Here is a 72,089-nt window from a genome sequence, read left to right on the forward strand (position 1 = left end):
GATCCCAACCCCATTAGAGTCAATGGAGTTTTACTCTTCTGTGGGGTTTTGGCTCAGACTATTTCTACAATATGTTAGTGGAACGTATGTAAACAACATGGATTTAATCTGAAAAATGGTAGTTAAATAGTCAGAATGTAAACACACATGCTGCTCACAAGATGTATTTTGCTTCTTCTGGAATAAATTTGCCTGTTCATCTAAGCATGTGAAATAGTCATGGTGATGAAGCTGAGGCATTTCTGCTGAAGAGAGGGGGGCACGGTTTTGCAGGTAACAGCTAGGTGTGAGGGAGTAAGGGGGAAAGAGAGGAAGTGGTGTTGATCTGATACTATGCAGATCTTCATAATCTATAAATCATATTGGAGCATATTGGGGATTTGCCAGAACACAGGCGGTCAATATTGTTTACCATACTACCAATATGTCCACTGCTTACTGGGCTCTTAGAAGATATATGGGGTAAATTACAGCTAAATAACAGCAGAGAACACTGAGACACAGGAATGGAGGCTGTAAACAAACTTTATGGGACCACGGAAAACACGGCGACATTCATGACAAGCAGTCATCCACCTAACTGAAATCATACCAGATTACAGAGTTTGCCAGACGAAAAAGATCTGAATTATAGAGGTTCAACCTGTACTACAAAAAGGTGTAACTTTTTAATTAGCATATGCCAGAGACATACATGTAAAAATTACCTTTTGTTACATATACTTTCCAGTATTACTTCTAATTTTTAAATAAAAAGTATTATATATTCCTTACAAAATTAATTTATGAAGCCTTATTGTGGTTGATGATGGCAGCAGAATCCCTCAATAGAATTAATTAAGGGATAATCTCCATTGCTTTCAAGCATTCAAACCAATACATGGCTGCTGAGATTAATAGTTCGGGCAAAGCTAAATTGTTTAATGAATTTCAAACCCTGTTTATTATACATATTTTATAAAATGAGATTATATTTACACAACAACCCAAGGCATGAAAAAGCAAAACAAGGTCTGAAAGTGCTGCCTTTGACATATCTGTGCATACACATGAATTTGGCTAACACAAAAAAATAAACAGGGATAAAGCTAAAGATGTGTTAACTGTTCTGATCGTGGGTTTAAAAATAATACCAGAGTCCAAGGTAACTGTTTAAGTGGAAATGGACTGCTGGTAAGATGGACAAATATATGATTCACAATTTCAAAAGCATATATCTTGGCAAAAACTTGTGTTTTCTTGCTCAAATCAGCATTTGCAAGTGCAAATCAGGAAGCTGAAAGTCTTTCTGGATGTTTAAGAGAGCCCGATTTAAGAGTGGCTTCTACCTTAGGGTCCTGTGTGTGAAAACATCCCTTGGCCTTCACTGTACCCCTTAAATTATCTTAATTGAAATTTAAATGATGTATTTGCCTTATGCTGACCCTTATGGAAGCAACAGGCACATGTGCATGTGCACAGGCTCAGTCACTAGACTCTGGTTTGAAAGTCTGCCTGCCCAACAACTAGAGACTTTCAGAGCAATCTTGGAGGGGATAGACAATTCTTTGGCTGAGATTCTCTGGTAAAATCCATCAAACTTACTTACACCAGAGGCAGGCAAGATATGGCCTGAGGACCAGATCCAGCCTGCCAAGCCACCAGATCTAACCCACAGACCACGTATCCTTGGTCACAACCTCATCCTGCCCTAGGTCACAGCTTAAGCCAGTCTTGTCTGTAAGATATGTGCTTTGGCAGCCACCCAGGAGAAATTCAGGTGCCACTCATCTGATTACCAGAGTGCCCACAGCCGGCAGTGTGTGTCTATTGGTGGTGCATATCCACACATGCTTCAGTGTACATAATAAAATTTATTCTGCCCACGGATGGAAAAATAGAGAACACTGGCCAAAACCCCTGTACCCGCTCCTACAACCCAGTCTGCTGTCCCAGGCCACACCCACCTCCTTTGCCCAAACTCCAGCTCAGACCCCAGAACCCCTCCTGCACCCAATCCCTTACCCAAACTACCTTCTGCACCAAGTATTCATCCCAGACCTCACACCTCCTCCATTAATATCATGGATGTGGACAGGCCTTGAACACTTTCAAAAATTCTTGGAGTGCCCCCCATCAAAAATTATTGCTCACCCCTGCCCTACACTCTCCTATGAAGAGAATGAGGGACTCTATTAAATTGTAACTGTGAGCACTTTTATTTAAACTCTTCTATTTGTTGTGCTCTTTTGAAAGTAAGAGTGAACATAAAAATCTTCAACTTCAGCATCCATATGAAAGGGATTTTTTTCCCATTTTTCTTACAATTTGATTTTGATGGCAGACTTATATTTCCTTGTTTTTATTTTTGGAACATGGCTTATTAATTGACATGTGAAAACAAGATTATTACAGGAGAACAAATAAATTTAAGAGCAAGGGGGAAAAGCAAATGATATTGATCACTGCCTGCCACTCTAGCATCTGGTCTCGCTTTATGTCTAGTCTGCATAGTGAACCAGCTTCATGACACAACTTCTCTCTCTCTCTCTCCCTGCCCATCCACCTGTGCGTGAAAGGGAAAGGAGGCATAGTCTAACATGATGTGTGGCCACTTTATGGTCTCTCCTAAGCTTAACTCTTCACAGAACAATATGAATCCACTGTTCTCGTGAAGAAACAATCTGAAACCAGAATCTCCTCTCATTATATAAGCAGTATCATTTGAACCAAAACTCTAGTATGTTCAAGTGACTGGTATCAAAATTGTCCTAATACATTCCTAATGTCTGATCAGTAGATTGTAAGTTTTCGGTGCTAGAACACCTGTGTATAGTTTCCCATAAAACTGTTATTGGTATGCTTTATGTTTATTACAGTGTTAATCTGGGACAGAACCTGGCAGTAAAGTCTCCATTAACATTATACAGCTCACCTGCATGTGCAGTTATGAGATGCCAGTGAACTTAGTAGCCAAGTGTGACAGGGGAACTCTGCTTGAATACAGCATTTATATATGAGGTTTCAGTAACTAAACCCATGCTGTTCAGCATTCCAGAGACAACGGATTCATTACAGTTTTATTGCATGTTTATGTAGAAACTTTACCTTGGCTTAGCTAAAGCCCAGACTTGGAAAAAGCCCAATTGCTTGTGAGGCATTATTGAACATGGTAGATAGAAGGGGTTATACAGGAGAAGCAAGAGCTGACCAGTTAAAATGCCACAGGATTAATTTGCCATCTGAAGGCCCGCAGTTTAAACTTAACAGGTCTTCAGGTAGGCACTAAAGCCAGATGGCCATGTAAGCCAGTCACACATGGGTTGCCTACTGATTTAATGATAGGGGAAAACAAATCCATTCCACATTTGGGATTTGTGAGACTGAATTCTGGGAGCTCAAACACCACACATATACGGGACAGTATCAGACCCCTCATTTCTGTCACTATCAACTTTGAATATGCTATTTAGTAAAACTTCACAGAAGCTGTGCTAATACTTAACTTCATTGGAAGAAAGGAGTCAACCAAAAATGCTAGCAAAGGCAAACTTTTAAGTGGGCTGTTGATTCTCTCCTATTCCAAATCTAATGGTAGTAAGGCCCTGACAAAAAGTGCTCATTTGAAAGGCTCTCTCCTCCTTCACTGTTGTGGGAGTCTCCCTTTTGCCCATAATTCACCTTTAATCTATTTCCCCTTCTTTCTATTACTGCTACGTCTACACGTGCCCCAAACTTCGAAATGGCCACGCAAATGGCCATTTCGAAGTTTACTAATGAAGCGCTGAAATGCATATTCAGCGCTTCATTAGCATGCGGGCGGCAGCGGCGCTTCGAAATTGACGCGGCTTGCCGCCACACGTCTCATCCAGACGGGGCTCCTTTTTGAAAGGACTCCGCCTACTTCGAAGTCCCCTTACTCCCATGAGCTGATGGGAATAAGGGGACTTCGAAGTAGGAGGGGTCCTTTTGAAAAGGAGCCCCTTCTGGACGAGACGCGCGGTGGCAAGCCGCGTCAATTTCGAAGTGCCGCTGCCGCCCGCATGCTAATGAAGTGCTGAATATGCATTTCAGCGCTTCATTAGTAAACTTTGAAATGAAGTTTGGGGCACGTGTAGACACGGCCATTGTTTCATAGGCTCAGTGGCATTTTAACATATTACAAATGGCTTCAGCATTTGGATATAATGAAGTTGCAGGTTCTACAATAAGAGTGACACAATATGATGCTATAAAACTAATTTTTATAATTTGTAATTCTCAAGTTATGTTCTGGCCTAAATTATTTTAATAGATTAAAATGTTTAATTAATGAAAAAACACAAAGTAGTATATATTTGCTGCCAAGTTTTAATGAAAGGTAAAGCACTAAACTGAGAGAAGGCATAGGCTTAGCACCAGGAGTCAGAATTTGTTGAATTTCTAAAGCAGCTATTGACAGAAGTCGCTTCCTCTCTTAGGACAGAAAGAAAATTTATTTTTCATTTCTTTTTTGTTCAACTAGTTCACTTCGATGATTAGTTCATTCAAAGTTAATAAATTAACAAGGAGATGAAAAAGTAGGATAAAAGAAAAAACAAACTTTCAATTTATGAATAGAAACTGTAGGTAAGAAATTGGGATCTACTGGTTCTAAAACATTGAAGGATATGATGATTGTTTCCAATCAGCTCAAGTCACTAACTGTAGATAATACTTGGATTAATAAGTCTATATTAAAAGCAAAAGATATTTCGATAAACATTTTTCTTCTCTATTCCAGTACATTTAAGGTAATATTACATGATAAATAACATTCTGATAAGTGCATTTTTAATTCAATTTGAATTTCCGTCCAAATTGAGCTTGATACAAATCACCCATTAGAGCTGGTCTACACTTAGGGAGAAGGTCAGCTTAAGAGATACACAACTCCAGCTATGTGAATTGCATAACTCGAGTAAATACGCTTTAAGCTGAATTTCTGTGGCATCCCCACAGTAGGACGTTGACAGAAGAAACTCTCCCATCCACCTCCCTCATTCCTCAAGGGAGTACTGGGGTCCACAAGAGAGCAACAAGCAGTCAGTTTCTCTCATTTCTACTAGACCTGCTAAATCAACCCCCAGGAGATTCATCTCCAGAGAGCTGATCACTGGTTAAATGTAGACAAGCCCTAAAAAATTTAGCATACAAGAAATGTATCATTTTCTAGTACAAAATGTGATAACTGAATCTGAATTAAATGTAAATTAAGTCATCTAATTGCTTACACATTTATAGATATAGCATATCTCCATGGCTAGATAAAGAAGCACCAAAATTAGTGTAAAAGCTATGCTTAATTGCAAATCAATATGATAACTACTGCTTAGGAAAATAACTAAAGTATACAAATGCAAAGCATGATTAAATTTAAGTAATTTAAATCCATACATAAGAAACACTGAGTTAAATCTTTTTGATTTTAAATTCTATCCATCCTGTCTGCTCCAATGTATTGAATTTGTATTGGGAGGTCTAACAAAGAAACCCTGAAGATTTTAAGATTCCCTACAGGAGGAAGTATCTTTCTAAAATATTCCCTGCCAAAAGGCTCACAGCAGCAATTTTTCAGCAGATCTCCAACACTCGGACAAACTCATAAAAAATAATGGTAAAAATATACTTTAAATATCTTTTTGCATTATCTATTTTTCCACAACTCTCTTTTACATACTAGTTCTATTAATACCTAGGGCAAATTTCTCCTCTATGATAAGCACTGTAAATCTCTGCAGCATAAAATGCACTTATTCCATACAAAACTCCCAGTGGCCAATAAGAGAACAACAATAATGGTTTATATTGTAAAAGCACCTTTCATCTGAAAATCTCCAATGTGCTACATACTCATTTTTTCCAAATTCTCCCCATTTTACACACAGGAAAAAACAAAGCCTAGACAGACCGTTAGACTTGCACAAGGTCAGACACAGCAAGCCACTGGAAAAAATGAGAAATAGATGGCAGGTCTCCTGAATTCCAGTCCCCTGCTCTAAATACTAGACCATGCTGAACTGAGAATTTCATACGCAGAATAAATTGAGTGTGTGAAAGAGACTATTAGTACAAGTCAGATGAGAAATTTGCCCCTTATATATGAATCTGATTTCACTGGGGTGCTGACACGCAATACATCAAAGAGTGCTCTCTGCCACACAGAATGAGGACAGATGTGGTTGTTACCCATGACAGCATACTATCTAAAGCAGTGGCAGCAATCCTGTGGCCCAAGGGCTGCACGTGGCCCATTGGGAATTTTTTTCGGCCCATGAGACATTTTGTTTACCATTGTCCTTACAAAGGGTTGCTGAAATCTGCTTGGTTTTTTTGACATTGTTTTGCCCTCCCCTCTCTGCTTACCTGTATTACAAAAGTGACACACGTTTAAAGCAAAGGCACGAGAAGTGAGTTACATGCTGACTGCACGCAGCATTGTGAAAACTTTGTGCTCCCTCCTATGGTTCAGAGTCAATGCACTCTGTAAATTGTTGGTACATAAGCCCAGTTAGCAAAAGCACCTTATACTGGGAGGCTGTCTTGCTTATGACAATCTTGCAGATCACTGAGAAGAATGAGGGCCACTCTGCAGTACACATACTAACCTGGGTTGCCCTTCACTGATCGAAAGTCCCAATCTTGCCTGTTGCTCCATGCAAGTGGATGTTTATTAAATAAATAAATACACTTACACAAAAATGGTATAAACACAGTTTTCTTGTGGGGGTAACAGACATTTAATCTTTAAATTATCAGGTTTGTATTTGGGACATTATTTCCTTTAAATATACTAAATGAACATCTTAGTGACCTAAAACAGCAGAGGAGATTTTGAAAATTGCCATTCATAGTACACAGGTATGCAAAATAAACCTCTTGGGCAAGATTATTCACTGGGAAAGACTGAATGGATTGTAATTTTAGAAAGAGGAAGAACCCTGAAGCAGATCAGATTTGCATACTAATGATAAAAGAAACTGTTCAGGCTCAGAGGCTAATCTGTCCTCAGTCATAAGCAGGCATCTGTTTTAAAAGAGACTAACCACTTTTTCAAGCTTTGACTTCTAGTGTTGCAATAGCCAAAATGTGTCAGTACTTGCCTTGAATGGTTTTGGTTTGGGGGTTAGCAGTTCAGCAACTGCTTCCCCCACCCATGCCTAAAGTAACTCATCTAGAAGTGATTTAATTTTGTAAGAACAATTTCACTGTTTTTCACTTGCATTGCAGGAGAAAAAAAATACCTGCAGGGCATGATTTGCAATATAAAATAACTTATTGAGTATAAAAGCTATCTGACCCTTAAAATTACAATTTGAAATGTTTCAAAATTATTAATTCCTACCTTTTCAAAAATATTCACTAACTTGTGGCATTGGGATTCTTCCCAGGGCTACTTAAGGTGGTGAGGAACACTTCATTATCACCATGTGCCTTTACAGTAACTCTTATCTGTGCCTGCACTGGAGCAGCTCCCTGAAAATACCAACCTCTGCCTCCCATACCCAGCTCTCCCTGTACAGGCTAGCAACTAGCCTACACTAACCTCCAGCCCACCCCAACATCCCCCTCTGGAGTGCTTAGCTCCTCATTCTACTGAACAGTAAGGCTAAAGCTACACTATTATTTCCATTTCAGGATACATTTGTATCCCAAAATAGAAACTTCATGGCCAAACACCAGACTCAAAATAGCAAGGCTATTTTGACCACACTATTTTGTTCCCGCTAACGCTTGTCATATGAGGGTTACCAGGATGTTCGAAATAAGCACTTGCTTGGAACTCTGATGCTGAGTAGCCTGCACTGGGTTTGAAATAAGATGTTTTGAAATAAGTTGTGCAATAAGAACATAAGAACATAAGAATGGCCATACTGGGTCAGACCAAAGGTCCATCCAGCCCAGCATCCCATCTGCCGACGGTGGCCAATGCCAGGTGCCCCAGAGAAGGAGAACAGAAGACAATGATCAAGTGATTTATCTACTGCCATCCATCTCCTGCCTTTGTTCTGAAGGCTAGGGCACCATACTTTATCCCTGGCTAATAGCCATTTATGGACCTAACCTGCAAAAATTTATCAAGCTCCTTTTTAAACCCTAATAGAGCCCTGGCCTTCACAGCCTCCTCGGGCAAGGAGTTCCACAGGTTGACTGTGCGCTGTGTGAAGGAAAATTTCCTTTTATTAGTTTTGAACCTACTACCCATCAATTTCATTTGGTGTCCCCTAGTTCTTGTATTATGGGAAAAGGTAAATAATTTTTCTATATTCACTTTCTCCACACCATTCATGATTTTATATACCTCTATCATATCACCCCTCAATCGCCTCTTTTCCAAACTGAAAAGTCCCAGTCTCTCTAGCGTCTCCCCATATGGGACCCGTTCCAAGCCCCTAATCATCTTAGTCGCCCTTTTCTGAACCTTTTCTAATGCCAATATATCTTTTTTGAGGTGAGGAGACCACATCTGCACGCAGTACTCAAGATGTGGGCGTACCATAGTTTTATATAGGGGAAGTATGATATCTTTTGTCTTATTATCTATCCCTTTTTTAATAATTCCTAACATCCTATTTGCCTTACTAACTGCCGCTGCACATTGTGTGGATGTCTTCAGAGAACTATCCACTATAACTCCAAGATCCCTTTCCTGATCTGTCGTAGCTAAATTTGACCCCATCATGTAGTACGTGTAATTTGGGTTATTTTTTCCAACATGCATTACCTTACACTTACCCACATTAAATTTCATTTGCCATTTTGCTGCCCAATCACTCAGTTTGCTGAGATCTTTTTGTAGTTCTTCACAATCCCTTTTGGTTTTGACTGTCCTGAACAACTTGGTGTCATCTGCAAACTTTGCCACCTCACTGCTTACCTCATTTTCTAGATCATTGATGAACAAGTTGAACAGGATCGGTCCCAGGACTGACCCCTGGGGAACACCACTAGTTACCCCGCTCCATTGTGAAAATTTACCATTTATGTGTTGTGCAAATTGCATAATTTATTTCAAGCTAGGGCTACACTGTAGCCCTAATCTAATAGAATTCTTAGATCCACTATAAATGAATAGCACACACAAACTTGTAAGGTGCAACTTAGGATCACTACATTGCTTACCACAAAACATTTTTATATAATGGAAAACAACAACATGTTTTTATTATTATTATTATTTTTCAGCTGATGGAGAGAATATTGGAAACAAATGGTGACCTATGAAACAAAATCATTACATTTAACTAACAAGGCAATTGCCTATATGGGATAGATTACCACAAGCTCTTTCCCCAGCATTTTCAGTCAATTTGCCTGAAACCTTTTCTCCTAAAATCAAGCCAGCTGACGGTTTGTCCTCACAACTCAAAGAATATCTGGGTGTTCTTCTCTACCCCAGATACAGTTTCTAATTCTCTCTGAATTACCCTTTGACAGCATAACTGCTGCTGTTTTTTTTATTTGTTTATTTGTTTGTTTGTCTGTTTGCTTTCTATTCCAGCCCTCTAAACCTATTGACTAGCATTTGTTTAGGGTTTACTAGACATTTCTTTTTAACTATACTTAATTTGCATACCACCAGCCAGAATAAGATAAGCATCTCTTCCCTCCTGCCTTTTGATGACTTAAGTCTCAGATCTAGAGATCTTTAGTAGAAATCTATAAACATTTTCTGTACATACATCTCACAATGATTATGAAAACCAAAGATGTCAGAAGAGACTTTACATGACATTCTTTTGGTGAACTGACAGAATCCCTGTACCCCTACATATACTTGTGTCCTCTGGACGTTTGCATCAAGAGATCCTTGGGTTACAGGTGTCTCAGTTTTTGGATTCCTATCTTGAATCCTAAGTCTTAAACTGGGAACTCAAAAATGATAGATCTCCAAACTTTGAGAGCACAACTGAAACCTGAACTCAAACCCAAGAAGTGGTCTGTCCCACAAAAGCTCATCACCTAATAAATTATTTTGTTGCTCTTTCAAGTGCTACCGGACTGCTTTTTTGTTTTGAATGCTCTCCAACCCATAAGAAAAAATGCTTTCAATGTATTTTAAAAAGGGAAAGATCAGAAGCTCAAGCACTGACTACCTTTCATGGTCACTTTTACCATGTGCTATGTGGAACTATGTTCTACAAGAATTCATTGCTACAGTGGTTCCCAACCTTTTCGCTATTTTTACTTATGTGGCAGATCACAGTCTGCAGCCAACAGGTGCCTGGGGGAAGGGGAACATTTTGGGCATTGGGGGAGGCCCTTTCTGTTCCCCTTGTAAGTTCCCAGAGAGCACAGTCCCGCAGGCTGCATAGGCAGCTGTGGCTCATCAGGGGCAACCAGCATCAGGCTGGAGTGGAAGCACCTGGGACTAACCAAGTCTCTCAGGCTCTTCTATAAAAGGCTCTTCTCAGGCAGCAGGAGGGTAGGGAGTGTGGTGCCCAGAGAGAGCAAGGCTGGACCTGACCTGACCTGACCTGACCTGACCTGACCTGACCTGACCTGACCTGACCTGACCTGACCACAAGCACAAGCACAAGCACAAGCACAGTGACATGGTACTGTGGAAAGGTCTCAGAATTTGGTGGTGGGGTGAAAAGGCCCAGGGAGAGAAATCTGGTATGGAGCAGGGGCAAAAAGCTCCACTGGCTCCCTCCCTGCCTAGGGTGCCTGGGCCGGTGTCCAGAGCACTGGGTGGGACTGGACTCCCCCCTTCCACCTTGGAAGGGCTGACCAACTGGTGTAGGGCCAGAACAGCTTGAAGCAGGAGGAGAAGGGAACCTCCTCCACCCTAAATTCAGACTGGCCTATGTACTACATGGCTCAGTAAAGGGAGACCCTTGCCTCCAGGAAGTCCCAGGGCAACAAAGGGGGCATCCCCGAGTCTTTGAGGCCCACAAGGAGACGCCTGGAAGAACACGACCCTTTAGGGATGGTCAAACAGCTTGTCACACTTGGAATATAAGTTTTCAAACCACACACAAGATCCATCAGAAACCTAGTTTTGGTCAGTTGCTAATAGTTGCTGAATCCTACATGTATCACTCAGAATCAGTCAGCCCACCAAACAAAGTCTAAATAACCACTGTTTGCACCAGGAATTTTCAGAGGGTTGGTGGAAACAGAATAAACTCACTGGCTATATAAAAGCACTGTAGTTACACCAAAGCTGCTACAGTCTCATAGCTGTAATAACAGCTTACTCTTGCCTACTATATGGGTTTTGTTTTTTTTTTATTTTGTTTTGGTTTTTTTTTTTTTGGGTTGTTGACTTTTTTTGTGCAGGTGGAAACAGGATAATCATAATTCCAAACCACTTATCCTCTAACTCTCCCCCTCCCCCGAACTACTATATGAAAGACATAAAGTGATTCAGAGCTGAAAATTCCTTTGTGCAACTTGCCCTCTGCCCTCACGTTGCATTTTTGCATCTGCATTTAGGTTACTTTGGTACTCAGTCAAGGCTCCATTAAAGTTTCGGGGAATTTTGCCTGAATAAGGACTTGAGATTAAAGCCTCCAGCCCATACTGAAACATAAGATGCATCATCGTGATTGAATTCCTCACTTAAGTAATTGTAATACTATGTTTCAGAGAAGCACATCAATCTTGGTAGTCTGTCATGTCTGATGATGACGTCTTGAGTTGGCACAGGGTCATTGGTTGTAGACTCCCATGTGGCTGAGGAGTCCAAGCCTTGAACAGCATGGGCATTCACAGCAGGGGCAAAGGAATTGCCCTGGCTCTGTCGGTGCAGCTGCTGCTGTTGCTTTCCTCCTCTCATGAGCATCGATCAGGCGTATGCATCGCTGCCCTTCCAAGTTGTTATATACGTGTCATACGAGAGCACGCCAGCCTGTTCTGTCTTCTACATGCTGCTCTAGCTGCTTTGGCTTTAATCCAACATGAGCAATGTTGGTCTTCACATAGTCTTTATACCTCTTGTGAGGCCTACCTTAATTCTTTTGCCCTGGAAGAGTTCAACGTACAGGAGTTGCTTAGGGATTCTTGACTCCTCAATAAGCACATCAATAAGCAATGATATATTCAGTTACAATAGAAAACAAAATGCCAATTAATTCTGCACAGTAGGCCAAACCATCCCTCTTCCTATAAAACCACATGTTGCAATAAAGCAGGGGAAGCTGCTAACACTCCCTGGCCTTCAGGGAGGGTCTCTTCCTCAGTAGTTTTGCAGAGAAGCCTTACATAAAGCCTAGGGACTTTGGCTTTGAACAAGGAAGAATTTGGCTAATGGTGCTGTCATTGCATGGGGCCTAAAAAAGCAGGATCAAAAAGAAAGCAGCTTCATTGAGGAAGGTCACTGTAAACTACTCTATGCAAAACCTTGGCCCAATTGAAGTTGAAGGGAGTTCTGCCATTGATTTCAATGAAGCCACATTTTCGTCCTCTCTCAAAATTTTAGTATTGCTGCCTTTGTAAGACATCTTCTTAAAACTGTGAATAAATATTCACTTACATCAGAAATATGTACTCCACAGCTGCATCCTAGTTGCTTTGTACTGTACCAGCACTGCAAAACGGCTCTTCAACATACCAAGCCATATTTGCTGCAGTGTAGCAAGACTCTGCAGAGTTGGCAAAGCAGACACTACACCAGTCTCTCTTCTTGAAGCTAGCACCAGCACTGGGGCCATGGGAAATGGGATGTGACACAGACTTCCCAGCACACCTGCAATCTGAGTGTGGGAACAGATCCTTGGTAACTGGGAGCTAGTGTAATTTCTTGTAGTCTTTAGCATTCAGCTGGTTTATCTTCAGGGAATACAAAGGTAGCTACTTTTAAAACAGAGCACACGCTGGCTGCGTATTCCCCAGCAACAGCCAAGGAGCCATTGAGTTTTAACTTATCAAAAGGATAAGGTCTCCTCATATACTAGCAGACTGGCCCTTGACTGACCCGAGTTTTGCTTCTCTAGTAAATCAGAAATTAAGTGCAGAAACCAGTCTTAATTAAATGAAAACTTACATTTACTGCCCCCCCCAGTATATGTTGATACATTTTCAGAAATTTGAGTGCCAGTATTCCAAATGCAATGGAGGAATATATTTCACAAACTTAAGATAACATTAGGGAAATAATATCTATTCATGATACATATATTCATATACTTTGTAATACTGTAATGATGTTGGAACATATAACTAAATCCCCTTTTTGTCAGTCATTGACCTTTCAGACCACAGAATTGCATCATTTAAATCACAACCCAATTTCTCCTCCAAGTGCAGAAAGGCTAAGCACTGCCTCCTGGTATGATTTAACTGACACAGTCCTCTAGATGTGGGTGTAATGTTGATTGGTGTTGTCTTTACTATGAATACAAATCATCTATACTGATAATCTTTTACAGAATAGAGAAAATCTAAAGAGGTAGCAGGAAAAACAACTGACACAAATTAATTAAATAAAAATACACTTAAAATCTATAGACACTTAGTGTCTTTGACTTGTAAACAGAATTCTCCTGATCTTTTTTTATGAATACAAAAATAAGGAAATGCACCCTATTAACAATTATTTTAATTAATAAATGTGGATGAAGTCTCATCCAAAGATTATCACAATGTCTAATTCAACCACTAAATTTATCTAAATTCAAGCAAGAAATGTACTTTGGCAGAATATTCTTTATAATTCCCATAGAAATCTGCCTGAAAATTATAAATGAAGTTTGACAAAATGTATCTGACTAGAGGACACCTAGTATGTTAAGTATAGGAAGTCATATTGTTTTTTTGTATGAAAATGAGAGCTAGATTCAAAGTTGATTTGTATGTTGCAATAAGTGGCCTTTTTATCTTTTTCATTCAAAGGTAAAATTTGCCGTATGACCTAATCTGGTATAATCTGCACAGTAATTCGTAGAGGTACCAGATACAGGTTGTGCCAACTGATAATAAATAAGGTGTCACAGACAGAGTAGAGCAAATCAGCTAAAGACAAAGCAAAGTACAGTAAGAAATTAAACAGAATGATCATTCTAGAAGCAACAACAGTCAGATTATTTACCTTAGAAAAGATACACTAATGGAGGGCACCAACCTGAACTTTTTACTCACACAAAACTGTCATTAGCTCTAATGGGAGTCTTCCCTGAATAAGAACTGCAGGACCAAACTGATATATATTAAATGCAAATAATTATATTAATTAAATATGATGGCTACATTTTCGTATATCTGAAGTCAGTAACTGAGAAAGTAGAGGTTCTCACACCAACATTAATTTGATAAAATAACGTAAAATATTTTAATTGCCCATTTGCAAATCAGGACATAATTGTCGGAGGTGCTGAGCATCCTCCACTTCATTTGAAGTTAATAGGAGATGCAAATACTCAGCATTTCTAAAAATACATCTCACAACGTATGCCAGAGAATGTAATCCATGTGAAACATAGGACCCACTTGTGCAGTCCTAACAAGGGATATCACCTACACAAAGAAATACTTCCACTAACGATAATGCAACTACTTGTATGAGTGAGCACTATGCATACTGAGTAAGCTTTAGATAAACTGCTCCAATAATTCTCTCCCCTTATTAGCAATGTTATAGGAGCAGAGCCCTGCATTGATGTCTAATCCTACTAAGACTTTGTACTTTTACAAAATATTCTTCAGAACATTTACCTATATGATGTGTTATTATGAATCATTAAAGCTGAACTGCACACATTAAACAAACACATAAAGTATATTTGGGAAGCTATGTATTAGTTTTCTTTCTTCTAAAGTGATTGCGTGTACACTGGCTAATTCAATAAGGCCTGGTTTAACCTATGAAATTAGGTTAGTTCAATTACATAGTAGGGGTGTCAAACAGCTTTACCTTAGAATGATTCAGTTAAATGAACTTAACTCCCCAATACAGACAGACTTAGGTTAATGGGAAATTGTTCCATCAACCTAGCTACCACACCTTGAGAAGGAAGATTGCTGACACTGATGGGAGAATGATATTCACTACATGCTACAGCAAGAGTAAGAGAACTTTTTACTCTGGGCCCCATTTTTAGCTGCCTCCCTCCTCCCAGTCTGTCTAATGTAATCCAAACTGATGAAAATTTTGGTTATGTTCATATGAAAAGAAACCTTTTGGTATGTGTAAGACAGTAAGTGTGTAGAATGTAAAAACATTAATTGGTATTCAAATGTGAATACACGTACATAAAAAGAGTAATGTAATTCAATATTTTTAATGAGATGGATGAGCCTGATGCCCACCAGCCAATCATACTGCACCCCCAACCCCTGTGCTACAACAAAATGCTGCAGCACTTAGAATGTAGACAAGTTCAAAGAATCACCCAGTAAAGAATTCATTTACATGTGGCCTGCCATTGAGATTTTGAAGAATATTCTGCACCAATATATAACTGCATGGGTTGAAATGGTATTAAATGTAGTTTCATAGTGCATCAGTGAAGATAGTGGACCAGATCTAGAGCAAGGTATAAACCAGTGCAATCCCACTGCAGCCAATGGATCTGAGCCAATTTTCTCCATTCAGATCTGTCCCACTATGTTGCACTGAAATAATTTTAAAAAATGATTAAGCAAAGTACAGCACATTCAAAGTATTGATTTTTATTATTGATTTTGCAGTGGCATTTGGAGTCATGCCTCAAAAAACTTCAGCTTTTCATGTATTTACAGCTATCTGTTGGTAAGGGGTCATTCATTCACTCCAAATAAAACATGCTCCTGAAGCTAATAAAAAACAGCTAAAAGTAGAGTGGATTGATAACCACCTTCTTAGAATAAAGGGAAAATGCATTGTTAAATCACCTATTTTAAAAGAATTGTGTTTTCTAAAATATACTTTAACTCACCACATTAATAAGAAAGAAGCAAATTACACTTCTCTCCCAGAACAACTGTTCCACAGGTAGAGAGCAAAGATCAGTGATTAGTCATCATCTCATAAAGAGCTACCTCCAGTGACAAAATATGGTGCTTTGTTTCTTCAGCAGTTCAGCTTAATTATGCAGCTATGAAAATTTTGATCACCTGTCATTTTCTTTTTTCTAATCAACCAAATCCATCAATCCTTTCATGATGGTAGTCTCCTGTTTCTGGTGACTGAGGTTGTTCAGAGCCAACCAGTCGGAGACAAATCCATCCTCAAAGAATCTTAGTAGAATGATTCATGATCTGAAGAAGTGGGTCTCTCCCATGAAAGCTCATCACCTAATAAATCATTTTGTTAGTCTTTAAAGTGCTACATTACTGTTATTTTGTTTCATTCCAAATTGTAAACTAAATTAAAAATGTCATTCAGAAATATTAAATTCCAATGTAATAATAAATCATTGACCCATCTGTTAAACATTATCCTCTGTATAAAATGTCAAAACCACTGTATTTATTTACATAAACTAATCTGCCAAACCTGGGTCCAGCCTATTGTTCTGGAGAAAGTAACCCTGACAAATAGGCAACATTTTTCCCTTTTTAACTGATGCTAACATAAGGAAGAATACAGCTATGTCTGAGTACTACTTTGTTGAAAAGATGGAAGAATGAGAAGATAACAAAAAAGAAAGTTGTCCCTCATGCTCAGCCCATGAAATTTCCTTTTGCATTATCTAGACTGCCCTTCAATTGAATGCATCATTCAAAACGGGTTGCTAGATATATTTTGCAATGTTTATACATAGTAGATTCAGACCTTTTAGACCTTTCTGTCCTGGCAAGCCTGGTAATTGATAAAGCCAGAGGTGTTGTCAGCAAGTTTGCTCTTAAGCTCTGAGAAGATGGAAGATAATAAAAATATATATAAATCATCATCATTATCTTAATTACTCTGCAAATATGACCTGTGAGGAGAAATAGCTGTACTCCTATTTCACATGTGTGAAAACTGAGGCATAGAGAATACAGGTTAAGTTCATGAGAAGAATCACAAAGGTTCACAAACCTGTTCCAGGTTTCACACTGGGTCAATCTATAGTTTCACAGTTAAACCTATTAAAATTTAGAAGATGTTAGGTAGCTGCATTTTAAATTTTGGGGGGTTAACGAGGACCCAAAATTCAAACTGAAATATTGAGGCTATGAACCCCTGAAAATAAAGGCTGAACAAAATATTTGTAGGAATTATTATAAATAAAAACAATGAGAAGTCCTGTGGCACTTTGTACACCAGCAGATTTATTAGAGCATAAGCTTTCATGGGCAAAGACCTGTTTTGTCAGATGTTGGTCTGTGCCACGAAAGCTCATCACCTAATAAATCATGTTGTTAGTCTTTAAAGTGCTTTAGGACTGCTTTTTTGTTTTGTGAAGATACAGACTAACACAGCTACCTTTCTGTGACAATTTTAGAGCTATTTAAGGTAGGTTATTCTGAGCCAAATACTGCCCATGTTCCAGCCCTTTTGCACCACTCAGGCAATGCAAAGAGGATGCAAAGATCCCCGAACCATTTGAGGATTCCTCCAGCAGAGCAGAATTTCTGGCTGACATAATTTGTTCTGTACCACCATCTCCGGCACAGGCACACCAGAGGCAAAAGGAGATGTGTGTGGGAGTGTGCTCCATGTAACAGAGCTCCTTAGGGTTCTCATATGCTGACAAAAGCTGTGTCATCTTCCTACAGCTCTGAGGAGTTAGGGGAGTGCAAAGCAGGCATGCAGACATTTTTATCTCCACCCCACCTCCCCAACCTTTTGGGCCTTATAGTAATCAGAGGTCATCTGGCTCTGAAGAGTTTTCAATGCTTATTAAGTTGAATGAGATACTCATAGTGAATTTTTTTCTAAAAACAATTTGACTATTTTTCGAATTCCCCGAGTTTCTATTAAACAGGAGCAATTTTGCCACATTTCATACATTTCTTTCATTTTCTGGATGGTTTCTAACATATGGAAATATTGGTTTTTGCTTGAGCATTCACATTCATACCTTTCAAAAAAGATGCCAAGAAGCTGGTGTCTCCCAAATTAATGTGAATACAATTTTCACAGCTATGACTTAATATTACATATTGTTTACACATATACAAAACATTAAGGCTACATCTACACTAAACACATCTGTCTGCTAAGTTATTGTCAGAAGAGATGTTCTGACAAACCTTTTGTCAACAGATTCTGTCTACACATAAAAGCAGATCAATCTTTTTATCTACTCTGCTAACAAAAGCCCCGCCCCCCCCGAGCATCTACATACAGTCAACAGTTTGTCAACAAAATGCATTTTGTGTGTAGACACTCCATGAGCTTTGTCTACAAAACCTAGGATTTGTCTACAAAACTCTCTAATGTAGTCATAACCTATGACAGTATTGGTTATCCTCCCTCAATCCAAGAAGAAAGTACCATTATTCCAATTATTCAAATACACACTGGCTCAGAATGGCTAAATTAGTTGTGCAAACTGACACAAGGTGTAGCACAGCCCTGTGTCATCTTACTTCCTTGTCCACTACATCATCCTCAGGATCAGAGTTCTTCCCTTCCTCTAAATAACATACTTTACTTTGCTACACCTCATACATCTTAAATATGTTTTCAGTTTTTAACCACAGCAAGTAATTTACTCCATTTTACAAAATGGAAAGTTGATGTTCAAATAAGTTAAGCAACATGGCAAACATTTCAGCCAGCTCAGTACACAAAGTAACTGAACAAAAGGACTAGTTTTAAAACATGGAACAGGAAAAAATGTGCTGTTATAATATTATTTCTATTGTATCATTATCTTCTTAAAACTTTTTTTAAAAATATGCATACTCAATATTCATGTTTAGGTACTATTCTGGTTTTTATAGTGAAAATAAACCAAGTTTTCTCAATATTAGTAAAATTTTGCATCCTGCAGCTAGGAATACTATTACATGATGCTTGATCCTTCAGCCCATACACAAAGATGTTGATTCTTAGCTTTGAGGCGAAAACATCATGTGTCCTAAATGTAATTATTGGGACAAAGCAGAATAGATCTCCAGCAATTGGATAATTTTGTTTCTTGTGTTATTTAACCAGTTCTAAGACTTAACAGTATAAAAAGTAATACTGAAAAAAAAATAACATAAAATTATACTGCCAAGTGACTGAATAAACCATTTTCCTTTGTGAACAGAACAAGTCACACAAGTCTTCAGTGTGTCTGTAGCTGGTGTATTCACATGCCAACAATCTCTAGAATCCATTAATATACTCTCTTTGTCAGCACAATTCCTGCTAAGGAGGGTAAGCCTTAGCTTATATAAAATGTGTTACTGATTATAATCAATACACCACTCAAGCCTCAAGATGGATTTTTTCTGCAATGAAATGTAACAGAATGGACTTAAAAATGTGCAAGTTGGTGCCCTCTTCATCAGCAGCTGACATTTTGACCATTCTATCCCCATTAATAATGTACTCTCTGAAGCCATTTTCAAACTGCAAAAGGCAGGCTATACAGCAGGATGGATTTCACTGCAAGGATGTCTTCCTAGATCCCTGCGTGCATTTAGTGGTCACCACATCTCTCATTCTCTCTCTCTCTCTCTCTCTCTCCCCCACCCCCTTTCTCTCCCCCTCACTGACATGTGTCATAGTAAGAGATGGTATTACACAAAAAAGTAGCCACTCCACAGTTAAGATTGAGGTTAGCTCCCTATTAGAAGCCCAAACAACCCACCCCCACCACCAAAAAAATGAAAAATTTCATGTGCATAAGTTATGAGGATGGATCCTCAGCAGCTGTAAATCAATACAGCTACAATTAAATTAATAGGAATACACTGATCTATACCAGCTCAGGATCTGATAATGGTGTTTAAAAATGTCTCATAGCCTGAACTTGTGAACATTTTCCCAGTGTGTTAAAGACACTTTGATGGGGAAAATATGACGAACAGAGGTTACGGAAACCAGCCTCACCATCATGACTGCCACTGTTACCATCTCCTATCCAAGGGCCTTCATATCCTAATTCTGAGAAACGTCCTCCTGGGGTGCTGTAGCCAGACAGAGTCTCCCCCTTACAAGCCAGCTTGCTCGTTGCCCCCCCCGCCCCACTGAGAAGCACACAGGGCACAGAAATGGCTGCTGACAGCACAGTCTTTGATGCCCTCATTGAGGCCCAGATATGCTGGCTTATCGTGACCCTGAGAAGCAGAAAGTACAGCTAGAAGGCTAACAGGCCAGACTGTCAACATGAGAGGGGGGGGGAACCCTCAGAAATCACCCCAGCTGGCATTGATCAATATGATGCACACACACAATCACCCAGAAGGGGACGTGCCCCGCCCACACAAAAGAATGTCCTGTACTCCTAAATTGTTTATCCCTTGTCTTACAAGTGCAAACTAAGTAGAAATGCCCTTGTAACAAACTGGAGTCACAAAGACAGACCAGTATGATCTGGCACCATAGATAAGAAAGAGAATACGTAACCCAAAAGGGGTATAAAAGATGGGTCCAGCAGAACTCTAACTTTGAGTGCATTCCACCAACTTCCTGCTGGTCGGGTCAGGTGATTGCCTCCCGAGGTCCACTACTGGGGACGCCCAACTTCGTATTCGCCTTTCCGCGGAATTGAGTGACCGATCCGGCTTGGCTACGCTGGTATCGAGAGACGCAGAGAGGGTAAGATACACCCATGCTAGGTCTCTGACTTTTTTTGTGCACAGCTAAAGAATTAGAGCTCTGTAACTAGTATCAAGATATCATTGTGTTAGATGGTAACAGATATCTTTGTATTGGATTGTAACGTAACTTGTAAACACCTGTACTTTGCTAGCATATAAGAAGTAAAAAATAGCCTTTTGTAACCGCATGCTTATAACTGTAGCTTAATAAACTTGTAACTAGTTAAGATCCAAGCCTAACCATTTTGTTAACCCTTTTGTCACTGCAACACAGCCGGCACAACAAAAAAGAACTTTAACTGTTTGGTTACTACAGCCTGGCCGTGGGTGAGTGTGCTAGGAGCTGCCTGCTCTGACAGTAAAAAACTGGGTTGTTTAGAACCCAGGGGAGTACCTCACCGCACATTACGTGGCCGCCGGCTAACAGGTGCCCAACAGGTAGCCCACAGGCCAGAATCCGGCCCACAGAGCCTTTCTATCCAGATTGCTTGGCCAGCTTCTGAGGGGCTGGCTGCCATGGAGCTGACTGCCATAAAGCCCCAGTGGCTGGGGCACAGAGCTGCTGCTGGCCCTGGGGGACAGAGACCTGGCCGGGGTACAGGGCTGGTGGCAGAACCCTGGCAGCCAGAGCACTTAGCCACCACCAGCCCCGGGGGGCACAGCCACAGCTGGGGTGAAGGGCCAGCAGCAGAGCAGTTTGGGGCTGTGTCAGGGAAATTAAGGCTGGGGGCTTGGGGAAGTCTGGGACTGTGGGAGGTCTTAGGCTGGGGGTGGTTTGGGGCTGCAGGGGGTTTAAGGCTGGGGGCTTGGGGAAGGGAGATGGTTTGGGGCAGCAGGGAGACTTAAGCCCAAGGGGGCGGTTTGGGGCTATTTTGTGTTCAGCCCCCCTGGAACATGTAAAAAATTGCCATGTGGCCGCTGAAGAAAAAAGGTTGGATGCCCTTGTACCTAATCAAACCAGAGAGGGAATCAAACAATGTCGCAGACTCTGTCAGAGGATCAGATTTTAACAACAGCTGCAACAGCTCCAACCCATCAACTTACTCCTTTTTTCTATCCTTACCAAGTGCAGTTTTAGATTCTAACAACACCAGAAACAGCAACATCTCCAGGTCATCTCAACTAGATTCTCTTTTTTCACCCAAAAGGACAGTTATTCCCATCTTTGGTACAATCAAAGAGACTCTCATGCAAGGGGTATTTTATTTTCAAAGCTTTCACCTGGTAAAGGGGAAAAAACCCCAAAATGATTTCCTGACCAAGGAAGGAGTAGATGACAGTGGGGTCCAGTCAAGTGCTGAAGCAGTTCCTGCAAGCCAGCAGCTATTTCTTGACTCGAAGCTCACCACTCATCTCAGGACAAGGCTTTGGAGGAAAACTGGGATGCTGGAGAGGGCACTTCTGGTGAGTTTTTTTCTACTGATAATATGTGGCAACGGTGGGGAGGAGATCTATGCCTTAGAACACCTTATTGATATTTCTGGTGATGGAGAGCTGATCCTGCTTTGGACATCTCACTGAAGGTCTTAGACAGGCATTTTTGGTTTCTTCTCATAACATTTTTGAGGATACCTGGCATGTTCCTGCTTCCACAGTAAGATATCTTACTGCACCAAGCCCCACAGAGCATTTTTGCAAGTTTTCCAGCACTGTACCCGGACATAACAAGTAGTCTTTCCTTACCCCTTTTTCTTACGCTGAGGAGGCTGATGTTTCCTTTGACAACCTAGGATACATAGGAAGTTTCATGAGTCATTCATGATTTTTCACCTGTGACCCACCCAATAAAGAGGAAACTCATGCAGCCTGACTGGCATTTAAATCCTGGCGTGGCAGGCCACGCATATACCTGGGCTGGGGACTTTTAACAATTTTTTTAACTCCTGGAGAAGTGTAGTGGTCAATTGCAGAAGAATTTTGTAAGTGAAAGCTTAGGGGTGATGGGGCACATACCCCCCAACACAAGTCTAATGATCCAGGAACAAGCCTCAGGGGAAAACTACCAAACAAGATAAGCGGTGGCATTGTAGCAGAACAATTTGTAGATAGAGATAAGAGGAAGGGAACAGACATGCAACTATCTTGTATGATTACATATGGTAAACACCTAAGCAGGGTTAAGGAACAAGAAGTAAGAGAACCAATAACAGAACAACTGACAGCTAAGCGAATATCATAAATGGTAATGAGTGACCTAATGGAACTGTATAATGAGGCAGAAAAACCAACCAACACGGAAACCAATGCAATTCAGTGCCAGTGCCTCAGAAGACTAGAGAACTCCTACTCATCCTCAGCTGATTGGGGTCCCCAGCTTGCCAAAGGAATGTGAGACACCACTTTCCTACCATGCTTTTGATTTTTAGTTAAGGGTTTATTGCTAAAGCCGGTCAGGGCAATAAACTGCTTGTGATTAGCAGATACCTTGTCAGTGTGTTTCGTATTCAGAGAATCCAGTGTCAAACCTGAGATAACTTTTGACTGTAACAAGCAGCCTCACAGACCCCGGCCCCTTCCCCCCCCCGCCCCGTGGACTGGCAGATAATCGGACCCTGCGCTGGTTCATATGCACACCTGCATTGACTTTTAATGATTTTTTAACTCCTGGAGCAGCCTGCTTTTAAATCAAGGCGCTGCTTTAAGCAGCCCATGCAGCAGGCCACCCCACCACTCTTCATGGCCTCACCAGTGGCTGATCAGACATGCAGCAATTTTTTTTTTCCCCATGAACCAAATATTACAATTATGTTGAAGGTAAATGTCAGCTGCAGAAGAGTTCAAATCATTCTGCTTGGAATCATACATTCTTCAGCCTTAAGAGTCCACAGAGTGACTGAGCAGTTGCAATATGTTCTTCCATTGAGACAACCATTCATTTGGTCAATATACTCATTGTTCCGAGTAAAGATAAAAATGTTGCTATTGACAATGCCCTTGATATTTCTATGTTCATTTTTTTTCAGGAAGCAATTTTAAAAACAGAAGAAGAGGCCCCAGTCTCCCAGAAATGAGGTTGCCACAAATATAGAGTAGGAAGAAGTCAAGCAAGAAAAATGATGGAGAATTATTCTGAAGTGGCAGCAAAGGAAAAAGTTGAGCTGAGATTGTGGAGGAAAAACCTAGTGCACCTGCTCAGCCTGCAGTTGAAGAGCTCCTTATTGGAGTACAGTGTGGCTTCATGAGTCAAGGGAACAAGGGGTAAGCAGGGTCACCACGAATCACTATGGGCATTTCCACCACCACCACCCCGCCTTGCCAGTGTTCATTTTCTGTTCTGGGAAGAGAGTTCCACTCTGGAGCCTTATAAACAGACCAGAATTCTTAAAGATTCATGTATCATGCACCCTTCCCGACCATGCCACTTCAATGCTGGTGAAACAACCTTTGTGATCCCCAAATGCATGCATCACCATAGAGCAGTACCCCTTGCAGTTAATGTATTCTGAGGCCTGGTGGTCCAGTGCCAGAATGGGGATGTGCGTTCCATCTATGGCCCAACCACAAATAGGGAATACCATGGCAGCAAATTCATCCACTATGTCTTGCACATTCCCCAGAGTCACTGTCTTTCACAAGAGAAGCTTATTGGTCGCCTTGGCAACATGGATGACAACAGCCCCCACTGTAGATTTGCTGACTCTAAATTGATTTCCCACTGACTGATAGCTGCCTGGCATTGCTAACTTTCACAGGGCGATTGCCACACACTTCTCAACTGTTAAAGCAGGTTTCATTCTGGTGTTGCTGCACTTCAGGGCTGGAGACAGCACTTCACAAAGTTCCATGAAAACGGCCTTATGCATGCGGAAGTTTTGCAGCCACTGCTGATCATCCTGTGACTGCAAAATGATAAGATCCCACCAGTCTGAGCTGGTTTTGCAGGTCCAGAACCTGTGCTCCATGATGAGAAGTGACTCTAAGGCCATTTCTACACAGGCCACTTTCTTTGAAAGTGGCGTGGTAATACACGGTCCAAAATATGCTAATGAGGCATGGATGCAAATTCCCCGAGCCTCATTAGCATACGGTCATGTCATTTGGAGTCCGGAAAACCCTTCTTCCGGACTCCACAACGCAGTGTAGAAGCGCGGCCCCTGGGGAGCTTCCAGAAGGAAGTCCTTCTTCCGGAGGCCCCTTCTTCCCAAAAAATTTTGGGAAGAAGGGGCCTCCGGAAGAAGGACTTCCTTCTGGAAGACCCCCCAGGAGCCGCGCTGCCAAATGACATTTTGGAGTCCAGAAGAACGGTCTTCCGGATTCCAAATGATGTGACCATATGCTAATGAGGCTTGGGGAATTTGCATCCTTGCCTCATTAGCATATTTCGGGCCGTGTATTACCATGCCACTTTCAAAGAAAGTGGTCTGTGTAGAAACGGCCTAAGTGTGGGCAACAACTCCGCAATGCTATTCTCCAGACCTTCATGTGTGTTAGTGCCCCCAACATCAATTCTCTGGTAGTGTACGGGCATTACATTCAGAGTATACTGCATCGTAGTATGGGAAGTCATCACAAAACATTGCATCAAACATTGAAGTGTCTTAGGATCCTTGCAATTTTTTGTAATGTTACATGGAAGTCAATGTAAAAGCCACATGAAAATTCCCTTTACTATTTCTTTTCAGTGGGAATTGGAAAGTGAGGGAAATGCATTCTGGAATGATGACATCAGAAACCCAGAGCAACTTGCAGCAACTTTATTTCCCAGAAGACACTGGCACAGATTCCCAAACTACAGTGGGTCTGCAAGAACTGTGGGATAGGTGCCCACAATGCACTGCTGCCACAATCAAGCTATGGGAGTCTGGTGGGGACGCACTAAATTGACTTTATGAGCAGTTTCAGACACTCAAATTCAACTTTATAAAACCCAGTGTTAAAAAGTCAACTTCAATTCATTTGACTTTATTCCAAAGTGTAGACATACCCTTAGAATATCTACCAGTACTTGTGCCCAGCATAGAGATGTATGGGCTGGGAGGGGAAGCTAATACGTATATACCAATACATAGCACAACACGCAGCACCATTTTTCAGGGGAATTACACTTCTATGCTGGCAGCTGGAGAAAACCTGATGGGTGACTGAGTAACATTTTCCTTTTATTTAGGATAAATATATAAAACAGTTAAGCTTCTTTATGGAGTAACATAGGCTGAAACAGTAGGAGCTCTCATCCAGAGCACAGGCCATGCCCATGGCTGGTCAAGAATCTGAACTATGTGGGAAGATTAGTTTCACTGGTGGTTTGAATGTAAACACAGGAGGGGGCACTGTTTGATGGAACTGCATGTGGGTGATAGAGAAAGCAGCAAGAACCCTAAGAGGCAGGCAAAGAAAACAGAAAGGAAGCCCCAGGAACAACTAAGGAACACCTTGTAATTTGATCCTGAGAAAAAGCTAAAAGGAAAGTGTTTTGGGCAGAGTGCTGTCTCAAAGAAGCTCAGAACTTCACAAAAGGTATGGTTTTCCCTTGTTTGGTTCCTACTGTGTTCATGAAAACACAACTATGTGTAAATTGTTGGTAAACAATTAGTACTGCATCATTAGTGTCTGACTTCATCGCCCATTTCTCCTCCTAACAGAAACAACCTGCAACACTCCAAATATTGGACCTCAAATCACTAGGTAAAAATAAACTTTTTTGCACTTTAAAATTGCTTAATTTTAAAACATTCTTTCGGTGACTTTTCCATCCCATTACACACACACACCCACACCACTCTGCAAAACACTTCCATGAAGCCATCATTGTTATTATATTGTTGTTTCTCTAAATAGCTAATAGAACATTTTAGTTTGATTTATTTTGCAGGAGGGTTTTATTTTCAATGCAGTCTGGATTCTGGGAAATTCTAACTATTTCTGCCAAACAAATTTGCATATAAGTGTAGGTTGCCAGGTGGCTATATATACCAGCCAATTCTGACTATAATCTCAAAAGATTTCATTAGCTATTCAAGCCTGACCTTGGTTAAAAATTGGATGTGCTGGGTTGTAATACAGGAAGTAGTTATGTTGATTTAGTAGAGGTCAATCTTTCTTTTGAATAAGTACCAAAGCCATTCTTTAATACATAGCTAGATAGCATGCTATTGTTGGAGAAATTAACTTTCACAGGAGTTTTAAAACCACTGGTATTATTCAGCTGGATAATTATTCTTCACTTCTTTCCCTGAAGTGTTGGGTAGCTTTGTGATCTGCTAAATAGTAACTATGTACCATCCTGGAAAGAATGGTGGTTTGTGAGTTTTGTGCAATCTTTAATTATGAGATCACATACTACTCCTGCTCACAACAGTCACATCTTAGAAAATCTGCAGCAGAGTTCCTTAAATAGGAACTGAAATCAGTTTACAATTGAGGATCGTTTTTGAGCCTTTCCAACAGCAGAGTTTCTAAGCTGTACTGGCACAAGGCTCTCTTCACTACACTTTACAAAACCTATAGAAGCCCTTCCTCAATCTCCATCCAATTCACTAGGTCTTGAGGACTTATATTCCCTGCAGCTCTCCTGATTAATCTCCAGTGTGACTGGAGTGTTCACTATGTAGCTAAAGTCATGAATAAACAGGAACTTGTTCCTAACAATTTAGTAACACTTAAGCTCGCTTATTACATATACTCAGTATATGATTTCAAGGCCATATAATCTAAACCCATTTCCTTTGAAACAAGGACGACCACTACCCTATGGGGGTAGTCTCCTGTCAAGCATCCTATTTCAAACATCAGTATATCTAAATGTAGGTCTACTCAATAAAAAATTGCTAGTTTGTTGTTATTTTTAATAATGGAGAAAAGGAAATCCTTTAAATTCACAATGTGTCCCTAAATACTAAAAAAAAAACATTTCCAGGATGGAACTCATCATTAAGTCACCTAGAAAAGTCAGTGGTTTTACGTTACAAACGCTGGTAAAGAACATAAACTGTTATACAATCTTATCTACAACCATCACTAGAGCCCTACGAAATTCACGGCTATGAAAAATGCATTATGAAACATGAAATCTGGTATCCCCACATGAAATGTGGACATTTTGGTGCTTTTATCCTACACTATTCAGATTTCAAAAAGGGAGACCAGCATTTCTCAAATGAGGGTTCTGACCTAAAAGGAAGTTGCAGGAGGACCACAAGGTTATTTTGGAGGGGTGAATCACAATACTGCCAGCCTTACTTCTATGCTCCTGTCAGAATGGTGCAGCCGGAGAGCAGCAGCTGTTGGCCGAACACGCAGTTCTGAAGGTAGCATCCCTGCCCAGCAGCAGTGCTGAAGGGTCGCAATACAGTAACATGCCACACCTACTTCTGTACTGCTACCTTCTGAGCTGTCCAAGCATCCAGTTCTGAAAGCAGCAAACCATATGGGTAGAAATCCCAGACCACAACATCCTTGCCTCTTTACTTCTGCTGGCCGCAGCTCTGCCTTCAGAGCTGAGCTTCTCGCCAGCAGCTGCTGTTCTACAGCCCCAGCTCTGAAGGCAATCCAGCCACCACCAGCTGTACCATAACCCCCCATACAACAATTTTGTGGCCCACCTAAATCCTTTTTTTGAGTCAGGCACTCTACAGTTACAATGCCATGATATTCCAGACTTAAATAACTAAAATCATATGACCATGACATTGATCAAAATGGATGGTGAATTTGGTAGGGCCCTAGTCACCACTATGGTACTCCCTACATATGGAAGTCTTATATATTGTAGGGAGTGCTACAGTGTTATATATGTAGGATTCCAAAGCACTTTCGGATCCTTTGGGTGGAAAGTAGATATACAAATGAACGGTGTTTTTAAGCCAGATATAAAAACTTGCATAACATTTCACATGGACAGTTATACAAATATTTGTGCATTAATTCTCAACCACAAGTAATTTATTATTAGTACACAATATGTATCAACTGAAATTTGGGTACACGTAATTTTCCTTTTCGATTCATATCTAAAAGCTGCAACCTTTGCTGCTGACGAATTATGACTTTAGCATATCCAGAATAACAAAGCTTTTACTTATATTTCTCAGCTCTCCAGTAGCTTTTCTGTTACTGTGTACGTGAAAGCCACTTGCATTCAAAATCAGCTCATTATTTAAAAAGCTAAATTAGTTACATGTCTATTTAAACCTTTACCTACACAGTTTCTGTATGACTTTTCTGCAGACTTCACTGTGGTAATTTCACGATTTGTTAACTTGCTTTTGATATCTGTTTCTGTTCTGTCTGCTTTGAAATCTAGTGTTATTATTCTATTAATAAAGAAGACACTTTTTTTAAAAGGTTGAACTGAGCTCAAAGGTATTGGAGAGCTCAAAAGCATGTTTAAAGATGTTTTCCATTATCACTTTTAAAATACGTTTCTGTTGTTCATATCTCCACAAACAATGGTTTCTCAGCATTTTTTATTGAAGCTTATTATTTGGCTGTAAAATTATATATTGGGCTGAATATAAGCAGTAGAAGCAGTAGAAGCATTGTCTCTTAGTTTTTCATAAAAATCCACTCGGCAATTCTTAAGTGAATTTGGCTTTGATTCAAATCCCGGTGATATTTGGACTGAAGAAGTTATTGGAGGCTCTGACACTCAGCACAACTCTCAGTAAATTAGGTAATATTGTTTCTATTTGGTAGATGTGGAATATAGCAGTAGAAAATATCAGTTTTATATCCCTCCAAGAGTTCCCAGGTCTGTCCAGCACCACGTTCATGCATAGGTTAGCAAATGGCAAATCTGCTATCATGTCCTGACTTAACAAGAACTTACACGCTTAAGACTTTCTCAAGAACTCAAAAATAAAAATAGAGAAGGGTTTGTGTTCACAGTTACAGGTCCTATCTTGACTTTGTCATCCTGGGACAGATACAATGTTGTAGAATTATCAGTTAATTTGCTCTGCATCCCATATTTTTGACCAGGATCAAGGCAAATATCTGGCAGGTATGACTCCCCTCAGTCATGTGAATCTTCTTTGTGTAGGCACAAAATGCCTTGGGTGGCATGTGACCAAAATAAGAATATCATAAATGTGCATTAAGAAGGCCATAACCATAAGAATTCCTAGGAAGTCTTTAAAAAGTAAAATATTGCAAAGCACATTTTCACCATAATTGCATCTCCCAAAACTGTACACCTGTGTATGCACAGATGTGACTATGGGCTTGTCTACTCTACCTCCCTACTTCGAAGGGAGGATGGTAAGTAGGGTGTCAGGAGATGAATGGAGAGCTGTGCTGCATATGCAGCATTTCATTAAACTAATTCTCCTCTGCGGCAACTCCAAAGTGTTAAACTTTGAAGTGCCGGCATGCGTGTAGTTGCAGCTAACCCGACGGTACTTCGAAGTGACTTTGATTTTGAGGAGTAAAGAGACTTCGATGTTGCCCAGGCACTTTGAAGTTCTGGAGGGTTAGCCCAGGCTACACGTGTGCCAGCACTTCAAAGTTTAACACTTCAGAGTTGTTGCAGGGGAGAATTAGCTTAACAAAGTGCTGCATATGAAGCACAGCACTTCATTAATAATCTCCCAACACCCTACTTACCATTCTCCCTTCGAAGTAGGAAGGTAGTGTAGACAAGCTCTATGTGTACAGAGCCAGAATCTTTGCATGGAAAATAGGTATTGCATATGGAAAATAATATTTCCATACATAAGTAACTATAGATATATGCATATTTTCATTTAAAGAAATAGCAATAATTAAAATAGGCAAAAAGAGTATGTTTTTCACTTGTTTCATTCTGGGAAATTAACCAATTTCATATTTGCTAAAATGTTCCAAAACACCTCATCCTGAGTCAGATATGTGGGCAACCCAAAAATGGTTTTTAAAAGTTATAAGCACTGAGAATGTTATCCCTTTTTACAGCATTCTAAGACAGCATATTGTAGATTTCTCTCCATGATACCAATCATTATAATTATGATTATTAGTAAATACTACTCAGTGTTTCATAGAACTTTGGGCTTTGTGCTAATATTTATGTTACTTAGCAAAAAACTGACCTCATAACTGGACTGAAAAGCTTTACTCTGTTTTACTGATTAGCAAATAACATCTTACTCAACTGTACTTTTAGCATATTGGACAAAGTTTGCACCATATCATTAATTAGCAGCAAGAACAGTATGTGTATTTAATTAAATCTCATTTCTATTTTTCTACCTAGGGAACTACTGATTCATCCAATATCATATTGTCCATTTTACTGATAGTACATTATACTGTATTTGTATGCAAACCACATCCTACCATATTAGAAAACCGATGCCTGATCTTGTTCCCAGTGCAATCAATAAGAAAATTCTCATAGACTTCACTGGAAATAGCATCATCTGCTTGGATACTGTTATTTAGACACACGTAACATGTGTGTTTATGCTACAATGAGAAGGTACAATGAAAATTATATTTTATTTATTATATTTTGACATTTACAGCATGCGATACCATCTTGAAAAATGACTGATGGCAAGCCAAATTTGATAGTGCTTTCAGGACAAATTGTGTTCTGAGTGCAAACTCACTGAAGTCAATTCATTGATGTCAAAGTGTCATACAGCTATAAATAGCCATGTCTACACAGCTCCAGAGCATAGCACTGCAACCAGCAGTGCTATGCTAATGAGGTTCCTAGAAATTGCAGCTAATTAGCATGGACACATGAGATTTCGGTCTCAGCAGAGGGGGCTGCCAGCAGTAAAAAGGCCGTATGGGCGTGCCCCTGCCAGCTAAACCCCACTCTGTCACCAGTCCCTTATTGCTGAAAAATTCAGGCCACACAGCCTCTTCACTACTGGCAGCCCCCTTTGCCAAGAGTGAAATCACACACAACTATGCAAATGGGGAACCATTTGTGATTTCTAGAAACCTAATTAGCACAGCGCTGCCAGCAGCAACACTATGCTACGGGGCCATGTAGACATGGCCAATGAGAGCAGCATCTGGCCCCTAAAGTCTATGTAATGGGAAGGGAATCACACACATAGAAGTTGAAAGTTACATAACAAAACTTAAAACACTGCAGATACTGCAGGGGGACATCAGGACCAAGGCCTACTGAAATAATGGGAGATTCCCCACAGACTTCAAAAGCTTTTGCATCAGGCCCCATGGATCAAATCTTTATCTTACGTATCTGGGCAGTCACATTGAGTTCAATAAGATTACTGACTTCAGAACAACTACTTGTATGTATAAAGCAGATAGGATTTTGACAATTTTGCCATACTGATCTACTGTCAATGAGATTTAGTAGTATAATATACAATTAAGGAAACAATTAAGCAGTAAGACTAACATGCTATATTTATAGAGCATATATTATCCATGAATATTATATGTAATATGAAGTCGTGTGAGACAACAATCCCTGTTTACAGTGTAAGTAGAAATTATAAAATGAAAAAACGCTAATATTTTAATAAATTCACGAAAAGAAGTTACTATTCTCTCAAACTTTTATTAATGTGGACATGTGCACACACATTATTATTAAAAATTGTTTGCTTGCTTATTATGAACATTCCTTTTAGGTTTTCAGACCTGACCACTCTGCTCTAGACCTGTTCTACCAGCATCTGCTGGGCTAGATGTGAAGAAGAAGAAAAAAACTTAACTGACAATCACATTCAATTTTTATTTGAAATACATCAGGATTTTTTATCACTTCCAGTATAAAAGATTAAGCCGACAAAGTGCTACTATAGGTTGGTTTTGGAAGCTGTTCAATGCCTGACCCATGGCCCCTTTATGCTAGTTAGGGTTGGACAAAATATGACCTGTGGGCCACATACGGCCTGCCAAGCTGCCAGATCCAGCCCATGGACACAGGGGGAAGCCTCAGGCAGGCTCCCTGCCTACCCTGTCCAATCATCACTATGCCATTCAGAAAAGTGGCTTCAGGGCCCTTTTTGTATTTCAACAGCTGTGAGCCAGGGTGGGGACAAGGCTTCGTATGCTGCCCCTGCCCCCACAACATAATCCCATTGGCTGGTTGCTGGCCAATGGGAGCTGCCTGTTTGAAGCATGGGCAATGCATGAAGCACCCCTCTCCCACCTCTCAGGCTTCTACCTACTCACAAGTGCATATGGCCCCTGCCATAGCTGGGCAGGCAGAGAGCCTGCCTGAGAAACCTACTGAGCCACCCAGCTAAGTCTCCCAGCAAGAGCCTGCCTCTGGCACCCCAGCCCCTCTCTATTTCCCCTCACGCCACATAAGCCAAACTGTCTGCCTCCCTCCTGCTCCCATACTCCCTCTCAGATCCTGCACCCCAATCTCCCACTCCCGGTCACAACCCACCCCTGCCCTATGTCACAATCCAAACACCTGCACCCTAGTACCCTGCCCCAGGTCACCAAAATTCCCTCCCAGACCCCACAGTCCCTCCTGTACCCCAATCCCTTACCCCATGCTCCCTTCAGTATCCAACCTCCATCCCAGTCCCTGCACCTTCTCCATTAATATCATGGAAGAGTGCAGCCTTTGACCACTTACGAAATTCTTGGTATGGCTTTCCATCCAAAATTGTTGCCCAAAATTATTACTGTAGCTAGTCTGTTACAAAAGGGCCATAAGGCAGATGTAAGTCCCTTTCCCTCCACCCAGCAAATACCCATTTTAGGAGTATTGTCGGCCAAGAACTGTCTCCACCGATATTGTGATCTCTCCTGAAACAGCCCTGTTAGGTAGGAGGCATTCCAGACAGGGGTGGACCTGAAGTGGAATGTGCATGTCACAATGGGAGGAGGCATGGCTATGCACTCGTTTCAGCACCACAGTTCTGCATCCCTGCAGTTGCACACATTTTAAGACTTATGAGATTTAAGATAGCCCTGTGGGCTGCCCAAGACTGTGCTAGGAATTGAGCCTGTTCATGGCTGTTTTGAAATAGCGATGGCACTATCTAAGTCCCTGTGCCAGCCTCACTACTAGTGCAGGAAGGAAATGATTTCCCTGTTCAACCTCTTTGAAGCATCTGGCACTGGGCCCTTTCTCAAGCCAGGATTCCAGACTAGATGCACCACTGGTCTGACCCAGTGGGGTCACTCGTATGTTCTTTTGTATTTGTCTCTTTAACTTCAGTGGAACTCCTCATACTATGGGCTCAACCGCTTAAATCCATTTTTCTCTTGTCTGGCAACATCTGTGGTCTGGCATGACAACAGATATTGCAGGAACAGAGAGTCCCAGGGCTGGGGCTAGACCTGCATTAGAAGGACAGGTACAGAGGTCAGAGAAGTGGCTGTCAGTCTGCCCAGGCCAGAACTGAGGCCCCTGCAAGCCCTGCTGCAGCACAAGGAGGAGGGGCTAAAGGGGGCACAGAGCCCCTGCTGGAGCAAAGGGCTGGGGCCAGAGCCGCTGCTGGGGCCCCCACCAACCCCTCGCAGGAGGCGGAACAGGAAGGGGAAAAAAATCAGGTAGGCCCTAGTGATTGGAGAATAAGCAGTGAGCGGCAGCACACCGCTGGCTGGGGAGCTGGCCACAGAGCAGCAGGGATGGGAAGCTGGTAGGAAGCCAGCCAGGGAAGTGCAGGGCCAGCAGCCAGCCAGGGAGCTGTGGAACTGGGAAGTTGCAGGACCAGAGAGCCACCCAGGAGCCATCTGGGGAGCCACAGGGCTGGGAAGCCATGGGGCCCAGGAGTGGCTAGGGAACCAGAGAGCCAGCCAGGAAGCTGCGGCAGCTGGGTAGCCAGCGGGAAGTCTGGAAAGTGGCTGGGACAGGCAGTCAGGACGGAAGCCCTGAGGGAATTGACCTTACCCGGTATAGCAAAACACCTCATCCAGGATTGCTCAGGTCCTGAGGGTGCCAGACCATGGAGTAGCAACCTTTAATAACAATATGCTAGATAGACAAATGCAAATCTGGTCCCAACTTAACTCACAGGAAAACTCCTTAAACATGCTAATGCCCCTATTGATTACATACTTAACATTATAATAGTATTTTGTTAAAAAAAAAAAATCACAAAAGCTCCACCACGCTGGAAATGAGGTTTGTGGGCAGGGTGTTGCCTTCTGGAAGTTTGTTGTTTGTTTGGTTGCAGATAATAAAAAGTGAAAGTTAAAAGTGAGGCAGCTGGCACTGAAGTGATGAGGAAAGCACCCCACAGCTAACGTGACAGAGAGGGGGAGGGTAATGACCCAGAAGGAAAGGTCAGTAGGAGGGGACTTTATAAACATCCCATTGTTTGAGCTTTAACTGAAACTCTGCTGTATTTTTATCCATCTCAATTGCTGCCCTCCTCCTCCTTTTACTCCTCTCCCCTCTTCCATCCCTCTCCTATTGCTTCTGTTCTCTTTCATCCTTCTGAGCTGTGCCGGCACCAGGGGAAAGGTCCAGAGCAGGAGGGAAGGTCCAGCAAGTCTGAAACAAAAAGAAAATTACAAAGAAAAGATAAAATGGGTTCAGAATTGCAGTTAAATAAAAGAACAGTTCCTAATGCATCTTTCTCCTTCCGAAAAATGGCATTTTTTAGGCAATGAAAATAGTTTCTCCTGTAACTCAGTGGTTCTGGTTAGTGTTACAAGATTCATTATTACTTTAACCAAGTAGCAGGAATTTCTGAACCCATTTTAAAATTTCTGTTGTGGTGTGCCAGACCATGCTGCTTACTCTCTTTGGCCGCAATTCAAGAAAATATCCCATTTCAAAATAGCACTTAAGCTTTTTGCTCTAACTGCTGTCCTGAATCAGATCATTAGCACTTATGCTGCAAGTTCATCCGCACAGACAAACCCTTGCATCCTCCCAAAGCCCTAATGATTACTTCTACCCACACAGTGGCAGGAGCATTATGACATATGAGGGCAGAATTTGGCTCATGTAGCATATTACCTAGTAGTTCAGTCAGCAGCTGTATACTTTCCCATGCTGAAAATGCATTATGCCACATGCTCTTTATATTCCAATAACAACCATTTTGTTTCTAACTCATGTATGGTATTAGATGTGTTAGCAATAGATATATTGGCATGGTGTCCAGCCATGGTGCCTTCGGTACACAATGTACAAAAGGAAGACAAGCCAGAGACACCATGAATTCCACCAACGACTAAGTTATTACCAGGCTATTTTAAGTGAGACATGGTCAGATACTAGTATTTCAATAGGCAGTACAAAACCTTAAGGTATATAGATAGATATATATACAGAGAGAGAGCGAGATTGTAAGGAATAAATATGAAGGCCAAGTGCCTCTTAATCTGGTGAAATGCATACATGATATTGTAACTATACACCCTAGTGCCCATAGGAAATGGTTATGTGAATGTTTTACACCATGAGCTCCAACCTATGGCTCGAGTCTTATTAATCAATCAGATTTCTGACAATGCATACCATTGTAACATGTCCATTATGTTACACTGGCTATGCCTTATTTTAGAACTTAAATAACACAATGCTATTTTGGGAATTAGCTCATGACATATTGTGCTTTGTACTTGTTCGTATCATGCTCAACTATATATATTTACCAGCTTGATTCAGGTTTCCTCTTATAGAACTTTGGACTAGGCAGTATAATTGCACAATTACATAATGGTGATGACAGCTGAAAAGTGTGACCAATTCAGGCACCCTACAGAAATTTGCATTGACGAATTCCCAAAACTCTCCATAAATCTCATTCTACTTACATAGTTTTATATCCTGTAAAAAGTCATTGCAGACACCATACAGAAATCACCAAACTCTTTCAATCAAACAGAACCTCATATTATCTGTGAGATATAATAGCTCATTATTTTTTGTCACACCTCATCTTGTTGCTGATGATCTCACTGCTATTTCTAATTTGATTCAATTCACACTGTTCTACAATAGATTATGACATCATACAGTTTGAATCTCTCTAGTCTGGCACTCTCTTATCCAGCAACATCTATAACATGGCTTGAGGTCAGTTAGCTGAATGACCACTTATAATGGGTGTGGCCAAATTTCCTATGGTCCCATAAAGTTTGTTTACAGCCACCAGTCTAGCTGTCAGTGTTCTGTGCTGTTATTTAGCTCTAGTTTACCCCTAAAAATCTCCTAAAAGAACAGTAAGCAAGTGTTGGTAATTCTGCTAGACAACATTGACCTCTCATGATCCAGCAAATTCTCTTGTTTGGCTCTGGTCAGGTCCCAAGGATGCTGGACTAGAGAGATTCAACCCATGCTATGACAATTAGTGGTACTCATTACAAGTACACTCTAGCATGACATAACTCAAGCTCTAAAGTTCCCTATTGGATACTGATCTAAATCCTCCACTTCTGCCAATGGACTTTGAAAAATCAATTGTCAGTAATATTCTAGGAATTCATTGAAATGAGCAATTATATGATAACTAAGTCAGTTGGGGAGAGGGATTTTTCCCACTTACTTTATTCATAATGTTTCAAAATCATGACTGCATCATTATATCCAAATAGCGTATATCCAGTTGTACTCCTCTTCCACAACCTTTGTACTTTGCTCTTTTCTCAGGCACTGTGAGTGCCCTGCAGGTGACAGTTTGTATCCAACAGAGGAAGCAAATGGAATTTTGTGCAGGCTCACAGGTAGTGTAACTAATGGCATTATCAGGGCCTTTGTTTATAAACTCTTCAGGGGAGGACAATTAAAGAAATCCTCATTTCACTGAGATTAAATTAAAGGTTAGCCATTGGCTAGCTGGGTTTATTTTGCCCCTCTCTTGTGGAAATTTCTTTTTTTTTTAATCAAAATTTTCCAATTATTTTGAATGCTCACGAAAAACTCAAACCCCAAAATTATTCCAGATTTTGGCCAAAATATATTGACAAGACCTGAAATTTCACACAAAAAGAAGGTATTTTAGCAGAAGATTTCATTTAGCCAGAAGCTTAAGTTTCCAAAGAGGACTACTCTGGGACCGCACACCACTACTTTTCCCACAGCAAGAAAGGTAGTAGTCCCTTCAGCACACAACCTTGTTCCAGCAACCACCTGTTCTTTGATTCAGCCCTGTACACTTCACTCTTCTACCCTTGTATACACAATTGTAAGGGGATTCCTTAAAGGGGCAAGAAACCCTTTTCTTCTAGGCAGTCAGCTAAGGCACTGCCACACAGAGCTTCAGTGAGCACAGTTTATATGGAAAATTTTAAGATTTCCTTGCCCTTGTCTTAAATGGGGCTAGAATTTTACTCAATATCTTTGTATTTATGTGTGCATTATCCCGCGGTACCCATCCTGATTACAGCAGCCCCTGCATGCTACTCTCATGAAATAAAATAAATAATAATAATAATTAACAATAGGAGCTGTTACAATAAAGAATCATCTCCCCTGGCAAAAAATCAGACTGTAACATCAACAATTCAGGGTAATTTCCTTTTCAAAGGGCATAACTCTCATTAATGGTTTATAAGATTTATGTGCACACATCTGGAGGATACGGTTTTGCAGTTGTTCCATTTTAATCAATGGAAGTTTTGCATGATGAAGGAAAACAGAATCAACAGTGAGGAAAATGATTCCCCTCTCTCACTCCAGCATTTTAAAAAGTTGACCTATATTTACCCAGAGAATAATGAAAACTGACCTCACTAGCAGAATTTCTTACTTAGAGTCTTAGCCTACCCTGGTTAAATCAATGGAAATCTCCAGATCAGAACTGGACCCTTAAAGATTACACAACATGAGATAATCAAGTCTTTTTGTAGGCACCTGAATGTGAGTTGTTTTTTAATTGTCTCTGCATGGTAACCACATAGTATTACAAAGTGTGTACAATGACTGTTTGCACAGAGCATTTTTTCAGTGTTAAACAGTGTTTTTTTAATATTTAAATAAAAGCCTTTCAATATTCTAATTTGGGAGAATTTCCTTCTTTTCTCTCATAAGAAGCTTTTTTATTTTACAGACTGGGTACTGGAAAGCATTAGAAGCATGATGCTATGCTTACTATATACCATGCAACACATGGTGCTGAACAGTCATAATTCCCACCAGGCTCAGTGAGAACTGCAGGTGCTCAGCACCTCTTTGGATGATGCTTTGCGCGATTCTCCAGACATTTGATACAGTTGTGCCAAACTCATGAATTACCTTTTCGGTAGATTTAATTCATCGCTATTGCTGAGATTAAGCAAATGCTTAGTATGGGGCAAACGTTTACATATTTTAAATACTAAACCATATTCTTAAACAGGCCAGTTAAAACAAATCAGAATGGCTTTCAGAAGATTGGATTCATAAATCTAAAATACTTTGAAGCACCATAAAAAAACACTATATACAATAGATAGCCTCAAAACAGAGCACCACCATTTTGGAGTTTACACCTTAACCTGTTTCACCTGATACATCAGCCACTGAATATGTATGTGAAGCTTCTAGCTTACAGTGGGACGTCTTTGGCTTTGAGTGTCATCAGTGTAAATGTTGCTCTACAGAACAAATCCAGATGTTATAATCATGTAAAAATCCCTCTAATATTTCATTTTGGCCAATTATCTCCTTTTTCTTAAACTTATGCTATACAGACCCGGTGTGCAACCACCATAATGATCTAAAAGAAAAAAAAACAGAATGTGATTCAACCAAATTAAGATTGCAATAATATTTCTCACTCACAGAAACATTCAAAATATGTTTACATGGCAACTGGGAGTGAGGCTCCCAGCCAAAGGAGACAGGCTTGTGACAGCAGGTCTGGAGTTAACATGCTAAAAATGACAGCATGGAGTCTAGGCTCCTCTCGAACCCATCTGACACCGTGGCAGTGTGTCCATACTACTATTTTTAGCACGGTAGCTGAAGCCCTGCTAGTCTGAGTCTGTCTCAAGGCTTGCTCCCAGGGGCGGCATGGGCATACTTCCAGAAACCTGGGGCTTGCTTTCATCAAACTGCCTCACAGCGTCAAGGTTCTATTGGATATATGCTGCTTTTTGATCCTCCGGTCTGTTCCACACTGCCGCTACACTCTGGCTTGTCACATTGCTGCACTGATTCATTGGAATGCAGTTTAATGGGGGAAGTACTAATCTTTAAAGGCTGATGCATCATTTCATCCATCCTGCAGCAAGTTTTCGTACCATGGGCTGGAAGCCCCAAGACTCAGCAGACCCCACCGGGCTGAAGCTAGGGGCCTCAACCTGCTAGCATGATCCTATGGCCTTTCTGTGGAAAGGTGATCAAGAAAGCCCAGTGTGCTACCCTTCTCCCCAGTGCTGGCTCCCTGGCTCTCACTGACCAGGAAATGCAGTCAATGGGAGCTTCACAATCAGCACCTGCAGGCTCAGGCAACATGCACTTTGCAGAACCTCTTGGCCTCTCTGCATCAGCACTGTACAGAGTGGCTGCTTACAGGAACCATACAGGAGCCAGGGCAGGTTGGGAGCCTACCTTAGCCCCACTGCACTGCTGACAGGGAGTGGCCTGAGGTAAGTGCTGCCCAGCTGGAGCCTGCACCCCCAACCCCTCCCACATCCCAAATGCTTGCCCCAAGTTGGAACCCTTCCTGCATCACAACTCCCTGCAGGACCCTCCAAACCCCAACCATGAGTCCCTGCCCACCCCCAAACTCCCTAGCACAACTTGGATCCCAAAACTTCTCCCACATGCCCATTCCTATCCCATCCCCATCCTCACTTCAGAGCCTGCATGCTGTTTGGAACCTTCACTTCCTCTGTCCCTTCCCCAGGTAGAAGCCCTTTCCTGCACCCTGAGCCTCTCATTTATGGCCCCACCCTCGAAGCTAGGGGGAAGTCTCAAGCTTCTGTTCCCTCCCACCACCATGGTGCTGTATGTGGCCCCTGACTGATTTTATCTGTGGGTCAATGACCCTGATAGAAGTAAGATTTCCCAACCTTGCTCTACACAAACTTTATCTAACCAGGACACAACGGATTTTGGGGAAAGGCTCATGACTGGGAAGCAAGAGAAAAAAAGCACTATTTTTTTCTAGTACCATCCCCGTGAAGAGGACTAATTTCCAAGTGTTCCACGTCTGCTCCTTCAAATGCCTCAGTGGCTAGATTTATGGCCAACTTATTATTTATCTCACAACAGCTTCCAGAGCAGTGTTCAGCAATCTTTATCACCTCATGGCACCCTTCAGCACTCATTATAATTTCACCCAGTCCCCTCTCACTTCCCCAGAGCCAGGAAATGCCCCCCAGCCCCACCACTCTAACCCAATCCCGCCCCCTTCCCCAGAACCAGGAGCCCGTAGTTCTCCACTATAACCCAATCCCCACCTCTCCCGTAGAGCCAGGCACCCATTTCTCCCCGCCACCCCAGTCTAATTCAAAGCCAGTGACTCACCAGAGCTGCCACCACATCCAAGTGCTTCTCCCATGTGGCACAGCGCATGAACAGAGAGGCAGACAGCAGTCCCAGAGTGCAGCTCTGAGGCACACCAAGTGCCACTTCATAGCACACCAGTGTGCCATGACACACAGGTTGAGGCATACTGCTCAGATCTCAAACAGGTCAACTCCCCCTATGCCTGACATGACAGATTGACTCTAAAATAAGTCCAATTAGAGGGAAGACCAAGGGGACATCCAGTATGACAGAGAGAGAGAGAGAGAGAGAGAGAGAGAGAACAATAGAAGGTCTGTCTTTCTGGTTGAGCATCCTAATCCCCAGTGCAAATCTTGATATCTATAATATAACCCGTAGAAATTTTTGTGTATCCTGAGGTTCGAAACCTCAGCCTCTGCCCCTACTGCAATAGGTACAAACTCTCCAACCAGAGGAAACCACACGGAGTTAAGATTGCAGTTTTCTATTTAATTTTAGCCATCAATCAACTTTTCATGCTAAAGTGTGCAAACTAGGAGTGAGTAACCAAACAGATACTATTTCTCTAAAAAGAAAAATATTGGCATAATAACTATGTAAGGAATAGGGGTTAACTGATTAGTTAAACATCACCTATAATTATATACATTAATTTTAAATACATTTCAGGCTTTAACAGTAATAAAACAAATTAATCGTATTAGTACCTAGCAACCTGAAATTTGCTTAGTAATTTGAAAGGGCAATTTAATTATTTGTTTTAATTTCTGGTGCATGACTCATCGAGTCAGACAATCACACCCAATTGTTCAAAAATAACATTTCCCAGAAAAGTGATCCAAAATCAATAAGAAAATTATTAAAATTGAAACTACATTTCTAAATGGCAAGAAAATAATCATGAATTAAAGTGATGCAATCTATTCAGCTGGATAAGAAAGATCAACAAAGAGATGAATGAGTTTGAAATACTCCCTCAATTTTTTTAGATGAAAAAATAATGAGATTGGTTTAAATGTTACTGAACAACATATCAGTTGAAAAATAACTGAATTTATGCACTGTTGAACAAAAGAGCAAGTATCAATGGTCACTCAAAGCAAAAACCAACACAAAGCAAAGATACAGTGTGAACAACTATATTTTGAATCTGTACCTGTGACCCAACAAATCTATACCGATGTCCAACTTTGCATACTATAGTGCTGAGATTTGCATCACCTCTAATGTGCAGTGTTCTTCATTCTGAATCCTAATCTTGCAAAGATTCACACAAGTGTGCAACTGACTACTCACCTCTGTAATATACTCCTGTGTGTTTGAATGATCAGGGCTAGTGTTCTGAATAATGACTTGTTTACAGATACACAAAGCAATAAAAATGCATGGCCATCCTTTATGTAAGATATCTCTTACAAACTCTACTGAGCTTTTATATTTTATATAATATTTTACAGACCATAACCAAAAAGTTATGATCTATAAAACATCTCTCCAAACTTTCCTCATTCTTTTTCACCATCAACAGTGTTGGAACCCAAAAGAATCATTTAAAAACTATCTTATAATAGCAATTGTTCAAAAATCATAAACGAATTTCAGCAGATAAATAAACTGGTGTCATAAGGATTATGCCCACTTATTTAGATAATATTTTGTTTTCTTATGTCAGACCTAATCTTGAAGAAGGCTGTACAATCTATTCCACTGGGGTCCCACATTTCCAGGGTCACAGATGAGTGTTTTTTATTAGGAAACAGGCCACTTCCAATCTGGGTTCAGAAAATCCAACTTTAATTAAAAACAAGACGGACTCATCTATGTCCTGGGGCAGTTTAAGTGCCAAAGAGGTCAATAGGAATTATACACGCATATATGAAGGCAGAATCAGGCCCTTAAATATCTTGGACAATTTATGCATAGTACTCTTTTGTTTAGGAACTTTTTGATGGTTGGCTTGAGTTAAAAGTGGCGGGGGGAAATTGCTATAAGGCAGAACTAGCCTCTATAGGGCTAATCGTAAATACCGCTTTTAGAATAATGACTTAGAAGAACAGAGTCTAGGAAATAAAGTACCCTGGGGAGGGAGGAACTTTAATTAGAAAAAACTGTTTTAAAAGTAAGCAGGAAATTGTCATTATCATGCTAAATTTAAGGTGGTGATTATGATAATGTATACTGGCCAATATGATATTCAAAGGGTCTTGGCATTATAAAAAGAAGGAAGCGGAGAATAAAAAACACTTAGATACTGGAAATAGAAGAGTCGTGGTGGGAAAAAAACCTTCACCAGCACTGGGATATGGGGAAATGACTATTTGCTTCTGTCATCTGTTCAAGGCCCTCGAATGGCTAATATCCTGTGTATTGCTTACAGTACTTATGACTCACTGCTCATCCAGAGATGAGGGCACTGAGCATCCTGTAAAGTCAGATTGTGCACTGGTCCTTCATTCACTATGTACTTAGAACATATTTGGATGAAAAACAAAACAACAATTGCTTTCCAGTCTCTTCAGTTTACAAATTTCTGTGAGGGGTGGTTAACTCTCTCTCATACCTCTCTTTTAATACCAGAAGAAAAATTTAAAATAGAAAGTAGCTAATACAGTATTCAAACCTGGACCACTTGTAGAAGTCAAAATTACTATGGTCGTAGCAGTATGTCTCATTACAAACATAGGGAATGCCGCAAATATTATGGTAAAATTAATCACACAGCTCAGCAGATGTCCATTTTTAAACTTTTCCACTTTATTATTTATTAAATTCGATATGTTGAACATAAAACAATTGCTAATCTTGTATAACATTTATAATGCTGGGTTTCCAAGCAGGAACACAAATTAACACACATAGTCCCATTTTCAATAACATTAAATTATGACATAAACCAGCAGAAGCATGGAAATTTTAAATAGAGCTTGATACAACATTCTCAATTAAGTTGTGCTGTGTATGTAGTTGTTGTAGCATGTACAGAGCCGAATAATGTCCTCTTTACCAAAGTGAGCCCCGTGGCCTTAGAAGTACATATGCAATTTTGTGCATAACCACGTTGTACATGCAAAACACTCATTACAACCTCAAATTGTGCACATGAAAGGTATGTGTGCATATCACTTCCTGACCTGTGCACATGCAATGGGTATTTTGTACACTTCCCTTCCATGTGCATAATAGTGATCCTCTAAAACTTTATATCATGGACTTAAAGGAAGGATTAAGTGACCAGGATATTACATATGGCAACTACTTTTGCAAATTACTGCTATGTCACTTCTTCTCAGAAAAACACACAAGATAAAGAAATGTCAGTCCAGGAATTATTTGCCTGATTTTTGTTTAAAACACCTTACCTACACTAAGAATTCTGTGTTTGTTGCCATTCCCCTCAATTTTACAAAACAAAACAGAAAACATATAATTCAAAACTAGGGGTGAAAGTAATGTTTAGAATGCTGATCAGTATTTTGTTCTTACAGATTCCTTTCAATCTGAATTACGACTACATAAATAGGCTTAGCAGGATGCAATTTAATATAACTTTAGTAGAGAATATCATTCATATTTTATATTTTTAAATGTATTTACATTTTAGAGTTTCACTAATTTATGGCAGTGTCAAATGATGGAGAGATCAGACAATAATCATTTAATGATAAATAAATGTTGAGATTCAAAAAGTTAAAGCCCCGTTAAAACACAACTTGTCAACATCACATTTCAAAATGTACAAACTAAATAGTCTTAAATCAAGCTCTAAAAAGTTCTCAAGCAGCAGTTTTCTTACATATCTGCAGATTTAGATGATCATAAATGGAAATATTTTTCACCAATTTGTGTTTGTATGGTGAAATGTGCATATGCTAATGAAAACCAATAAAAATCAAATCCTTCCAGTCCTAAATAAAGGCAGAGGTCTAGGACTTCTTAAAATGGGCATTACTGACACTCCCCCACTCGGTGAATTGTAATTAATCCAAAGAAAGTATTATAATCTATTATATAAATATATAGCGATTTTTGAAAGATGGATTACTGACTAAATTGAAAATTTACTACATGTTCGTTGTTTCTCATGTTGTTTTAACAACCCACCAGCAATGTATAAGAGCTACTTTTCTACAGCATATAATTAAGATTTCGGAGGGGGGTTGTTTTGTAACATATGCAACAGAGTGAGTGCACACTACAGACTTTGGATAAAATCCTCTCATTTTAAAAGTGCAAAATATTTGTGAGTTCCAAGAAAATAAATAAGTGTATGAAATTCCTAACTTCCATATGCATTTGTAGTCCCATAAAGAAAAATAGGCAAACCATTTCTCTTTATATCTAGAAAAAAAGTATTCCCTAACAGACACTTTGTTTTCAATGCTTAAATACAGAGCAGATTTTTATGACCAAATATCCCTGAAATCTGTTCACAGAGAATACACTAAACAGCACCATCACAATAAAGCCAACCATCCATAATACTGTGGATCCAAGCATTCAGCACCTCAACTTCAATAAAATATTCATTTCTGTCTGTTTCTGGAAAAGCTGTAAATTGGAGAAAAAAAAAAGCTTTCCAGATCATTATTTAATGCACCAACATCATGTCTCTAAATCAGGAACAGTTTAGGCACTATTAAGTAGCTTAGCACTATTATAGCAAAGTAACAGTTTCTTCTCTAATCTGGAACTCCCAGTGACTGTCAGGAAAGGAAATGATTCCCTAGCAGAGAGTGACATTAATAATCACCAAAACAAAAGGAAACACCTCAAACTATGCATCTGCTTATAATGAATCGTCATCCCAGTTATCTAAATCTGACCCAAACAACCTGCGTGCTGCCTTGATTACTCCTTGTTAAGAAGAGGAGTAGAAACAGGAATTAAGGGGTTTGGTATCCTTAGGGATTTGGTATACATGTCAGGCTCATATGGCAGTGAGCCAGTCCCTCTGACGGATTGCTGCTGCTGTCTCTCTCACAGCCACTTAAGATTTTATAATGGGCGTTTATTACACACACACACACACACACTTTTTATTCACAATCCAGCCCCGTTATTTGTAAGCACTAGCAGCTCCCTGCTCATAACTTGCACCTCCCGGTTTTATTCAGGGTTGTCAGCTAGCTACCCGCATGCCTAGGCTAATACATAAACTATCACACGCAGTTTAACCGACCTGGGCTCAATTAGTGCAGTATTTTGGACACATCCCAGCGATCAAGAGGCGGAGAATTTAGTGCCGTCTTGAGGACTCATATTTAGCTGGGGATCGAGAGATCTCTGTTATTATTAATAAGAATTATTATTATTCTCGTAACGTAATTTACAAAGAGTGGAAACGCCTACAAGGAGATGAAGTACCTGCACTGGGGAGATGTTCAGTTGTTCACTTCATCTTCCGTTGACAAGGAAACCAAACCGCACTTCATTCTCCAGGAAAACCTTCCACTGCCATCATTTTAAAATGTATTTATTTGTATATATGTGCACATCTATCATCATCATGATAATAATCATAATAAAATTATCTCGGTAAAAGAATAAAAAAGAGTAATGTACAAAAGTAACGATCATTGCTTTGGCTTTTTAAAGGAGAAAAAAGTATTTAAAAAGGCTCAACTCTAACAAGCTGCAAGAAAAGTTTCACGTTATAAACGGGCATCAAAGAAAAAAAAGCAAAAAAAAAAAAAAGCCGCTGATTGCACCGAACGTCAAAAAAGGCAACCACCACCAAAAATAATAAAATTAACATCTTGCTCAGTGGCCTGCGCCAGTATTGCAAGATCGCAAACTCTTTGTAAACACTGCTGTAAAATGCATTTGCCATTCACATCGCTAGACAAAAAATAAAAAATAAAATTAAAAAAAAAAAATCCGAACCACGTTTGGAAAAATCCTCTGCAGAAGAGTTAGAAACGCGCCTTTCTCGTATTTGCTTTAAAAAACCCGCATCCTATTTCACACTGCTTTCCGTTCTCGCGCCTTAACAAAACCAGTTGCATATCTAGAGCTAGTCAATCTCTCTCTCTTGTGGCTGGACTGGTTAAGTCTTAAATTGCATTGCCTTGCTCAATTCCCAGTGACTCCCAGCCCCAGCAGCACCTTTGGCTCACAGTTTAGTAACCATCGCATGCTAAGAAGAAGAAGAGGAAAAAAACAAAAAACAAAAACAAACCCCAAAAACTTGTCATCAGAAAAAAGGAGCAAAGCCCGGGAAACAATAATCAAAGAGGAAGAAAAAAAGGAAGAAAAATAAAAAAGGAAGAGGAAAAAAAACAGGACAAAAAGGAGGACAAGAATGCCAGCGGAAAGGTACTCACCGAGCGGGAGTAAAAGAGAGGAATAAAAATGAGTTACTACAAAATACAGTATGGCGGTGGAAGAAGGAATGAGGCGCTTCCCCCCTCCCGCCTCTCTAGTCTCTGCCTCAGGCAGCTGACACGTGATCCGCAGCCCGGCTGACTCGCCGGCGGGGGAAGGGGGTCGCCCCGCCGGAGCGGCCCAGTTCGCTCCCGCGGCGGCGGGAGAAGCGAGCGCGAGGCTGCAGCCCGCGGCCAGAGGCGGGAGCCGGCACCTTGGGCAGCCCGCGGCGGCGGCGGCGGGAGCAGAGCAGGTGCTTGTGGCTCCCGCGCCGCGCGCGCCCACCGACCACCCTTCCCCGCCCCGCAACCACACACGCGCGCGCGCGCGCGCCCAGGAGTGCGAGCGAGAGAGGCAGAGGGGAGTTGGAAGCGGGCGGGCGGCGGGGCCACAACTTGCCGCCTTGCAAGTTACCGCTGCTGCTCGCGGTGTCCTCCCGCCGCCGAAGGGCTTTACCTGCCCCATCAGTATCCCCTTCCCCTGGCTTAGTTGTCGGGCTGGGTGGCAAGTGCCAGCGCGAGCCAGCTCCGCTCCAGCGCCTCCTGCCGCTGCCCGAGGGGCGGAGTGGTCCGCACGTGCACTTTCTGGAGGGGCTGGAGGTGCTGCGGCCAGGTGCGAACCCCGAGCCGAGCGTGGCCCGAGCGATCTGGGCAGCACCCGCTCGCCTTTACATCTGGACCGAAACTGGAAAGTGGTGGGAGACGAGTCCATTATTTATTTCTCTGCTCTGTGTTGCTTCCCTGGCCTCTGCTCAGCGTTTGCCTCGGTGGGGTGGGATGGGGGGGGGGGGCTGTTGTTTTTAATGACAAAGTTATTGGCAGAGGTTTAAGTCGAACAAGTGACTCTAGAAGAGCTGCTCTGGGGAGAGCGCTTTGCAGGCAGCTGAGCCGGAGAAGCAGCCATGCATCATCACGCAGACGACCAGTTTCTCAGCAGGTTAACTCTTTCAGCTGGATGGTAGGTGAGCCTGTTGTTCTCAGCAGCTATCCTTGGCCACGTTTAATAACACCCTGTGTTTTCTCGAACAGTGTTTCTTACACTTTTTGAGACCAGGGAACACCCAACAATAATATTTTTTGTGTGGTACACCTATGAACATTTTCTTCAACAAAAAATAAAACATCTGACCAAAACAAACATACAGCAAAACCAAAATAAAGTACCTTAATCAGGTGTCACAGCAGTGAAGTAGTAACATTGTATCTGGTTCTAATTACATAAAATATGTGCCATGAGTGTAGTTTTCCAAATGCTCATGGCACACCTGTGAATTGTTCACAGATCACTGGTGTTCTGCAGAATGTAGTTTAAGAAACGCTGATCTAGAAGGGGCATTTGCAGTCATCAAGGAGCCCATCCTGTGCTCCTCACTCACCTGAGGTTTTGTCTGAGTGAAAGGGGCCCTAAATCAGTCAGGAGTGACTCTCAGGTTAGTCACTTAGATTCTCAGAGTACGTCTACACTTAGAAAAAGCTTGAAATGGCCATGCTAATGGCCAAATTGGAGGATACTAATGAGATGCCGAAATGAATATTCAGCACCTCATTAGCATGCTGCCAGCCATGGCACTTCAAAAGTGCTGCATTTTGCTTGCATGCAGCTCATCTACCCCGGGGTCCTTTTCAAAAGGACCCTGCAAGCATCGAAATCAGCTGATAGGAATAAGGGGATTTCAATGTTTCCAGTGTCCTTTCGAAAAGGGCCCCACGTAGGCGAGCCGCGCACAAGCGAAATGCGGCACTTTGAAAGTGCCACAGACAACAGCATGCTAATGAGGTGCTGAATATTCATTACAGTGCCTCATTAGTATTCTTCAGTTTGGCCGTTAGCATGGCCATTTTGAAATTTTGACCAAGTGTGGTCAGAGTCTTGGTGTTCTGAATTGGACACCATCGTTATAAACTAAGCAAGAAATATCCCAGACGTCACTCACACTTAAACCTGTATAAAAGCTGTGTATGGTGGTATTTGTTTGTTGGTGTTTTGTTTGTTTATTTGTTTTTGTTTTGTGACTCAGACTTTGAGTTCAGAAGGGATCAGCATGGTCATCTCATCTGACCCGGAGATTGGAGGTCACAAAACGTCACCCATCTACACCTCTAATACACTCATAACTTGTGACTGCAGTCCTCAAAAATTGATTTAAAGCCTTCAAATTACATAATGGCCACCATTTATTCTAGTTTAAACCATCAAATGACCTGTGTTCCCCACAGCAGAGCATAAGCAGTGTGTGGAGGTCCACATGCACCCCCAGCATCGCTCTCACACTCTCACCATTGTCACGCCAGGGACTGGTGGGCAAAAAGCGGAAGCGGGTGCTTAAAAGAGCCTCACCGCCCGCACGGTTTGTTCGGGACCCCGAGAGCCTTTTCCCCCAAGGAGGGACGATGGTACAAACTGCGGACCCGCCCCCGCTCTCCAGACAGGTGAGAGAACTTGGGGTGTTGCACGGGACCTCCTATATCTCACTTAGCCCCACCCCAGCACGCAGAGGCCGGCGACAGAGAGCGAGAGGGAGAGAAAGGGACAACACCAATTAAAGGAAGCGAAACGGAGGAAATTTATTAAAAGGACAGAGAACCAGATAACTTATCACTAAATTAATTTTCACAAACTACATCTATAGAAATATATTACACTACACCACGAACATAAATTAATCAAAAGTATCCTTGGACTATCAAACTGCGCTTTCAGGCCGGGGCACTACTCCCGACCCAAGTGGCCGGATGTATCCAGCCTTTTCCCGGAAGGACGTATCCATACCAGTATGAAAGGGCGGGTAGGTGGTACCACTTCCTACCTGCAGTCACGTAGTGAGCAAGTCCAAGAAATTAGGTTGGGCTAGGGAAATCAATATTTTACTTAACCATTAACTATACTACTTAACTATCATTAACTAGGAAATAACAAGCAATTAATAATAACTATATACAAGTACAGTATTGACCAAGTACAATTTTCCCGGGAGTTTAGGCCCGGCCCTCAAGGGGTCAGACCCTCAGGGACTGCGGTCGGCTCGTCAGCCTGCCGCGCAGCAAAGGAAGCTACCCCTTGCTTCCCCAATGGGGACCCCGATATCCCAGGTGAATTTAAATGAGGGTTGTTTAGTTTAGTTACGTGTTAAGATCAGGTGAGTGGTCGCGTCCAGTTGTCAAAGCCGGTAAAGAAGGTAGTGTCCGGTAGTCGAATTCGGTAAAGAAGGTTGTATCCAGTAGTCAAGTCTGGTTGCAAGGTCGTTGAGGTAAATGCACAGGCGGTGGAGCTGCCGGAGGAGCAAGGAAGGCTGGATGACGTTGGTGGGCCCCCGGTTTCCTCACCGGGTATGCAGTACCCGTAGCCGGCGCCATGGGCCAGTTCGCCAGCCAGTGAGTATGCCTGGAGACCCACTTGCTGCTCCTCGATGCAAACGCGAGGCTAGGGAACGTGGGGGTGCTTGTACGATGGCACCGCTTCACAGCTGCCTAGGCCCTTCCCCTGAGGGAAGCCGCAGCTGCAGTGATCAGCTCTTAAGCAGCTCCCCCTGAGGGAGACTGCCCATACAGTGATTGTCAGCTCTGAGGCAGCTCCCCCTGAGGGAGGCTGCAGGTACAGTGATTGTCAGCTCTCTGTGCTTTCCTTCTGCTCGCCAAGGGGCAGGGACTTCTCCTCCTAGACTGAGCTGGGGGCTCAGAATTTATAGGAAGTTCTCATGATTATTTACAAGGTAATTTTAATATTCTTGATCCTGTGTTGCAGTTTTCAATAAGGTCCTCCTTTCAGCCGAAGGTTCTAGAAACTCTCCCCCTTCGGCCAATCGGAGGACACCATTTTGATCCTAGCTCCAAGCTCCATGAGTTCAGGTTACCTGGGAAACCAACTGCCTCAAAATGGCCGTTGGTGCTGCAGCAAAATGGCAGCCTGTGACATTTTAAGTTTTCCATGTACCCGCATAGATTTTACCTCAGCCAGAGGTTTGTTTTCCCTGACACACGGAGGCGGTTATGTCCTAGAGATAAAAATCCCCGACAACCATCAGGTTGGCACTAATTCCAATGAGTGTGGGGGCAGTCCCCACACCCCCTCCCCGGATCAGCATACCCCAAGAGCAAGCTCACTGGTCATACTCTTGGGCCATGCTGTTCCAGGGGTGGGGCCAGGGGGGAGGCGGACTGTCCCCAACTCATGGGACATGGTGCTTCTGCAGGAAGAGGAAGGTGGGGAATGGATGGAGCAGGGTCAGGAGGGGCATTGGTGGGGAAGGAGTGGAGTATGGGCAGAGCAGGTGTGGCAGGAGAAGGGGCATGGGCAGAGCAGCAAAAGTAAAGAGAGGAACATGAGTGGGGTAGGGCATGTGGTCAGTGTTCCTCCCCACAAAAATTTCCACTTCTTCTGCAGAGGTCGGGGACCCCCCTCTTCCCCAGGTCTCTGTCACTTTTACCCCAAATCTGAGGATCAGTGAGCCTCTCTGCATGTGGGAAAAACCAATCAGCCACATGCCTGGGAAATAATTCTCTGTGATAACTCAGAGTCTTCCAAATCTACTGTCCCATCTCTGGCTTTTGGTGATATTTACTAATAGCAGTGGTGACTGGGCTGTTGGTGGCAGTGTCCGTGTCTACACGAGCCCCAAACTTCGAAATGACCACGCAAATGAGCTGATGGGAATAAGGGGACTTCGAAGTAGGCGGAGTCCTTTCGAAAAGGAGCCCAGTCGGGATGAGATGCGCGGCGGCGAGGCGCATCAATTTCGAAGTGCCGCGGCCGCCCGCATGCTAATGAAGCGCTGAAATGCATATTCAGCACTTCATTAGTAAGCTTCGAAATGACCATTTGTGTGGCCATTTCGAAGTTTGGGGCTCGTGTAGACGTAGGCAGTATGATAAATCTTGTCATACAATCCCCTCCATAAACTTACTAAGCTCAGTCTTGGAACCAATTAGGTTTTTTGCACCCACTGCTCTCCTATAAGGCTCTTCCAAAATGTCACTCTTCTGATAATTAGAAATCAACATCTAATGTCAAGCCTAAACATAGGTCTTTAACTCAAAGAGCTCCTCTACTTCCCTGATGTTCATGCCTTGGATATATTTGTAGAGAGCAAGTATATCTCTCTTCAACTTTCCTTTGGTTGGGCTAAACAAGCCAGACTCTTCTTATAAGGTAGTTTCTCATAAGAAACATAAGGGCTACATCTACAGTAGCACACTACGTCGAAGTAGCCTATTTCGAAGTAAGAACATCAAAATAGGCTACTTCAACGTGTATCGTCTACACATCCGCCAGGGCTGGTGCCATTGACGTTCGATGTCAAAGTAGCGACGGAGAACGTCGAAAGCAGCCGCCCTGGAAGGAAATGCGGAGCGTCCACACACACAAGTGCTCCCTGTCAAAATAAGGGGCCAGCAAAGCCCTGAGCCGCTCCCTTAAAGGGCCCCTCCCAGACACACTTGGGCTGCACAGCACGAGATCCACAGAGCCAACAAACGGTTGCAGATCCTGTGAACGCAGCATGGACCCCCAGCTGCAGCAGTAGCAGCAGCCAGAAGCCCTGGGCTAAGGGCTGCTGCGCACAGTGACCACAGAGCCCCACAGGGGCTGGACAGAGCGTCTCTCAACCCCTCAGCTGATGACCACCATGGAGGACCCTGCTATTTTGAAGTAGCAAGGCGTGGATCATCTACACACGCCCTACTTCGATGTTCAGCATCAAAGTAGGGCGCTATTCCCATCTTCAGAGATGGGAATAGCAATTTCGATGTCTAGCCGCCTAACGTCGATTTCAACGTCAAAATAGCACACGGTGTGTGTAGACGCAACGCGTGCTATTTCGACATTGTGCTGGCTACTTCGAAGTAGCCGGCTAGTGTAGACGCGCCCAATAACAGACATACTGGGTCAGAATAAAGGCCCACACAGCTCAGCGTCCTGTCTTCCAGCAGTGGGGAATGCCAAATGCTTCAGAGGGAATGAACAGATCTGGTAATCATCAGGTGATTCATTTCTGGTCACCCATTTCCAGTTTCTGGCAAAAAGAGACTAGGGACACCATCCCTGCCCATCCTGGCTAATAGCCATTGGTGAATCTATCCTCCATGAAGTTATATAGTTCTTTCTGAACCCTGTTATAGTTTTGGCATTTACAGCACCGATGTACCTTTCCATATGAATATAACATAACGGATGTGATTTATTTTCCATGTAAGGCTGTGATTTACTAAATATGATTATGCCATTTGTACGCATGTGTTTTTTGATCTACATTTCATATTTGCTGCTTTGGGAATTCCCACTGCTGATATTTCAGATGCTACAGTAGAAAGGCCAGGCAGGACTAATGGCCCATCAGCTAGTGCGATGAAACTGAATAGGTTTGTCCTTCCTGTGGACATTACATAATGCTATTAGTTAAGGGTGAAGGGAGTCAGGTGACCTGGTCACCTGATGCTAACTTGCATCTTGGACTGCTAAACTGTTCCAAAGGGATATGGGGTGTGTTCCTTGAAAGCTGAGTACTTGGACGGCTGTCCAGAATAGGTTCAGGTGCTGCCCAGCAGCTTGTGTTCCTATTGGTTGTGCACATCTGCACATCTTGGTGCACATAAAATTTATTCTGCACACAGATGGAAAAAGTTAGAGGGAACATTGGACATAGGGGAATCAGACAAAGGATTCATGCCTTATGGAAATTCTGTGTATGGCAGCACAGGAAAATAAGGATAGTCATCAGCTCCATTTACCTCTGTCTCCTCATCCCAAAGAGGTACTTGAAAACACCTGTAACTTGGAGAGGGGCAGAGGTTGTGTGAGAACTTCTGGACCCAGGCTCAGAGCTGTCTGACTTCTGTCTTATTTTGTATCCCTTTCTTAATGATTATGAACATCCTGTTTACTTTTTAGACTCCTGCTGCACAGTGAGTGGATATTTCCAGAGAATGGTGCAAAATGACCTCTTTCTTGAGTGGTAATGGCTAATTTAGACCCTATCATTTGATATGTATAATTGGGATTATGTTTTCAAATGTGCATAACTTGGCACTTATCAGCATTAAATTTCATCTGCCATTTTCTTGCCCAGTCATCAAGTTTTCAGAGATCCTTTTTTAGCTTTTTGCTTTCTGTCTGGGACTTAACTATGTTTAATAATTTTGTATCATCTGTAAATTGTGCCACCTCACTCTTTACCTCTTTTCCAGATTATTTGAATATGTTGAATATGACTGATCTCAATACAGACACCTGGTTTATGCTACTATTTAACTCTCTTCATTCTGAAAACTGACATTTTATTCTTACCTTTCGTTTTCTATCTTTTAATCTCAATATCAGTCCATGAGAGGACCTTCCTTTTTATTACATGACTTTTCTTAACAGCCTTTGGTAAGGGATCTGGTCAGAGGCTTTCTGAAAAATCTAAGTACACTATATCCAGTGGATACTCCTTGTCTACGTGGTAGTTGACCCCCCCACCAAATAATTCTAATAGACTGTTGAGGCGCAATTTCCCTTTGCAAAACCATGCTGTCTCTTCCCCCAACAAATTACATTAATCCACATGTCTGACAATTTTGTTTTGCTATATAGTTTCAGCCAGTTTGCCTGGTATTGAAGTTGTATTTACCAGTCTGTAATTCCTGTGATCACATCTAGAGCCCTTTTAAAAAATAGGTGTCACATGACCTGTTCTCCAGTTATTTAGTACAGAAGCTGATTTAAATGATAGGTTACAAACTGCAGTTAGTAGTTCTGTAATTTCACATTAGAATTCCTTCAGAACTCTTGGGCGATTACATCTGATCCTGGCATTATTTATTTTTATTATTGTTTCGTTTATAAGTTTGTTCCAAAATCTGCTCAAATGACACCTCAATCTGGGACAGTTCCTCAGCTTTGTCACCTAAGAAGACTGGCTCAGGTTTGGGGATCTTCCTCCCATCTACAGTTGTGAAGGCAGATGCAAAGAATTTGTTAGGTCCTCTTCAATGGCCTTATCATGCTGGAGTGCTTCTTTAGCATTTCTGTAATACAGTGGCCCCTCCATTACTCTGATCATCCTAGTAGCTCTTCTCTGAACTTGTTCAGGTTTGAATGATTTTTACTTAAACAAGGGAGACCTGGATTGCATTCAGTATTCCAGATGAAGTCTCACCAGTACCTTGTATAATGCACTAACACTGGCCTATCTCCATGGAAAACGCCTTGCCTAATGCATCCTAAAATGGTATAAGCCATTTTTATGGATGCATTGCATTTTTTTTGTAATAATCAAACCATAGGTGGCACGGATTAGAGCACAAGGGAAATTCTGTCTGCCAAGTACTACTGACTGCTGGACTCCCATTTGTGAGAGTGGAGGGGAAAGTTTTTGCCTTATTATACCCTGTGCAAGTTCTGGATCTGAGAGAGGCATGGCTGAGGCTGGCCTGGGGCTTGTCGGCTACGTCTACACGTGAAGCCTACATCGAAGTAGCTTATTTCGATGTAGCGACATCGGAATAGGCTATTTCGATGAATAATGTCTACACGTCCTCCAGGGCTGGCAACGTCGACGTTCAACATCGATGTTGCACAGCACCACATCGAAATAGGCGCTGTGAGGGAACGTCTACACGCCAAAGTAGCACACATCGAAATAAGGGTGCCAGGCACAGCTGCAGACAGGGTCACAGGGCGGACTCAACAGCAAGCCGCTCCCTTAAAGGGCCCCTCCCAGACACACTTGCACTAAACAACACAAGATCCACAGAGCCGACAACTGGTTGCAGACCCTGTGCATGCAGCATGGATCCCCAGCTGCAGCAGCAGCAGCCAGAAGCCCTGGGCTAAGGGCTGCTGCACACAGTGACCATAGAGCACCGCAGGGGCTGGAGAGAGAGCGTCTCTCAACCCCTCAGCTGATGGCCACCATGGCGGACCCCGCTATTTCGATGTTGCGGGACGCGGATTGTCTATACGTGCCATACTTCGACGTTCAACTTCGAAGTAGGGCGCTATTCCCATCCCCTCGTGGGGTTAGCGGCTTCGACGTCTTGCCGCCTAACGTCGATGTTAACATCGAAATAGCGCCCAACACGTGTAGCCATGACGGGCGCTATTTCGAAGTTAGTGCCACTACTCCGAAGTAGCGTGCACGTGTAGACACGGCTGTCCAGACAAGGTGTGGTAGGGGTGGCAGGGATCTTGAGGCCCTGGCTGTGGGGAACCAGGGGTCTCAGGGGTCCAGCCACAGGGGTAGGGGTGGATGGGATAGAGCCAGGGGCTCATCTCCACCTTCTACTCATGAATTTAGCTCATCTTTCATATTTTCCCCCTTATCAACAAACATTGCAGTTGCATGTAGAAGTCTGCTGGGAGTAGAAGTACCCTTTGGTGGGATTACAATTAGAAGTAGGACCTCCTTTGAACGGGATTTTCAAAGCCTCATTTCTATTCAACTAAACCATCTCATTAGTAAATTCTGTGTCTTAAATATTTTGGCTCCAATTTTCTGATCAAGAAAATACTTGTAATGTCATAAACTGTGGAAAATATTTAAAACTATCTATACAATATTCTTGAATATTTACCTAATGAATCTAAGGCCTTCTTGATTACACAGAAAGAAGATAAATAATAAGACATTTGTGTGAAATAAATCCATTTGAGATCATACATTCTCCATCACAAGAAGCAAAAATGGATTGCACTATCCAGAAAATTCTCCTTTTCCTTTATTGTTTGTTCAGCATTCACTTGCTATTCTTGTATAATATGATTAACCTTTCCCCCTCTTTTTCTTCCTTGCTCCTTTTTGAACCCCTCATACCCCCACCCCACTCCATCCTTTGGTATTTCCCTGTTCTACTAGTTTAAGAGAGAGCTGTCACATTTGTCAAATACTTTTTTCTGTTCAACAGAATAAAGCAGTGAAAACACATCTGCCCTCACAACCTTTCTTTGTTGTTATGTTGGATCCATTCAGTGAGGTTATGTCTAGACTAGAGGGATTTGCCAGCATAAGTTTTTCTTGGAGCATATCTTCCAACAAACCTTCTGTCGACAGATTGCGGCCAGACCTTGGGGCAGATCGAAGAACAATCCTCTCTGTTGCCATCAGCTGGACTGTACGCCAGCACTATAGGCAAACCAGCCAACTGGAAACACAGCAGACAGGGCTGATCAGTGTTTCAGAAGTCCTATTTGTCCACCAAAGGTCCCCCTGGAATGTCCATACTGGCTTTTTGTCAACAGCTCTCTGTTGACAGAGGCGTTCTTCCTCATGGGCAAGCAGGATACAGCTATTGACTAAAGTGCTGCGTTCTGTCTACTTACTATCGATTTATTGCCCTTGGGAATCTGGACACTCTGTGGGTTGTTGACAGAGTAACCATTTTGACAACAAAACTCTCTAGTGTAGACATAACTTGAGAGAACTATCTGAGTTGCTCCATCAGCACAGAAGCCATTCTGCCCTTCCCACTCGTCTCAGTAAATTTAATTTGCACAGCTGGATATTCTAGGAAGAGCTTTGAAAAACATTCTGTTTAGTCATATTACATGTGTCCTTGTCTCTTAGCAAATAAGGACTCAGAAGCTACAATGAGTGTGTTCCCCAAAAAATGATGGCCCTGCTCAGTGATATGCTGTCCCTCTGACTAAAGGATTGCTGATATCTCACCTTTCTCTTCTCCCTCTCTCAGTCCAGTACCTTCTGTTCATGCGTAAATCACTCCAGTTTCTTTCATTCCATCCCTGTACCTGTCCCCCAGTCTTTTTGGCAGACATAGATTTCCCTTTCTATTTCTTCCCTTCTCTCAACTGCTTTTAAAAATGCCAGTTCTCCATATAAAAAATGAGAATAAAAAATAAAGTCTGGAGTTAAAAAAAAATGTAAAATAAAACAACTGCTACTTTTGGTTGTTTTAGTTTTATATTGTGCTTTGGATTTTTTCTGACTTTTCACACTGCTTCCAGCAACCCTTTATCACTGAATTTGGCTCTCAGCAGTAGGGCTGTGCATTTCAGAATTCATAGGTAGTTATAAAGTGGAAATATATTAAGGGATTCTTATGGATATAGAAAGCCTTGAGGAAGCAAAAATTGGTATCTATTGTAACTAACAAATCAGCCATGATTTTGGTACAAAATATCAAAAGCCTAGACATTCAGTATGTATGAGATTTTTTTTTTATGATGAACATACTAAATTCTCATTAGTAGTAGGCATTGCATGAAATACACTGAACAAATTGAAGACTAAAGTCTCAATTCTTCATATTTATGCAGGATTGAACTTCAAGTATTATGAAGCCTTTCTTTCCCCCATTTCCACCCTTGTTTATTAAACAGATACTTGGATATATCTGTATTTCCATGCAAATAAGAAAAAATACATTATTTCATGTAAGTGAATATATTAATTGTCCAATAAACCATTACAGTGCTTACTGGTAAATCTGGACCACACGCAGACATTTAGAAATTTGGTTAGAGTACATAGTTTTTGAATATATATTTTATTCATTGTAGTACACATTATTTATCAGGTGGATTACAAGACCTTAGATATTAAGGGAATATGTATTTTTTTCCTATACTCATTTTGGCATAATCATTTGGTACATTGAAACTGAGCAAAATGTGATTATAATACACAGTGTAGAATCTGTACCTTGAGCTCCTTAAAAACCATATTATTAAGTGGTGGTTTAATGTCCTAGGAATGTGTTGTGCCCTATTCTATAGGAGAGGAAGCTCAGAAATTATGGGAAAATTTTCACATCCGAGTTTGGTGAAGGTTGTGAGCAATTAGAAAATGAACTCTGAAGTCCCCAAAGGATTGACCCTGCAGACATTGGCTGTGTCTACACTACAAATTAATTTCAAAGTTAACTTTAAAGTAAGAGGCTACTTCGAAGTAGCCTGTAGAGCGTCTACACACGCTTTTCCTTACTTTGAGGTTAACATCAAAGTAAGGGAGGCTAACTTTGAAGTCACTACTCCATTCCCAGGAATGGGGTAGTGGCTTACTTTGACCTGTAATTTCGAAGTTAATGTGTGTAGACGCTCTGCACTCCTTACTTTGAAGTAAGGAGTCCTCCAAGGAGGGCCCCCCCCCCGGAGGATGGAGACAGTTTGGCCAGCCCAGGCAGGGCTCCATGGTCCCTGCCGGCTGCCTTAAAGGCATCAGCTCCCTGGCAACCCCAGGTAGTGCATCCCAGACCCTGACCCCCATCCCGCTGTGCATCACAGCACAGGGCAGCGGGTGGCTGCTCATAGCCGACCCCCTGGTCCGCCTCCCAGCTGTGCATGAAGGGTTCCCAGTGACCCTCCACAAGGTCATGGAGGGCACAGCAGGCAGCAGTGACCACGGGGACATTCAGGAGGCAGACATCCAGCCTAGTGAGGAGGCAGCGAAACCTCCCCTTCAGCCTCCTGAATGTCTGCTCGACTGTGCCCCTGGCATGGTTGAGGTGACCGTTAAAGATGTCCTGGGATGGTGTAGTGTGTCTGGTATAGGGCCATATGAGCCACAGGTGCAGTGGGTACGCGGAGTCAGCCATGATGCAGGGGGGCATCGTGATGTCCCCGAGCAGCAGCTCCCATGGGGGGACATACGTGCCCTTCTGCATCCGGCGTCCCAGCCACGAATTCCGGAACACCCAGGCATCGTGGGCCCTGCCCAGCCACCCCACACACATGTCCAGGAAACGGCCCCTCGTGTCCATCAGGGACTGGAGTACCACTGAGTGACACCCCTTCCTGTTTATGTAGGTGCCCCCGCTGTGGTCTGGAGCCCAGATCGCAACATGCGGCCCATCCAGGGCTCCAAAACAGATGGGGAAGCCCAGGTCCGCAAACCCAGCAAGGGTGTATCCAGGTCCCCCAAGGTCACGACACATCACAGGAGCACTGTGTTGATGGCTTGGACGACCTGTAGGGGGAAGGGGGGGACGTCCATGACCACAAGACTGGGGACCCCACACCCCCCACTGGGTGCCCCCTGCCCCCCAGTGGGAGCTCCCTGCCTGGTCACCCCCTCCCTGGGGTGGGTCCATCATGGGGCTGGCCATCCCTCCTTCAGCACTGCTCCGACGGTGGCCTTGCCTACGCCAAATTGGTCGCCGATGGATCTGTGGCTGTGGGGGGTGGCCAGCTGCCATAGTGTGATGGCCACCCTCTTCTGCACCGGGAGCAATGGACACATACAGGTGTCCCGGTGCTGGAGGACTGGGGCGAGCTAGTGGGAGAGATCCTCGGATGTCTGCTGGGTCATCCTGAAATTTCTCAGCCACTGGTCATCGTACCAGTCCTCCAGCACCAGCCGGTCCCACCATTCAGTGCTGGTGGCGTATGCCCACTGGCTCTGGCTTAGGGGGGAATGAGGGAGGGGCAGCGTGAGGGTGGCCAGCAGGCTGAGCAGGACTGTGAGGGCATTGTCCTCATTGAGGCAGGGAGCTGGCATGGTCTACAGCTCTTCCCCTGTGTACATGCTGCTGCTGTCTTCAGCCTGTCAGCCTTGAGCACATGCGGGCTGTGGGTGCTGGGAGGGGCCCTTTAAGGGGATGGCTGACTGCGAGCCCGGAAGGGCTTTTCGGCCGTGCGACTCCATACCTTCATCATTTTCTGTCCCCTTACTTCAAAGTAGGGAGTATTTGCGTGTAGACATTTAACTTTGAAGTAGGGGAAAGCCTACTTCGAAGTAAGGAAGGGTGCATTTTGCGTGTGGATGCTCTACTTTGAGGTTGCTTCCTTACTTAATTTAATTTGTAGTGTAGACACAGCCATTTAGAGGAGAGTTAGGCGATAATGGCAATGATCCACTAAAAGGATGGCACCTTTCTATTGCTAATCCAATGAAGAGTACACTGTGGGGAGTGAATTGTACAGGCTATCTGGTTAGAACACTGTGCCCAGAATGAGGCTGTGAGCAACAGATTGGTAGGAATGCTGTTTTCGTGAAAACATAGGAAACATTTTGGTGTCAAGTCAGTGGCCCTGTTGGCTTCCCCTCACAATCAGTTTCTCTCAGGAGCAGTTCTGAAGCATCGGCCCGTAAACTATTACTTCTAGACCAACAGACTGCTGATTGCCACTGAAAAGTATGCAGAGAAGAGTGAGAGCTCAGCGCCAGCACAGAGATCTGTTTGGTATGCAGACATGTGTACTGTGCTCAGCAATGTGAGCGAGTCTGTACTCCTGCACATCCAGTTGGAAGAGAAGGAATAGGGGGCATTACTGAAGTAATGGCCAGTGCATAGGTATCTAAATACAATTTACTGCAAGCAAATTCTTTGTCTAGTTGCCATTTTTAGGATTTTCATTGACTCCACTGACGAGCCATAGAGTCTCACTGAAGTATTATAAATGCTGCACTTACAAGTAACTAAGAATAGAAGCCAGCATAAGCTCTTACACACCCATGCCTTGGCCACTGACAGAGATACCTCTAAGGTATCTCATGAAACACTGTTTCTCACAATTGGCTGCTCAGTGCTTTGTAGCTAATATCCTTGTAAACCAACTTGACTATACTAGTCAGCAGCAATGTTTCCTGTAAACTGAGTGTTTGGATGGCTCCCAGGGAGAGATTCAGATGCCACCCAGCTGATTAGCAGAGTACCCCTGGGCACAGCACGTGTTTTTCTACTGGTGGTACACATCCACACATGCCTCAGTTCACTTAAAATTTATTCCACGCATGGATGGAAAGAATTAAAACATGGCTCATCAGTCCTGCTGATGATTCAGTGCAAGCTGTCGCTCTCTTTGTATGTACCCCTGAGTACCCCCTCTCCCCTCTGCATACAGAAATAAGTGAATTTAGAGATTTCCACTATGCTCATAGTCTATATTCAGTGGATTGTGTTTAAAACTCTATGCTTGGCCTGTGGTCTACTGCAGGTGTGAGCAAATTTTTACGTCAGGCCCTACTTTTCATCCCTGTAGTTAGCAGCACCCCCGCCCCCCCACACACACTCACATTCACCTGAAATTTTGGCATGTGTAAGAAAAGAAGTGTGTAGAATATAAAAGCTTTATTAAATGGCATATAAATGTGAAGGCACATTCATAAAAACAATTATATTTCAACATATTTAATTAGATGGACGAGCCTGAGATCCAGCAGGTGATGGTGGGGTTCCCTCTTATGAAATTTCATGCCCCATACTCTGAGGGAGCCTACCCTCCAGTTTGCTGACATTGGTCTACTGTCTATCCCCCCTTCCATAACAATTCTCCTCCCTTCCTGCTGATGCTGCTGTTAGTGAATGTCTGCTGGTTAGGGCTTTGCTCATGTTGCTCAGCACCATGCATATTCTTTTTCAATATATAGCAGCTTCTCTACACAGGGCCTGAGTACCCAGCCAGTATTAGCAATTTGATTTTCAACATTTTGGTGAGCATGTCTCATCATCTTGGAGGACTTGGCCCTAAATAGCAAGGTATTGTCTATCACCACTTTTCTACAGGCAGGGTATCCTGATTGTTTTTAAATGTCTTCTTTTTCAAAGATTTTAGGCCCAATCCTGTCTTAGTTGTTCACTTGGCATTGTTCAAGGAGCATATGACCAGTCAACAGCTAGCGGGCTATAAGATCAGCCAGCATGATTTTCACAGCTACAGTAAAGACTGAGGATTGAGAATTGACTAAAACAGCAACAATTAAATAAAAAAGGAATTGCCTCAGTGAACCTGTTATTGCATTTGTAGGACAACATTTGAAGGACACTAAATAACATAGGCTTCTCAAAAATCTGCAAAGTACAGTTCTGAATAGCAAGCCAACAAGAAGTAAGGCAGATAGGGTTGCCCGGTGTCCCAGAAGCCCTTTCTGTCAACAGAAGACCCCCCGTGGAACGTCCAGACTAGCTTTTTGTTGACAACTCTCTGTTGACAGAGGGATTCTTCCTCGTGGCAAGCAGGGTACATCTGTCAACATAAGTGCTGCATTCTGTCGACTTACTGGGAATTTGAAAATTTGGATGATCCACAGGTTTTGTCGACAAAATATCCATTTTGCTGACAAACCCCTCTAATCTAGACATAGCCTTGGAGACTGCCAAACTCATTTATTTCATATTTAAAAATATATCATTAGGATTGAAAGACTGATGTGTCTTGAGTCATTACTGAAGCCTCAAAACCTACAAATATTAAGCATCTTCTCGAATTTTTCACTCTTCCCTTTTACCCCTATCTTTTTCACATTAGTCTCCTTTTCTAAGATTTTCATTCTGTTTTTATTCCTTCTCCATTTCCTTTTATATTCACAGAATTTTTAGCACTCCTTCCCCTCCTACTTCCTTTCCATTGCCTTTTTCAAAGACACTGTATTTTTATATATAGTCAGACTGGCTCACTTTTTCTATCACCTCCCTTGCAACTGAAACTTCCAAGACAAGCACAATGTATATTTAAAAAAATCCAATAATAGCTGACAGAGGAAGTAAAAAGCAAAAGGTAACTGCTGTAAACTAGGACAAATGAAATATATGAATGCTGCATCTACACTATGAGTAAAATGAATAAAAATAATTTAATCAAATATCCCTTTTTCAATTTTAACTCATAGGGTGCATCTACACTACAGCTCTGTTTCGAAAGAACATCTTTCGAAATGGAGCGTCCGCACACAACAGCAGCGACGGAACATCTGATCCGTTATTTTGAAAAGGCCCCAGTGCGATTTCAAAAGAGAGCATCCACACATGTTAGGGCGCTCTTTTGAAAGAACAGGGTCAGGAAGCACCATGGGCAAGGTCACATGGTGGACGAGCCCTTCTGGGACCACCGCCTGCCATCCCCTTAAAGGCTCCCCCCCACAGGCCTTGGTCTGCACACCCAGGCACATCGAGAGAGAGAGAGAGTGGAGGAGACATGCCAGGCCCCCGTGGACCCTGAGCAGCATCCTCCTGACATTGAGGCTGTGGCCAGCACACTGGCTGCAGTCCTGGCCACTGTGCTGCAGCAGCTCTGGGTGGCCACTCTACTAGCAGGCCTCCCAGAGGCCATCCTCAGGGTGCAATGTCCCCAGCCGGTCCCGCCGGTCAACCACTGCTTCTGGAGCTTCCCCTCAAGCAGTGACTGGTGGGACTGGCTGGAGCTGGAGGACTGGGGCAATGACTGGTGGCTACAGAACTTCAGGATGACCAAGGGGACATTCCTGGAGCTGCACCACTGGCTGACCCCAGTCCTCTAGCACCAGGACACCCTCATAAGGCTGGCGCTCCCCCTGCAGAAAAGGATGGCCATCGTCCTGTGGAAGCTGGCCACCCCAGACAGTCACCGATCTGTTGGCCACCAGTTCAGGGTGGACAGGACCACTGTCAGGGCCATCCTCAATGCAGTAAGGCATGGCTGGGTCACACCCATACCACATGTGGAGAGCAGAGGTCAGGGAGCCCCCCAGCAAGGGGCACTATGGGGGACTGGTGGGTGGGGTCGGAGGGCAGACTGGGGGGGGCGAGAATGGAAGGTGGGAGGCTGACCAGGGGACCAGGGAGGTTGGGATGGAGGTGGGAGGGTGGATGGGAAATGGGCGGACGGGGGATGGTGGGGTGGGGGCGGGAAGAACGGCTGCAGGAGTGGATGGTAATGGGGTGGCAGTTGGGTCCAGATGGCTGGCCATGGTCTGGGTCGGGGTGTCCAGGTTGGCTGCCACCTGGTCCCAGGCCTGCCGCTCCATGGCCAGCCACTCCCGCAGCACACCAGAAAGGTGCCACAGTGCTGCGATACGGGCATCATCCCCCGTTTCCTCCTCCCCACCCCAGTGGTGCCAACGGATGGCCCGGGGGTGGGCTCGCTCAGGGACAGCATGGCGTCCGGGCTGCTCCCCCTCACCTTCAGTGGTCGAGCTGGTCCAGCCGCTGGCTACGGTATCTGTGGAGACAAAAGGGGAGAGTCGGGGGAGGGATTAGTCCCAGGCACAGATTCTTGTGCCCCCCGGGTTGCCCTTCAAAGCCTGTGTCCCAGGGTTCCCTGTGTGGGTGCCAAGGATGCGGGCTGTTCCAAGCCACCTGCCTGGTCCCTCCACAGCCAGCCAGCCTATGGTGCTGTTCCGCCTACGTGGTGCTGAGTGCTGCACATCGGCCCCCTGCCCAGCCCCGGGGAATGCAGCTGTCTGGGGTCCATAGGCCCCGGGGTGGCGGGCATGTGGGAGGGCTGCGGCCACCCAGGGCAGGGCCAAACGCCCCCTCCCCAGTCCCTGGGGTGGCTGGTGTGTGGACCACCTACCTATGGGTCCCTCCAGGAAGTCGAGCGAGGTGTGGATGGATGGGGCCTGGCTGGATGGCCCGGACAGGACATCAATGACGAGGGTCCCCTCGCTTGAGCCCTCATCATTGCTGGTGGTATCCAGCCTCCATGGGCACCTGCTGTTGGCCGCAGGTCTGGGACGGTCCTCCCCTTCGGTCCCCATCTCATGGTCCTGCTCCACCCCCAGGACTGCAGTGTCCAGCAGCACATCCGGGGGTCAAGCCTGCTTGGTCCCAAGGAGATAGTCCAGTTCTTGGTAGTAGGGGCAGCTGGTGGGTGCTGCCCTGACCACCTGGCAGTGTCCCAGGCCCAGCAGTATCCCTGGCGCAGCTCCTTCACCTTGGACCTCACCTGGTCCAGGGTCTGGGTGGGGTGACCCCAGCCGGTGAGGTCCATGGTGAGGCACTGGAATGCTGCCATGTTCCTGCACCGGACCCACATCTGGTGCAGGGCCTCCTCACCTGCCCAGAGGACAAGGAGGTCCCGCAGCTCAGCATCCATCCAGGAGGGGGCTAGGTGCTTAGGGGGCTGGCTCCCCTCCTGGAAGGGCTCCACAATGTCCTTGGGGGGCCCTTGGGGTAGGCAGGGGTCAGAGGCGTTGGCCATGGTGCCGAGGGGGCACTGGACCGGCTGAAGCGTTGTCGCAGGGAGCAGGCTGTGCAGCAGCAGCGTGGGCTCCCTGCTGCCTGCACACTCTCAGCTTCCTGCCTGAGGGCTTCTGGGAGCCTGTGTGCTGAAACACAGATGGACGCTGGAGCCATAGAGCTCCATCTGTGCTGTGAGCAGCACCGCCTGCCAGCTGATCACAGCCATGGAGTCCACTTTCTTTCAAAACAGTGGGCCGCAGAACGTCGACACTTCCTCTCTTTTGAAATAATCTTTTGAAGGAGGGCACTCTTTCCATGCCAGGAAGGGAGGACTGACTTTGAAAGAGCAGGGGAGTTCTTTTGAAGTTAATTTCCAATGAGCGCCGTGTATGTGTAGACGCTCCGCAGGTTCTTTTGAAAGAACTTGGTCTTCCGAGCTGGCTTTTGAATGTACTTGCTAGTGTAGAAGCACCCATATTGTTTGGGTGGGGATCAGGACGGAAGTGTTGGGTGGGGATTGGGAGGGAAGTGGCCTGATGTTTTGCTTTCATTCTTTTTACTACTTGAATATCGTGATCTTTAAGGTAATCACCTTACTGTCAAAGTACGTACTGGATATGATACTTTATTAGAATTGTTTATTATACATTCCCCCACATTTAACTTCATACAGTATATAATCTTATAGCAAACCAAAAGTGACCAGTGACATCTATATGTAATAAAAGTCAACTCTTTTGAAGCTCCAGAAAAAGAGCCCATACTCCTGTAGTTCATTAATACTGTTTAAAGTGTCCTCTTGACTGCAAAACATTGTTTTTTGCTGGTTTAAATTGTTCTCTAGTTGGAAGGGTTAGTTAACAAATGGAACTAATAAATAAAGGTAGCACTTTTTGCGAGTTTTGCAATAACTAAGTCTGTACAGTGTGAGATATAGCTGCATGTGAGAAAATTCAGTGATGTGCGCCATCTGCTATTATGCAGTAATTTTCTTCATGGCATGTCTCGCCATGTAAAGACAGTTCTAAACATGGTATTAAAAAAAAATTAAAAGCTGCAATGTGTCAAGCTAGGGGTATCTGATGGCTTGATGACTGGAGCTGTAAAAATGTGAAGACGTCATACGAGACACAGTAAAGCATCCAGAGGGACCCAGAGAGAGACAGCCTAGCATTCAAGGGGCCAGTCAGGCATGGAGTCTGAGAGCGCACCTGGAAGGTCAGGAACTAGATGAAGAGAGAATGCATCTGTTAGTCTAGGATAGCAGAAAAAATAAAATAATTGGAATTCTTTTGTTTAAAGATATTCTCCAGTTCAAGCAAGAATTAATTCAGGGAAGTCCTATGGCCTCTGTTATACAGGAGGACAGACTAGATGATCATAGTAGTCTTTCTGGCCTTGCAATCTATGAATCTTTAAGGATTCTGGAGACATAAGTGAAAGGACTCTGGGATTAGGATAGTGGAGAGAGAGAGAAAATAGAAAGAGAGAGAATGAAAATGTGCTCAGCCCTTCTGAGAATCACATTGCAAAGTCTCCATTTGGACACCCAGAAAATGAGGGACACACAATTAGAGACTACCTCTGAAAGATTTTGTTTAAATGACAGTCTAACATCACACAGGACCTTTGTGGCAGAGGTAGGGACAGAATCTAAATCTCCAACACAACATTCAACTGACATACTTTCATTTCTTGCAGTTCCCTGCCTCACCAACTATACATCTTTCAACTTCTACACATGCAGCACCTTCCTTTACTCGCCCCATTTCATTCATCAGCAGAACACTGTTCATTCTGTCCACTGACCAAGTCAGGAATCCATTGGAGAAAACAGTATGAAATCAAGTAAAGACTATCTGATACTGAATATGAGCAAGGGGCCTAAATAAAGAGGAACAGGCAACCTGAATTCTAATATTTCCTAACTTCTGAGAGTTTGAGTTTGCAGCCTTAATGTTCTTTTAACAAAGGGTTGTGTGTATGTGTGATGTACAGTCATACATTCACATGTATACATACCTCACATAGAATCACGGAATTTTCCTTTTTTTATCTCTCCAGGCTAAGTGCTGACAAGAGCTAATCTTGCTTAAGTTTAAGAGATCTGACATATCACAGTCTGTGGCAGTATGACTGTAGGGGAGTGGATTTTTAATATGTTGTTAGTTCATGGGAAGCTCTTGAGAAAAACAAGAATGCATAAAACAAGGCAAATTACCAAGTCTGGAGCACTGGACAAAAAGCAGAACTGAAAGTCTTTCAAAGTCAAATGATAATATATAATTTAACATAATTATAATAATTTTATCTTTTGATAGTGGAAAATATAATTTGTATTTAGCGAATTGAAAAGATAGGCTGATGCTTGGGTCTGACTTTCAGCTTGCCCAGAATAAATACAAGGATACTTCCTCTGACAGGAGGGGGGTCACTCTAAAATTATGTTCTCCTAGCTGAGATCAGAACTTGCCTCCAGTACTCCAGAATGTACATGAACTTGCTAAGTAACATCTTTTAAATCATCTTGCCCCTTTGTACTAAATATCACCTTCCCTTTTGTTTCTTCCATAGCCCCTCCCAAATACCAAGTCTTCTGGAATCTCACTGTCATGAGAAGGACCAGTCTAGAAAAACAGTCCTGACTAGATGTCTCCCTTTCCCAGCTGCAGCCCCAAAAGGGCTAACCAGATCGTGAGTTTGGATCCCAAGCAGAACAAAGCTGCTGAACTGCTGCTGCTGCTGCTGCTGCTGCTTCTTGTGAGCAAACAGAAATTTCCTGAAGTTTATAGACGACTAGTGCAGCACACTTCACTTCCCCAGCAGAAAAAAGAGAAAAGCTGGCGGAACTATGCATTAGAGATGTCTTCCCGAATTAGCTTACACACTAATTCTTATGCAAACATGTTCCCAAGGGCACAATCTAATCATAAGGAATAAAAATACATATCAGCATGAATTATGAAAAATACGTGTGAGTCCTGCAGAAGCTAAATGCACATTCAGCATTATTTATAATTTGGCTGTTTCCAAACTAAATCTATTTCGAATATAGTCTACAGATCTTTACAGACTTCCTCTCCTTTTGGTAGCTACCACAGACTTCCATCCACACCTCATATCCACACCTGTCTTGCAAAAGTTTCACTCTATCATGGTAGTGCATGAAAAAGGCACTTAATTGACAACCAGTTGTGCTTAGCTTAACATTGGCACCTGCCACCAAATCAGATTCATGTTAGTGAAAAGAACTCATGTCTAGATATTCATGTTTTCTCTTAGGAATCTGCAAAGAGGCAGAAGCAGGTCCTACCTCAGGTACATCCCTCTTATGTTCTCATTCTAAGTGAGAAAGTTTTCCCAGGATCGTTTGAGTCACAGCAATGGAGCAAAGATGGCCACCATGTCTCCAGCATGCATTAAGACGGTCTAAGTGCTACCTGCCAGAGGTGAGCACCTCACAAGCAGTAAAACCTGGCACTTCTGTTCACATTGTTGTAGCCAGGGAGGAACAGGTTCTGTATCACGGGGATGGTTCAAGGCAGCTAGTATTTATGTGGCATGGGTCAGCAGCACAGATTCTCTATGAAGATAAAGAGGAGAAACACAGAAAGGCCTTTCACCGTGTACAGAATGACATCTACATTTCCATTGCCAAGACTGAGCAGCCATGTTCTCCACAGAACTCTTATACCCCCATGACCAAGCCTCTGCTAGTTATTGAGTCTTCAAAATCTCAAATGAAGTTTCATGAATCCTGTGACATTTGCAGATGACTTACCAGGAATATTTTTGACATACCAGGTCACCAGTTCTTACAGCAAGCACATCTCTTACATGGAAGACCAAGAGAAAAGGAGATGGAAAATGCAGTCCAAGCAAGGAAACACTCCTCACTGGAGATGTCTGTTTTCCATGGGATGTTCAGGAACTTTCTTAATGCAAGTGACAAGGTGAAACTCACCATTTCTGGGATATATGAATTATCTTGGGCCTTGGTTTTAAATCAGGTTTCTGTTGCCACTGTTTGTCCAAACTGAGAACAGGCAACTGGGGATGGATCACCTGATGATTACCAGTTCTGTTCATTCTTTCTGGGGTATGTGGCACTGGCCACTATCAGAAGACAGGATACTGGGCTAGATAAACCTGACCCATTATGGCCATTCTTATGTTCTTAGGCAGTGAAATGGAAACAATATGGCAACATTAAGTGAATAGAAAATCCTTAGATAATTTGTACTTCTCTGAAAAATACACCACAAAGTGTAAAAAGGGGGAAAAGGAAGAAAATTGGATTTTGCTATAGGAGGCAGGTTCTCCCCATTTCTCTGAAGAAATGTGGAGCAGCTCCAGTGCACCTTAAACAGTGTTCAGTTCAGGCATCTTTCCCAAACACTGATCTCTTCTCATTCATAGGAGTAGGCTTCTCCTTTCACGGACCTTGTAGGATGTTTTGGAAATGGAACTGGTCTTGCACAGCTTGTGGTATTCACAGGAAGGAAGACTGTGACCAGCCAGGAGCTTTAGGACAGGTGAATATTGTTACCTTATTTCCACTGAAGACCGCCTCAGGGTAACACTCGTGTATTTTATTAAATGCCACTGTTGGATTAAAGGAAAAAGAAGACGTAGCTTTCAAGCACACACCCACATCCACTCATACTCTGCTGCACTCATAGACTTACACAGATGAACTCATGCAGGCCAAGAGCTGCATAGAAACAGCAGAGGAAGCCAAGGCGTAGTGGGTCCAGTGGTCTGTCTGCAGTCAGGAATCCTAGGTGGCAAGCTGATCACATGATCCCCTTGTCAGCTTACTCTCTTCTCAGCTTGTGCTGTCTTGTCTGATCTTTTATCATTGCTCTCAAAGCATAGTTGTTAACATCCCTCACAATCAACCACTAAGCAGCAGTCAGTATCATCCATTGCAGGGGGGAGGAGGGGCCCACAGACAGGCCCTGGGTTTCCTCCTGCTTCCCCAGCCAGCCAAGACTAACTCCTGCAGAGCAGTGATGGCAAGAAGAACCCCCAACCTTTGCACACTCTTTTATCTTTCAGACCGTAGGTCATGTTGTATCCCAGTGTGCTGTATGACCATGAGTCATCACCACTGCCAGATTCTGCCTGTCCATGGACCTTCAGCTAACAGCAGATGGGACTTTGATCTTCTCTTGATGGGGCCTTTTTCTCTTTCTCAGCTGGGTTGTTTTGTAGGGCTCAGCTCCTATTATTCTCTGGCCATCAAGGCACTGCTGGCAGCTGATTGTCCAGACAGGCTGGCTTCAGTGACTGACTGCATCGCACACACACACCCACATTCACACTTTCCTCACTTACAAACAAAATATACAGTAAACCCTCAAGTTATGCAGGGGTTGTGTTTCCGCAACCCCCACGTAAGTCAAGTTTTTGTGCAAGTTGTGGGGTAGGGAGACAGGAACCAGGTCTGCAGCCTGGTTCCAGTCTCTCCGTGGCTTGCAGGACCTGGTAAACTGACCAGCTCATGGCTGATCAGCTTCTTGGTTCCCACAAGCATGGAGCCAGGAATCAGGCTAAGAGCCTTCTCCCTCCCTTCCCTTAGTTGTATGCCTGTCAGATAGCCACATGATTGGGGGAGGGGAGGGAGAAAGCACCAGTAGTGAGGCTGTGGGGTGTCCCCAGCCTCCAGCCAGGGACCCCACAGCTGGCTCTGCCAGCTGGGCACTGCCCTCATGGCCCCCAGCCATGAGGCTGCGGGTGTCACCACCCCCTCCCCCCACGGCACTGCCCCCCCAAATCCCTCTTGCATGAATGTGAGATGCACACATTTTGAATGTGCATATCTCAGGGGATTACTGTAACTATGTAGAACAAAGCTAAAACTATAAAAAAAGGCTACAAGACTTATTACCAACATACTTATTATAGTGTTATACAGATGCTAAAATATGGTATCTTAGCTACATTATATCTTACAGAAATTCACACTCCCTTATACTGATGGGGATGTTATATAGCTCAAAAGTTATACATTAAATCACTGCTAGAAAGCTTACGGAAACTTATAG

The 72,089-nt window shown here is 42.9% G+C and overlaps 1 long non-coding RNA gene across 1 annotated transcript; it reads right to left on the minus strand.

Moving 5' to 3' along the window:
- Positions 1–43,677: 43,677 nt before the first annotated feature.
- LOC142009251 (uncharacterized) lies at positions 43,678–47,260 on the minus strand. Its single transcript, XR_012644394.1, has 3 exons — positions 47,194–47,260; positions 46,235–46,321; positions 43,678–45,418 (listed from the first exon to the last, which is right to left on the minus strand). It is a non-coding gene; the product is annotated as an uncharacterized LOC142009251 (long non-coding RNA).
- Between the last annotated feature and the right edge of the window lie 24,829 nt (positions 47,261–72,089).

Source organism: Carettochelys insculpta, chromosome 2 (assembly GCF_033958435.1).
Source record: "Carettochelys insculpta isolate YL-2023 chromosome 2, ASM3395843v1, whole genome shotgun sequence".
Taxonomy (NCBI): Eukaryota; Metazoa; Chordata; order Testudines; family Carettochelyidae; genus Carettochelys; species Carettochelys insculpta.